This window comes from Castanea sativa, chromosome 1 (assembly GCF_040712315.1).
Source record: "Castanea sativa cultivar Marrone di Chiusa Pesio chromosome 1, ASM4071231v1".
Lineage (NCBI taxonomy): Eukaryota > Viridiplantae > Streptophyta > Magnoliopsida > Fagales > Fagaceae > Castanea > Castanea sativa.
The window spans coordinates 3,791,981-3,864,069 of record NC_134013.1 but is presented as its reverse complement, the minus strand read 5'-3'; the positions used below and the strand labels follow the sequence as shown (position 1 = coordinate 3,864,069).

Here is a 72,089-nt window from a genome sequence, read left to right as displayed (position 1 = left end):
AAATTGGCTAAGGTAGGCTAGTAAGCTAATAAGGCTGGTTGCATCAACGTTCTTACATCAACAAAAGAAGGCCAAGCAATGATCACATTTGTAGTTACCTTCTTTTGAAATTCTATCTCACTACGGTCATTTTTAATCATGATTTCTTTTTTTTGGGGGGGGGGAGGAGGGGGGGAATCCATTTAATTCAGAAGTAAAAATTTACACCCACCGTAATAAAATATCTCTTCAACAAAGTTGTGTTTCAATATAATTATATAAACTATATTTCTATTTCCAAAGTAGAAAAATAGTCTTTCCTCCAACAATTGTGCTTGGTTTGCTCATAAGGAAAAAGGAAAATTTATTTTTTTGAAAACACCATTTGATGCAGAAGCAAAAATTAAGCAATAATTGGACACATTCACTCTCCTCATTATATTATTTACACCCACATTAGTGCTAACACTCTTGTCACCCAATTACCACCCCCAGTCATTGCTACTGTCTACAACATTCATCCCATCACAAGCATCTTGCCCCCTCTGAATCCAACCCAGCATTATTGATATTTTTCTCACCCCCAAAAAGAAGAGCACCGTATGATTGCCCACATAGCCACCGACATGTCTTCAAAAGTGTCTCTTAACAAATTTGCAAAATTGATTTTCCTCTTAGAAATGATTTTAGCACAGTATAATTATTTCCTTTGATTATAAATACATACACAGAAAGAAATCCTAAAGGAACCTAACTTTTATACTGCAATCAAGATTACGTATACTCACACCACAACGACGTCTCCTTTTTTGCAGAATGCTGGAATTGCACTAAACATGGTGGAGAGTCCATAAGAATAGAGAATTGAATCAGGAGTTCCCAAAAACTTTGCTATTCTTGCCTCACAATCAAGGTGTACATCTAGTAAGAGGGAAAAATATATAAGTAATCATCAAAAAATAAAAATATTTTCCATGTGAGAACTGTTTTTTTGGAGAGCCGGGGGGGGGGGGGGGGGGGTGCTCTTGATAGTAGTTTCAAGATTAACTCTTACCGATTGTTCCATAGAACCCACGAGGACCACAAGACCCAACACCATATTTCTCCAATGCAGACGTACATGACTCCTAAGAAAAATATTGTTATAAATGCTCTATCCCAACGAAGAATCATAAAAGAAAAAACAAAATAAATAATAGGAACCACAATTCCTTACAAGTATTTTCTCATGTCCTATCAATCCAAGATAATTTGCTGAAGCAAAATTGACAACTTCTTTGCCATTGATTATTGTATGCACCCCTGCAGCACTGCCAGAAGGAGAAGACACAACTCATGAGCAACAATACCTCTTTTTTGTGGTTGACAAGTGCTCATGAGTAACAATACTTTAGACTTTTTTAAAACACTTTTTAGTTCTTATTCAGAACCCTAATGTTTAATTCATGAATAATTAATAGTCCATAAACAAAATTATTTGTCCATATAATAAAATACACAAAAACGAAAGAGAATCGCAATACAATGTAGTGCTAGGGAAGAAACTTTCTATAGAGGAGAAAAAATATGCATGAAACTCATAACTAGAAAAATATTTCCTCTTAAAGTTAAAGTGGAAAAAAAAAAAAAAACAAACAAACAAACAAACAAAACAAAAAGAACAAAACATATAGGTAAAGGAATTATTCTGACAAAAATCAAGGAATCTTCTATGTAGAGATCACCTTTCCAACACAGGAGGTTCGCTCTGCATCTCTTCTGTAATAGGAGGAATGAGAGATTCTGGGACCCATTCATCACATAGCTCATCTATTTCCTATCAACATCAGGAACAGCTTCAGTGCCAGCCCTCAGTGAAACAAAATTAAGTAAAATCACAAAAGCACACAACAGGCATACAGAACCCGGTGACAATTTCAACCCTAAGCTTTCAACTCTCAAGATGATTTCATATGTCACCATAATTCAAAATTCAACCAGGATTTCAAGCAGTGTCAAGAGTAAAGGTATAAGTTTAATGATAATGACTTTCCAATATTGACTGAATTGATATTTTTCCTTTTCTTTTTATGAAAAAAAAATCCTTATATTTTGACTTTGGCAACAGAGATCCAGGGGGTGAAAGAAAGAGATGAAACTCAACCAAAATAAACTAGCTTTAAGCAGCAGTACAACCTTCATCTATGCCAACTATGATAGAGCAGAAACATTGCTAAACCACATAACATTAAGAGCACTACCCATAGGCCCAACGCCCAATCTACTGCAGAAGCCATAATACCACCCACCTATAATTTTTTTTTTTTAAGTATCCAAAAGAGATTGCAAGACATTGGCAGAAAATTAAAAACTATTTTGGCAAACCAATCATCATTAGGGAGAAGTTCTCTATATTTGATACCAAAAATGTTCTGAAACACTCTGTTCCACAGAACATGATTAGCAGAATTTTTGTAACAAAGAATTTCTTTCAATTTGTAAAGCATATGGATGTGGAAGACGCAAGAAGATTTTTATTTAGTATTATTTATGTTTGCAAGTCAATTGTATTTTTATGTATTAGGTCCTAGTAGTTTAGTAGGATAATAGTATTTTAATTTGGAAGCAAGGTAATTTTTGTAATAAGGCAATTAGGGCTTCCTAAGCCAATTAAAACTAGGGTTTACAATCCTTTATAAGCAATCTATTGTACTCCTTGAGGAGATAATTGATATTTTGATGAATTGAAAAAATGGCCATTTGGTCTCTCTTTGGTCTAGCGCTTACTCCAGGTCCACTCTAGATGCTGATTCTTAGTGGTTTCCCCGATTGGTGTTGACTCTAAGCTAAGTCTAGGTGTTGACTCTTAGGTCATATCCATTTATTTTCCTATTATTTTAATTGTGTTCTAGTTGTCTTGCGTCACATATGCTAGTCATATCACAGCCATCAACACTCAACACATCTCACTTAAGTATGTTAAAGAAACAAAAAGTTCCAAGTATACATCAGAACTGTCACACAAACCTTCTTTGTTAAAGGCCTCTTAGGGGGCTTGTAACTTTTCTGGGAAAGTAGGAAAAGGATGACCACCAGAAGAAGAACTTCCACAAATAAATGCCCTTCAACCAGAAGATCAAGTGAAAAAAAAGAATCAGTTAACCAAACAATTATCAGACAGACGAGGACAAAGACATTTTGTTTTTTTTAAGATTTAAGAAATTACCGCCAATATGCACTCCAAAAACAACAGCTCGAGCAGAAGGAGCATCTAAAGCCAAGGTCACCCAATCTAAAGTAGTATTAACTATTTTCATAACAGCTGATGCCATTTTACTTGATATCTCAAATTGAGGGTTCATAGAGGCTTCATTCATCATTCACGTAGACAAGGATACTAATGTAAGTACAATGTCTTGACACTAGTCACTGCAGCAAGTGGCTTAGAGACCAGAATCTGCATGTAGTTACGAATATTGTCCATTTGTTATGGCAGTAAAAAGTATTACACAATCAAAAGCAAAATATTATTAACAGAAAAAGAGGTATAGTATTAAAATCAAAGATGCATACAATGCTACATGGGTATATCATATATGACTGCATATATTGCAACATTTTAGAAGTAACAATCATTTCGGTAGATATCTTATATCATCAAAAGTGGTCATGAAGAACCAGCAAACCTTAACAAGGGCGCCATCCAGTTCAAACAAATTTCAAATGATTCTATTCCTTATCCAAAATTCAAATTCCATTTCTTTATCATAAGGGAATATTGACTAAAGTTAGAAAAAGCAAACAAGTTCCAGTTTCCTAATTTCTGCTCTATTAGACTGCTCAGTTTTCTGCTGGAATGAAAATATGAAGTATTTATTTCCCTTATTTAACAAATAACCTAATCACATCCACAATTATATATTTTCAAGACAAACAATCAACAAGAAACTTGACAAAATTTTAGACTCCGATTAAACATGCTTCCACAAATCATAGCAGTATTGTTATAATCCTACATTTTCTGCTTCTAACGGTTCAACTTTCAAGCACAGTCAAATGTTCCTTGAATCAGATTAAAAATCAGCAGGTCAAAGTACAGTAACTGAGAACAACATGCCAATACTGGGATCTCAGAGGGGGAAAAAAAGACAATTTAAAATGACCTGAAACCCAAATGCCATACTACTTATAAGTATGACTTTTCATATTTTCATTTCATGTTTAATTCTTCTATGATATACATATGAATAACTGCTTGCATAATATGTAGTCTACTTTCCACTGCACAAAAATAAGTCAGCCCCACTTACAACAATATCCAAAATAATAAAAACTTAGAGCAAGAGCAATTAAAACTCTCCAAAATGATAAACCCCTACCACATAAAGTTTGCTTCCGGATTCCTTGAATCTAAGAACCAACTCTCATTCTCAATGTAGGATTTCATAACAATCCCCATGCATCTTGATACAAACTTCAGCCTACTTATAATAACTCAGGAACCAAACCTAATGACGGCATGAGATAAACCAATATTGAGGTCTCTCAATACCGCCCACTAATCACCCTTAATTAGCCAAGCCATCAAAATAATGCTTTAGAGGGATAAGAGCCTCCAACTGCTCCTATGGAACATCTTCACAATCCTTAATTCCCTAAGCACAAGGGACAAGCCAAAACAATAAATCTAGAGATATAAGTTATATAACATCTTTCACATCAACTTTTTTCACAATAGCTGTGCATAATAAAAAATGGTGTCAATGGTAGACCCAGATGAAAGTGATGTTGTTCCTATCACAACATGCCAAATATCGTATCCCTAGCATCATCGGCATCGTCATCAACAACAACAACATAGCCTTAGTCCCGAATCTTTAGGGATCGGCTATGGATTCTCGACAAATTAGTCAGTGTTGGTCACATGTATTCTTTTCCTCCAATTTATTCTATCCAGAGTCATACTCTTTGCGACTTCCTTAATTGACTATTGTATCACACATCAACCTCACATCTTGAAACATCATTCTCTAGAAATTCTAGTTCTCCTATGGAAAAACATCATGAAATGGTAATACACATAAAACAATTACCAAAAAATTAATACACATGAAACAGAAATCTGTACATATAAAAAAAAAAAAAAAAATTTAAAACATGGTTATTCCCAAATCAAGCAGAGATTCTCAATTTAGCATCCTCTTTTTTTTTCAATTTGATTCAAAGTAAGTTTCTATATTAAGTTTTTGAATTACCAAAGATCTAAAAGACATGAACTACAATATAATCGAAATTTTGCGAATACGAACCAAATCCAATCAATTTTAGCGCAAATCAATGTGATGGCGCATGGAAATGAGTGAATAGAGATTGAGATTGTGGAGAGAGAGAGTACCTGGTAATAGAGTCGGCTGGACACGGCACTGACTATTTAGGGCAGCTGATTCTTCTTCTTCTTCTTTCTTATTCTTCTACTTGTATTTTGTCCTCCATTGATTTTTCTCAGATTCAGAAGAAAAAAAAAATTTATAAAAACGACGTATAAGGTCAACCAAATCCCATTGACTCCTACAGAGGTAAATAAGTAAATTATGCTCGTTTTACTGTGTGATTAAAGAAAGAGATTAAATGTTAAACCTCCAATACTAAGACGCCACGTCAGCTTTTTATACATTAATAAATAAGGCCAAAAAAACCACACAAAATCCTTCCTCACTGCCTTATTTCAGAAAATTAAAAGAACTAAAAAAAATCCATCGTTAGAATTTCAATTCCTCACCGGAGCGGTGGTCGTTATCACCTTTAGGAACTAAACTAGTTTTAGGGACCAAATTAGTTAGTTTTGAAAAGTCTTAGACTTGATTGATATTAGCCCAAATTTCAAAGGTGTAAATGAAATTTATCCTAGTAATAATTATCGAGAATTGTTAGTGCTACAAAAATTTTCAAAACTTTTATCGTAACTTGTTGTGTAATCACCATAAATTATAGACATCTTGATCGTTCTGAAACTAAAAATACTATGAAGTGGTGGTGAAGAAAAATTGTGGTAGTAGCATTTCCCATAATTATTAATAAGTGGTCTAAACAATTCGTGGACCATGTCATGTGATATCTTCGCCATACGGTTATGTTTTGTTTTTTTTTTCTTCATTTGTCGACTATGGTGGATCATAAGCTTAGCTGGACAAAAGATCTGGAATAAGTGAATAACACCTAAACTATTTGGACTCAAGCCCAACGAAATTTGTTGTTGGTCTAGTATTGCTACTTGGGGCCAGCAGTAGACAAAACATATATCCGTTTGGGCCTGGCTCACTACAGAGTTTTAACTTCATGTTTTTGTTTGGTAAAATAGGATCACATACAAAATTAAGTTCCTAGAGACGGAAAGATAATTAGTTCATTCATGATTTACATACGTTACTTCTTTTAATTAGCTTAACTAGTAAAATTTATTACCACTGTTATCTATTGCAATGAAAACATAAAGACAATTTTCATATTTCAAGTAACAGTTTCTTGAACTATATTCATCAATTTATTATTGTTATTATCTTTTTATCATTTTAATCAGACAATTTTATAATCACAATGGTGGTGGGGTAATTTGAACATTAGACGTCTCTATTAGAAATAAAAGAGGTGTATGTTGAGCTACAAAGTCCAACACTATAAAAGATTCTGACATAACAACACTCTGCTATCAAGCCCACAAATGCACCATAATAACAATTTTGCCATTGAAACTAAAATTTCATAACATGAAAACACTAAAATGATGTTCCCGGTTTTCATCACTCAAACTCAAATTTTTTGGAATTTTGAGTGATGAGAACATAACTCAAAAATTATGTCAAACATTCATTTTTGCTGTGAGTCTTACATATTTTGAGTTCTGGGTGATGAAAACTGAGTTATATAGCTCAGTTTTCACCAATTCAAAGTCCAAACACCTTCTTAGTCATTAGATGTTAGGTCCAATCCCATAAGAAACCAAGAAAAGAGTTTGCACTTTGCATAGAGGAACTCATAAGTCGTAACTCGTAACCAAGTATCCCAAAACCCACCCGTAAATATTCCTTTACTACTAAGACCACATTTGAGGCATGTTCATGATGAACATTTGCAGTGACGCACATGTTCTGTCTCCGCTCTCCTAAGCTTTTAAGCTTAGAGCTCGGAATAAGGGATCGTAGCAGAGCTTTAGAGGGGCTTGCAGTTGTTATCCAAGACAGGATATGATGGAAGACAAAACTAAAAAGAAGCACAATTAGATTGCCTAGTGGACAGGAGGACCGCATTGATAATCATACCATCAGAATCATATCTCCTCTATGACACTATAATTTAATGTTTTAATGTTCTTAAAATGAGTGCACTGACTAAGAAAACTGCCGCTATTGGACCATAAGATAGTCCAAGTTAGTTATAATTATAGTATCAATAATTATGGTAAATAAAGAAGGATTTGCTTGAGAGAATGATAGAACAAAAGGGGACAGAAAGATGGGAGCTTGGATAAAGAGGACGATTGAGAATAATTTCATGATGTAAAGGAGGTGGGAGCATGTGATGCAAAGCTCCACATGGGTAAAAAGTGCTAGGGAAAAAGGTTGTGTGAGAGGGAGTGTGGGAGAGAATAAACTATGAAAGAAAAGCAATACCATCCACACAAGTAGTAGCATCTCTGAACCTGAGGAATACTTATACAACATTACTTTGGAAATAATCTTTTTACCAAATTTCATGGTTGCCCTCATGGTCTGATGAGAGTTAGTGTTGGATTACAGTGATTATAAGCAAGTATTGGATGGTCAAAAGCTGGTTCCATTGTTTCACCATACTTTAAAATAAGACTAAAACTAAAAAAAACACATATATAAAATGGGAAAAGTTGCCTTATTGATGAACATTGGCAGATTGAGTAATTGACTCGGTAACATAGAAGAAAAACCATTTTACTTTTGGTACGATTCTGTACAATAATGGCTGAAACTAGTTCAAGTTCCGTGCCACGGAGGACACAGGTTGGACACATGTAGAAGGAGCATTTTTCAATTCGTTGGTTGGACATATTTATGGAACATAAGGTCATTTCCATCTTAGCACTTTAGTTTAACGACAAAATATACACACAATCAAGATCTCAAAGAGCTGCCTTTGTAGTTTGTATTCAAAATTTTAATCATTATTTATTGAGACAACAAATTAACATTGTTTTAGACCCTTTATTAAGGTTTTGCAAGGCAAGTTCAAAATAAACAAATTCAAATTAACTACTCAATTATTTACAGGGGCAATCTTACCTAGTTTCTTAGGTAATTTTCCAATTAAATTCAACTATGTAGTTAGATCGACTGATTCGGTGTAAAAATATTATTTTTAAGAATAACTCAATTCAATCACATGGATGACTAATGTAGTTCATTGATTTGCCATACGGTTGAATTTGATTAGAAAACTCAATGCACAATGTCCAAATCTAAAGAACTGTAGCTATATTTTGTTTATTGCAAAACTGCATTGTCATAAGAAACTTAATATGAAAAATTTTAAAGTGGGGCCTATCAGTAGTTGCTTGGCCTGCATCCAAGCTAACGGTCGGAACATGGAAATCCAATGAAGAGGGAGTTAGGTTGGGGAAAAGGGAACTTGGGGTTGGGATCATTTTTATTAGGTTTTCTTCACATCTCCCACCTCTTCCTTCTGACTGAAGGAGTTGTAGAATTGCAGAAACAATTGGCATGTGGACTTGTGGAGCAGTTTGCTTAACTTGTAGTCTACCACTCCAAGAAAAGATGCCTCAATAAAGGAATGTTTGTTTTTATGAAAATAAATAAAATTTTATAATAAAAAAAAAATGTCAATCACTTGTCCAATGGGAGCCACAACTTGAAATAAGTCATAGATTATTTGGATAGTCTCATTATTGGAAAATTATTAAATATTGATTATTGGGCTTTTCACAATTTCACCCTTGCCTTAAGGAAAAAAAAAAAAAGCAAAAAACACAAAAACAATAACAGTATGATTTGATACGCATACAATGGTATTTGATAGGAAATGTTTTGTTTTTATTTTTTCCCTCAATTTTGGGGGTGATGATAGTTTTCCATGGTTACTACAACAAAGTAGGCATTGTGACATGACATTCAGACCAAAACAAATAAGAACAATAATATTTCAGCTGTGACCCACTTTAAAAAGTTTGGCACGCTCCATAATATGGTGGAGTATTGGATTATTGAGTGGGTCTGATCTCCTATAGACATACACCTTTAGTCATGGATTTTTAGTAAGTGGGGTTATCTTGCTTGAGCTCCTGTGTATACACCTTACCTTGTATAAATATGGGTACCATAATTGTATGAAGTGAATAGCATGATTAAACTTTGTATGCTCCTATAGTCCTATGATTTGGACCTCCAACATGCAGCATGTAACCAAAGCAGGCTTGAAATGCAAGCCTACAATGACACAAGCTAATGAACTATCAGGACAAAATTCACTCTTTACTTTAAACGTCATTGATAGACAGTACTTGAGCCTACAGATAATGACATTTCGGGAAAAATGTGTTGATTCACACTCTTTACTTGAAATGCCATTGATGAAAGTCCTTGTTTAACCACTTTGCTCGATAGTCCTTGCTTATCTACTATGATCATTTCTTTGAATCCTCTTAATGATCCAACAACTCAACAACCAGCAACGGCTTGCGCTAATAATATATGTACTTAGGGGTGTGGGCTATTGCTCCAATGCCAACTTAACACACACCATGTGCTTCTTAAGTTCAGAGTACTATGTGGGGGACTTTTACATTCAATTGGGGACCTCTAGCTTCATTTAATTGGATTAGTTTCTTCTGGTGTGGATGTGTGTTGGTGTTGCTCTCTTGTCATTTTAAATAAAAGTAAGATGGCATACGGGTGTGAATGGAAGTCTCGAACGAACGAAGATAAAAAAAATATACATGAAACTTACAAAAAATCTAGACTAATAAAACTTTTGAATTGCGTGATATGGTATTAGATTTAATGGTGTCGTGTGGTAAAGGTCATCAAGATCCTTTTGCACTTCGAGAGGCCCAAAAGATTAATTTTGCCATAGTGTTAGTGTTAAATACCCAACAAAGCCTCAATTGGAGGATGCCGGGTTCCTTATGTGGATTAAATGGTCTTTCTACATATTAATCAAGGTCTAAATTGGAATTGTCTTAGAGTTTCCAATTGGGTTATTGGTTTTTTGTATGTTATATTAAGAGCACCTTTGTTACGCTAGGATATATTTAGGTAAATTACGTATTTGGTCGATCCTATCTTATACGCCATATTTTAATTTAGTCTATAACCTTTCAATTGTGTGGTCTCTATCCTTTCAGTGTTGTGTCAATTTAGTTATTACCATTATTTTTTGGATGAAAATTGATGACGCGTCTAATGACCAAAATAAAAAATTAACTTTCGTTGATGTGACAATACACAAATTTTTTTTTTTTTACTATTTGTCATGTCGTTAATTTTCATCGACGATATAACGACAGAGACTAAATTGACATTACACTGAAATGTTAGAGACCAAATTGAAATATGGTATATAAGATAGGGACTAAATACATAGTGTAAGTGCACAATTGCACCTGGACCCAAGAACAGTTATGGGCTCAGGCCCAATGAGCCTTAAACAATAAAAATTTGTAGAGAGTAGGCTTGAAACCCAGGTTAGAAGTGAGTGAAGATTAAATGACAAACTAAAGATTGCAAGTAATTGAAAACAACAAGGAATTTGTAATTGGGCCTCCTCGGACGTAAGCCGAGAGCTGTTCTTATATTATCTCTCTCTTTGTCTTTTTTCTTTTTTAGGTTACAGAAAGTCCCCCCCCCTTGTCTGTTCTAAGTCCTCCCTTAAATACTCTTCTTTTTAATACTTTATACACGTGTTGCCCCAACTCCTCCCTTAGCCTAGATATTTCTTTTCTTAGTGCCTTTGAACAGTAACTAGAAGTTTCCCTTCCACTGTTCAAGTGTCACCTCCCCATTAATGCGGCCAGGGTGGTAGGTGCAGGGTCTTTAATGTGGAGGTAGCAGCCTTTATCTTTGACATTTCTTCAACACCGTGCTGGGGCATTCTAGGGTTTCCCCTTTAACCATTGGCCTTAACCGTGCCATCCCCTAACCTTTACTATGAAATCCCGAGTTCTTTGGTGCTCATCCGAGGGTAAGTTCACCCTCGTGGTCCTCGGATCCTCGGCGCATGGGCTGATCCATAGTATTAACAACTTCTAAACCCAGGGTCAGGTCGGCCCTCCTTAACACGGCCCAAAAGGCCCATGTTCCCATCAGGATCTTTTTACCCCCCACACATAGTTTACCCAATATATTTTATAATGGAATAGGTATTTATGTCCTATAAATTGAAAGATGACTATTCCTTTGTAATATAATTGTAATATTTATTTCTTAATGCACAAAATAACTCTAAAAATTACTATATCTAAAAACACAAACACACTTTAACTATACTAGCCTCATCCCACGCGTGAGATGAGGCTTTCTTTTCTTCTTTTTTTTAAGTGGTAGTAGCAAAAAAAAAATTTATATTTTTTATTATATATATAATTTATATTTTGATAATTTAATTTATAAGTGGATAAATAAATTTGAAAATCAATAGAAAAGTTACGTTATTTTTTAGGCAATGTTTTAGTGGAAGTGAGGGTTGTATTTTTACCGGATTGTCCTTTCGTTTTGTCTCTACTTAAATATAGGAATATAAGGGTATTTTAGAACAAAAAAATCTGGATTGTCCTTTAATTTTTTTTTTTTATATATTTAGATTTGTTTTTGGATAAACTTAGAGTGTTTAACTTATTTTTCTATTTTTAAAAAAAAACAATAAAAGTATAATTACTTTGAAGAAGTGTGTTAGTGGAAGAGTGTTCCTATTTTGTAAGCAATATATTAGTACAAGTTAGATATATATTTTTACCAAATTATCCTTTAGTTGTGTCTCTACTTAAACCTAGGGGTGTAGGGATATTTTGGAACAAAAAAAAATCTGGTCCAAACAAGGGCAGCCACTTAAATAGTAGTATAGATATATAATAATTATATTAAAAAAAATCCTCAAAACCACTGGCGGAGCTAGGATTTTAGTTTATAGGGGGCAAAATTAAAAGACGATATTAAAAGTAAAATTTATCTAAAAAACATTAATCAACAATAATAACAAAATAAATAAACAATTGTAAGCAAATATGAATATATTTCATATTATTAATATAAATAAACAAAAACAACCAATTCATAGCTACTAAAAAATTTACAAATTGATGGAGTAAAAATATGATTAGTGTTACTTAAAAAATATAATGAATAAATGTTTGAAATTATTTTTTGTGATTGGTGACATGCCAATTTGTAAGACATAAGTAGTAAAATTTGTAATATCTCTAGCATCATTCAAAGATAAAATGTTGTGAAAAGTATCATAAATAGTAAAAATTGTGTAAATAATGATATAAAAAAAATAGTGAAATAGGTGGTTTGGTCACTTTCAAGTTTCAACAAGTAGAAGTCTTTTTTTTTTCCCCTTCCATGTGACTACTAATACAAAAAAAAAAAAAAAAAAAAAGTTTAGTAGTCAGGGGGGGCAGGTGCCCCCCTCTGGCTCCGCCAGTGCTCAAAACATAGTATCTCTCTCATGACAAATTATTAATTTTTAAAAAAACACAGTATCTCTCTCATGACAAATATTTTTGATAAATTTAATAGTTACAACAATCAGAGATGGGAGAATTTAAATCATGGACGTTTTTGTTAAAAATACTAGAAGGTGCTTGTTAAACCACAAAACTCTTAACTATACCTAAATAGTTAGCATAATCTATTCCTTGTATAGTCACACTATCCATCTCCATCATAATTGTGATTTATCCAACTATATCTACCCCCAAATTGTAGAGTTATCCATCTCTAAAACTCCATTGTCAACCACAAATTTAACAACTATCTGAAACATCCCCATTTCTTTTACCATTTGTAACCCCCCATTTCAGTTTCCAAATCACACACATCCACACACACATGCTCACTCACCAAAAGAGTTAATCTATATTCCTCGTACCCTCATGTTGTCCCTCTCCATCATAAATATGATTTATCCAACGACATCTACCCCTTAGACTGCCATGTTATCCATCTCTCTAAACACCCTTCATCAATCACAATCTCAACGACTATCTAAAACATAAACCTTTCATAATTTTGTTTTTATGCAATTGGGATACAAAAATGTTTTATTTGTCCTTTTTTTTATATATAAAGTTGACATACGTATTGGTTTGAAAAATCGACAATGTGGTAAAGATTAGAAATATTCAAAATTTAAGATAATTGAACCATACAACAAGAATAAATATAATTGCATAAGCAAGAATTTTTTAAATACAATTTATGAAATACGGATTTGAGTTTTTTTTTTTTTTTTAATTATACAATCAAATGTACATCTTAGAAAAAAGTTATTTCATTACAAAATTTTTAATTTTTTTTGTTAATTTATTTATTGCTAAATAACTAAGGAGAATGATAGGAGTAGGAAAACATTTCTCTCCTAGTTTGGAGAGAAATTCTTCAAACTTCTCATATATCTTTTATTGGATATGAATTTTGAAAATATAACCGTTGGATTGTATATTTTTATTATATCCTGTATGATTGCAAAATTTGAAGAAAATCAAAGATCAATAGCTATGCCATCAATCAAATATTTAAATTTTAAATTTTTGTAGTCTAAAATCATACATTAAAATTAAGTATATTGATTGAATAATAAATAATATCCGATTTAAATTAAATTTTACATGCATGTTAAGAACATAAAGAACATAGTAACCAATGGTTAGATTTTCAAAATCACATCCAATAAATATAAATATGAAAAGTTTGAAGGGTTTCTCTCTAAACTAGTTTGAAAAGAAACGTTGTCCGATAGAAGTAAATGTAGTCTAAAAGATGCCTAAGTTACCTTGAGAGTTTTGGGATGGGCTTCAGACTTACACGGTTACACCTACAAAACCTTAATATACCCCTTCATTCTCTTTAATTACTTAGCATAAGAAAATAAAAACATTTTATAGAAAGTAGAGAGTTGAATATTGACTTTATAAATCTCTAAACAACCTCTTTTATGTTTATTTTTTATTATTATAATTTATAATCTCTTTTAAATCTAGTAATACATAATTTCATCCCAACATATTTTTATCTAATGACAAAACTTATATACAATACTTAAGTGTTGTTTTTTAAGTCCTCTACTTCAAATTCAGCTATGTGCAGTGGCGGCTTCAAGAATTTTTTCTAGGGTGATCATTAAGAAACTTATATTATACAATATTTAATAAAAAAAAATAGTTATATCTCATTATCAATGTTGCAAACTTATCTCTTTCAAAATTTTAGTTAAATAAAATTTTTCTTGGATTTTTCTTTTGTTTGTAAAGGCCCAATATACTGTCAAAAGGACCAAAGTTTCACTGCAAATTTAGTTGTAGCTTAAGACTACAACTTTCACTAAACAAATTATCATGACTATACATTTTGAAAATCTAACCGTTGAATTGTATGTTTTTTATATTCTTAAAATACAAGTCAAGTTTCATGTCAATCGGATGTTATTTACTATTTAATCCATTAACTTATTTTTTGCGTATAATTTTAAACTACAAAAACTCAAAAATTAAACATTTGATTGATGGCATAAGCTATTTATCTTTAATATTCTTGAAGTTTTGTAAGCATGGAAGATATAAGAAAAAAAAAATGTAATCTAATTATGGAATTGTTAAAATTCATATCTAATTAAAAAATATTGAGTGGAGTTGTAGTCTTAATTTACAACCAAGTTTGTTGCTAAATTTTGTCCAAAATTAAATTATATTGGACCTAAAATAATTTAGAGTGGTCACATTTTTTAAGGTAAAAAAATCATAAAATTTTTAAATTTTATATATGATAATGACTTTTTTCCAAGCTAGGATGGATCTGGGTGATCTTGTGACCACCTTTACTCTTTAGAGCCGCTAGTGGCTATGTAGCTATTTAATTTAAAAAAAATATACTTTCATTCAATAAAAAAAAAATTATATAACAAAAATTTAACAAAAATTTTTAAAAATAATATTTAATTATTATACCTAACTTTCATCCCTCCTCCAATCTATCAAAACTTGCCCCAAGGTGGACCAACGTAAGTCCTTTCATATTAAAACGTTTTCTTTACCTGTTAGTATGAAATGTTTGATATATTTAACGTGTGTAGACTTATTAGAGTCTCCCCACATGATGAGGTACATCTGAATTAAATTTATGTTACGCTACTGAAAGCTGCAAAATACAAGGAGCCTATTTATTATAACAGCCAGAATATCTGTAAAACGTGGGCCATCCAAAAGTTCTCACCTAGTTATTGTCGGGTCCACCTTGTTGTAGACGCTAAAATGCCATGTGATGAGAGGAGACCACCAGCTGGCTGTGTCTACTGTGTGGGTCTCTCTATCTCTCTCTGTCTCTCTCTCTCTCTCTCTCTCGCTTTACTTCTCTTCCTCCAGCAGCTACCTTCCCCTTCTTTCACTTTACAATGCTACACGATAGACATACCCAAGTGCAAGTAGTGTGCCCCCAATCCCAACCCAATTCCCTTTCCCACCATATCTTCCCACCATATTCACAACCATCTTTAAGACAATAAGTTCTATATACTAAAATCGATTTAAAGGTAGTAATAAACACTTTTTGATAACTAATATTTCTTAAGGTTTTCAATGAATTACTAAATTTCAAATTTACTTTTCTCATTTATGCATCACGAAACCCATTTTTTTATTCAATAAACAAATAATACAATATTTGTCATTTTTTTTTCAATTATTAATATAATCTATTGTGATTGATGCATCAAAATATTAGTGATAAACTTTTATAAAAGTAATATTGCTAAGCAATTACAACAAATCATGCTAACTATAACGAGGAAAGATTGTGTTTTTATTATTTGATAATTCAATAGTTGAAAAATAGAAGATTTGTATCTGGACATTTCTGTTAGAAACACCACCACCTATTGTCAATTTTTTTTTGAGAAAGACCTATTGTCAATTGAACAGCCATACATTTGACAAAAAATATCATGTATTTGACGTTTACTTGGAAGAATCACAAGTATTAATCATGACAGTGTATCTTGCTCGGGCCGAGAACATCTCCGCAATCCTATTCGAATCCTCATCACGTGCCGTATGTGCTGTGCTGCTAATCCTTCTTTATTTTATTTTATAAACTAATAAGCACCATTAAACCAAAAAGAGAGAGAGAGAAATGAAAAGGAAAGCGAAAGGGGGTAAGATGGTAAAAACGGAGGGAAGTGGGGGACGACAAGTGGGAAAGGCAAGAGAAACAGAGAGAGAGAGCCGTTGTGAAAGGAAGGACAATTTCGGAAAGAGGTGTCATAAAAGTGTCACAAACGCAACCGCCAGGGCTGGTGTGTAGTGTAGCTGAAGGAAAATGATAGTGGTTGTTGTCTTTGCAGTTACGTCCTAATTACCCCAACTACCCCTCTCTCTTTCTCTCTAACAATTTTTTTTTGTGTTTTTTTACTTACTCTCTCTACTCCTACTTCTACTACCTTTGTAATGTAACAAACTCTCTCTCTCTTTCTCTCACTCTCTCTCAGTATTCTCTTTCTCTCCTTCTCTTCTTCCTTTATTATATTTCTTTACTTCTTTTCCTTCTTTCGCTCACTAGTTACTGCATCGCTTTCTGTTCTTTCTGAGAATTCTCTCTGAATTCTCAGACAATGAGAACGGTTTTCCACGGGAATTAAAATTCCTTCAGGAACTTTATTTATTTTTACTTCTTTTTCTCTCTCTCTCTCTCATTTTTCCAAATTCTCTCTAAAATTTCTCTCTCTCTCTCTGTCTCTCTCTCTCTCTCTCGCTTAGCTTCCTATGGAAGCTGGAGGAGAAGATTGTTGCGTGAAAGTCGCGGTTCACATCAGACCGCTCATCGGCGATGAGAAACTCCAAGGCTGTAAAGACTGTGTCACTGTTGTGTCTAACAAACCACAGGTACACAGAGACACACTCTCTCTCACACACATTCAGTGTGTTTTTTCACTGTTTTAACTTGAAACGGTACCGAATTCAGAGCTTGTCAATGAGTTTTGGTTATTTAGCAGAGAATTCAGGAGGAGTAAATCTAGGGAGATCTGGATCCATATATGGTAGACTTTGCATGCGTTTCTTTGATTTGAAGTCTTTGTGCTCTATAATCTGATTTTGGATCGGAGCTAAAAAAGTTAATTTGTTTGGATTTTCTAAAAGCTTTTGAGTAGAATCATGTTCTAGTGGCAATTTGGTAAATCAAGGTAGTGTCATGCGCACACTTTTTTTTTTTGCATTTTTTGGCTTCTTCTGGCTTGAGAGTTTGAGATTATTGACTGGTAATGAATTTCTGTGAGGAACAGTGAGAATACAAGGAAAGTTAATTCTTTGATTTTATTGGGGGGCTACATAGATTCTGCTCTGCTTGCTAGCTATTATGTCACTTTTTGTATTTTGCAATTAATAATTTCTCTATTTGGATAAAATTTGCAAATCTCTTTTTTCTTCTGCCTAATTCTGTAGAATAAGACAAGGCCAATGAGCTCTAGCTCAAATAGCATCTTCTTTCCTTGTAGGGACGAGGTTGTAGGTTAAAGACCCACTGGGTGCGTGTTTAACTTAGTTAAAAAAAAAATGAAAATCATATATTACGAATAAGTATGTGAACAAAACTCTCACTGTTGAGGGGTCTAAGAGACGTGATTGGTAGGCAGCTTTACCTTCTTTTTTTTTTTTTTTTTAAGAGGCTTGTTCCCAGAGTTGAACCTGCAACATATTGCATTTGGTGGAAAGCACCGTCACACCAAACCTAACCTCTAAATCGAACACTTTGAATATCTCAGCTTATTATCTTTAAAAATAAATAAAATGAACAGAAAAAAATATACTATCTTGTTTCTTGTTCCTTGTGGAAATTTCTATTTGTTAGTTCAATTTGAAATCCGTTCTTTTGTATGATAAGTACGGACTTGTTTGGTTGGATAAGCAAAATAATTTTAGCTGTTGGTAAATGGAAATTGCAAGGAAGATAATTGATAATTATGTATTATGTATTATCTACACGACTACCTGAGACATACATGGCTAATATAGGATTTGGTACATCTATGGTAAGATTGCACTTTTTATAAATGTAATTTGAAGCGGGATTAAATGCCGGTTGTGGATGTGGTGCAGGTACAGATTGGTACACATTCCTTTACCTTTGATCATGTGTATGGAAGCACGGGTTCTCCCTCATCTGCCATGTTTGAAGAATGTATTGCTCCACTAGTTGATGGTCTGTTCCAAGGATATAATGCTACAGTTCTTGCTTATGGTCAGGTAAAGCTTGCTCAAGCAAACACTTAACATGCTTTTCCATCCCTTATACTTTGCGGTTGACATTTTCAATCTGTTGCAGACTGGTTCTGGTAAAACGTATACCATGGGCACAGGCTTCAGAGATGGTTGCCAAACAGGAATAATCCCCCAAGTTATGAATGTTCTGTTCAGCAAGATTGAAACTCTAAAGCATCAAACTGAATTTCAATTGCATGTTTCCTTTATTGAGGTCTGTTGAAGTACTTGTTTCCTTGTTTGTTTTAATTAATTTGACATTCCATAAGTTATGATCTGTGGCATTTCCTCTCTCTCTCTCTCTCTCTCTCTCTCTCTCTCTCTCTCTCTCTATATATATATATATATATATATATGGCTTGTACAATAAGTTATTTCATCAAGGGTTAGGATGTATCAATCACATCATATATAGCACATGAATTTCTGGGTATTGCCTGCAGATGTATTTGTCCACTACTACTAGAAAATAAAATAACAATAGAAGATTTCACATCATTGGGCTTAGTTTATGTAATGCACCAGTGAAATTCCACCTCTTTTTATTTTTTATTTTTATTTTTTTTACAATTAGATAGGTTTTGAGGTCTTATTGTGCAACTTTCTCAAACCAAGTCTCAAATAACCTTGTCAAATTTTTTATTTATTTTAAAAATGATAGCATTTAAATGGCCTATCCTTTTACTGAATGTAACTTCTGAAGCTATTCTGCCTTCTTAAAGCAAGCATCTGACTAAAAGATTTCAATGTGAAAAGATTCTAAAAGAAGAAGTACGAGACTTGCTGGATTCCACTTCTTTGAGCAAACCAGAGACTGCAAATGGGCATGCAGGGAAAGTTTCTGTTCCTGGGAAACCACCCATACAAATTCGTGAATCATCGAATGGTGTAATTACACTGGCAGGTTCTACTGAACTCAGTGTAAGTACATTAAAGGAAATGGCTACTTGCCTCGAACAAGGATCATTGAGCAGGGCAACTGGGAGTACAAATATGAACAACCAGTCCAGGTTAGTTAAGCATCTCCCTTCTTTCTAAATTATATTTTCATAAGTTCACCTTTGTTAGGGGGAAACAGAAAACCAGTATGACCTTGTGTGTTCATCAGTAAAACCTGTTACATGGCAAGTTTCTAGGACATCTTAATATATTAAAACATCAATTACAAAATATAGTTGGAGAAAGAAAATGCCTAGTTTCACTCAATGAAGTCTTATTCACAGGAGTCAGGAATATAGGTTTACTATACACATATTGGGACATATCTAGATCTTTTTTCCACTTATATTTTACCCTTTTTGGCCAACTATTCAATACTTCAATTCAGCCTACCAACCTGGATTTGAGGGCGGCATTGCATGTAAAACTCTTTTTGTTTAATTTGCCGTCTACACTATTGGTTTAGTGACTTTTTTCATTATTTGGTTGTCTTTAAAGCCGTTCTCATGCCATCTTCACCATCACATTAGAGCAAATGCGCAAGTTCAATCCAGCTATCTCTAGTGATAGCAGTCTTGATGAGACTCTGAATGAAGAATATCTATGTGCCAAATTGCATTTAGTAGATCTTGCTGGATCAGAGCGAGCTAAAAGAACCGGTTCTGATGGTCTACGTTTTAAGGAAGGTATGTGGCAATGTACTTGACATATTTAATCTAGATGTGCCTTCTGGTCTTCACAAAATCACATCAATACTTCCATCTTTCAAACAGGTGTTCACATTAACAAGGGCCTTCTTGCACTTGGTAATGTTATCAGTGCACTTGGTGACGAGAAAAAGCGCAAAGAAGGTGTTCATGTTCCATACAGGGACAGTAAGCTTACTCGGCTTTTGCAGGTTCGATGTGTTTAAATGTGCAACTGTCATGTTGTAAAGGGTAAACTGTCATTTATTATAATAAAGGACATTAAAGATGTGAAGAATTGGACTTTGATGTCTTTGTTTTGCTAGATGAATCTCATAGCAACTCCTTAGTCCGATTGCTAGTCATTAATTTCAAAGAGAGCATATGAGATCCATTGATTTATTGTGTTATCAGCTATCACCTTTGAAAATAAAATGTATGAATATGTATCTGAGTGAATGTGCAGCATATTAGATCATTTCTGGTTTCATTTTGCTTTGATTTTATATATGTTCTTTATTTATTTCTTTTTATTTAATTTTTAAACTTAGCTAATGCATTTTGACAGGATTCACTTGGTGGTAACAGCAGAACTGTTATGATAGGTAAGTTGCTTATTGTTCATATATTTGATTTCTCGAGGGCAATATCCCATGTTGCTTTTGGCAATGATGGTGACCTTATTCTCTTTCATAGCCGTTGCCTGAATGTGATTTTGTTTTATATGTATAAAAAGAAACATGAAAGTATAAGGGTACAATATAAAGATGATAAAACAATTTCTTTTTAGTTTTGTTTCTTATGAAAGTTTCCCCTCAATAAAATCTGTATATTGGTGCAATAATTGGTCTACGTATATTAGTACATTATCTAAACTTTCTCTCATCCTATTCCCAAAGTGTGACCTCCAAAACCTCACAGACATGTCATGTTTCCAAGTAGCTAGAAATAAAGATTTATCCTTCACATCTCTGGCATTGCTCATGTTCAAACAATCGATGACACTTCAGCTTTAAAATCTAGTGTGTGCACTCTGGCATCTTTTTTGTTATGTCCAGAAAATGCTTTTCAGCATCTCTTAGATGGTTGTCAGGTTTTCAGCATCATTAATAAGATACTACAAATAACTACTGTCTGTTGCATTTTTGTGTGTTCTAATATTCTTATATCTCTTATATGTCCCTTCACTTTCCTTCCAAAACAGTATCTCTGGGTACTCTTACCCATGGTTAAAATTTTATCATGTTTTCCTCATATCATCAAAATTTCATCCTTTTTCAGCCTGCATTAGTCCTGCTGATATCAATGCTGAAGAAACCCTTAACACTTTAAAGTATGCAAATCGTGCTCGCAACATCCAAAATAAGCCTGTTGTAAGTCTTTCAGATTGATTCTTTCTTTCTTCGTTCTTTCTGTTTTTCCCCCTCTTTATGAAATTTAGATACATATTTGTTACCATTGCATAAGTGCAATCATTTCTCTTCTGTGTTTTATCATCGAGCAGATCAATCGAGATCCTATGTCCAATGAGATGCTAAAAATGCGTCAACAACTAGAGTATTTGCAGGCTGAGCTTTGTGCTCGTACAGGAGGATCTTCTTCTGATGAAGTACAGGTACTTTGCATCATATATTTTGATTAATTGTTGATTACTATAATTCAATGACCATGTTTTTCAAATATATTCTTAAAGATAGTTGATAATAATGGAAATTAGTTAATAAAACTAATCGTGAGGTTTTTAACAAAAAATGTTACTTGGCTTAGTTTGACTTATATTTGTGATCACTTGTTGATCCTAGAATGAACTTTACTATTCTTTCTTCCATCTGCTCTTGGAAATGATGTATATTTCACTAAAGTAAAGTTACATTATTGTGTAGGTTCTCAAGGAAAGGATTACTTGGCTTGAAGCTGCTAATGAGGATCTCTGTCGGGAACTTCATGAATGCCGCAGCAGATGCACCGTTGGAGAACAATATGAAACAGATGTTCAAGTACGTTTTAGATACTCCTATTAAAATTTCTTTGTGACTTCTAGTCTTTCTCTACTGTCATTTATGAATAATTATCACTACAAGACTGGGCTTTATATATCATCTGGATACACATGTGAACCTTAAACTTCATCTTCCAGGATGGTAATACTTGCCCTCTAAAAAGTGATGGTCTTAAAAGGGGCTTGCATAGCATGGAGTCATCTGATTATCAAATGGGTGAAACACTAACAGGTACGACTCTTCTCTAGTGTGAGGTCTTTTATCAGCTCAAATTAAGTTTAAACTTCATTTCTGGTTTGCTGTATTTGTTTTGCTAGCTATTTTATCCTCAATCTCTTCCCCTCTCCATCTTGTTCTCTCTCTCTTCTTTTTTGACATAGTTTAAGTTTGCTCAGTTGGAACCATTTCATCTAGGCTAAGTTGCCAATTAGCAGGTGATTCAAGGGAAATTGACGAAGAAGTAGCAAAAGAATGGGAGCACACACTTCTGCAAAATACTATGGATAAAGAATTACATGAATTAAATAAACGTTTGGAACAGAAAGAGGTATGCATTTTGCTGTTAGAGTTACATGTACAGCATTAAAGTGTCCTCTGATTCTCCCATATGGATTCATCTTTTATGGATAAGTGTAAAAGAGAGGAGAAAAACATGATTCTAGTATTTGTCGCTATTTTTTACTGGAAACTTTTATGCAGTGGAAAAGCATTTATGAAATTTCTCCCTTATATTGATTGGCATTCTCTTTTTATTAGATGAGATAAACACACACACACACACACACACACACTTACTACTATGAATCTGTGTCTATATTGCTTTATTTAAGCATGCAGATGGAACAGATTTCACATGACATGTTCTTGTAGTTAATGTGTCTCTTTGGGATCTATGTCTGTGCAGTCAGAGATGAAACTTTTTGGAGAGTTTGACACTGTGGCCCTCAAGCAACACTTTGGAAAGAAAATCATGGAACTTGAGGATGAGAAGAAAACAGTGCAGGTTAAATAGAACTTTTTAGAATATGCATGGTTTTTTGAGAAAACCAATATTTACTTGTTCGCATGCTATTATTGCAGAAAGAGAGGGATCGTTTGTTGGCTGAAGTTGAAAATCTTGCTGCTAATTCAGATGGACAAACACAGAAATTGCAAGATATCCATGCCCATAAATTAAAATCACTTGAGTCTCAGGTGAAGATTGATCTCTCTCTCACTAATGCCATTTCTTTTGGAAGGTACTCCTCATAACTAAAATTGTAAACATCTTTTTACAAATCATAAACACCAGATTCTGGATCTCAAGAAGAAACAGGAGAGCCAGGTTCAGCTTTTAAAGCAAAAGCAAAAAAGTGATGAAGCGGCAAAGCGATTGCAAGATGAAATTCAATCCATAAAGGCACAAAAGGTTGAATCTCATTTTGGTCTTGATTAAATTTACATTCTTTATCCTATTATCTCTACTATATTGTGCTACTTTTTTAACTTCTAGGTTCAATTACAACAAAGGATAAAACAAGAGGCAGAACAATTTCGGCAGTGGAAGGCTTCACGAGAGAAGGAGCTGCTGCAGGTACTTCCTCTTACCTTTTAAAAATCAAATGTGTTTAATTTATGGAAGAGACACGCTAGTCCGCCAACTCTTATGCCGTTTCCAGAAAATTCTTATTGCAGCCAGAGGTGTGGTCTATGAAGCTTTATTTGTTGCTTTCAAGGAAGTAAAATTGAGCATGTGGTATTTGAGCTCATATGTGACAGAACTTCCAATTTTATTTGCATTTTTTATCGAAATTGAAATACAATTTATAACACAAATGACAGTTTTTGCTACTGAATTGGTAGATGTGGCAGATTAAAAGTGCTATTCTCATACTATTAAAGTCTACGAGCTAGTTATGAGCATAAATTATGATTCTAGATTCAGTATTATAAACTTCATGTTCATGCAGCCTTGTTTTTAGCCTGTAATTAAATACGCTCATTATGATTAAAGGCTTGTTTGGATAGCGGCCACGTTTGAGCGTTTCTGCATTTTCCTTTCTTTTTTTTTTTTTGAGAACAGCATTTCTGCTTTTCCAATGGGTCCCATGCACTGTTCACGGGACCCACAAACCTCTTTTTCAACAAAAATTTCATTAAAAATGGGTCCCACGGCATTATTCACACATTTAAAAATTATTCTGCTACAGTGTTTTCAGTTTTCAGCAAAATAAGCGGTATCCAAATGCACACTAAGTATGGATGGTTTCAATTAAATGCTGCTAGAATTGAATTATAGAGTTACACCTCATCGTTGTTGGAAAATGTTATTTCTCATATCGATGGCACATGATGATGACAACAAACTTGAAGCACACAATGCTGGCCTACTTTGTGTGTGTTGCTTGGTGGGTGGGTGGCTTTTCATGAAAAACAGTGATGAAATGATAGTTCTTAATGTAAAGTAGATATATTTTGATTACTTGTTGACTGTGGGAATCCTTAACAATTGAAAAGGGAAGAGTAAATTTTAGGTTGATGTGAGATGAGATTTATTCTATTGTAAGACAAAAAAATTCTGTGGCAATATCAATAAATAGAACTATTGATTGAAGCATCCCATTTTTTTAAACTGCTACTGAAAATTGTTTGGAAAATCCCAAATGACACCTTTACCTCCCATAAGCATGGGTTGTGGACAAGGTCACTCATGGGTTCACAACCCATGGAGTGTGTGAGTTGCTTGCCAACTAAAGAATGATCCTTATAGTAGAATAGTAGTTTATATGAATTGCTAGACTTATGGATAAGTAATTAAATTCACAATTTTCTAACAGTTTAAACTTTTAGAACAATTGATAATTTAACATGGTATCAGAGCAGGTAGAGTTTTACTCTATCTCCCGTTTAAAATGTTAAATTCCCACTTGTTGGGTCCTCACTTATTAAGGGGAAGTTTAGGCCCACAAGTGAGGGAGAGGGAAAGGAGGGGGGGTGTTAGACTGGTTTTACTCTATCTCCTATTTAAAATGTTAAATTCTCACTTGTTGGACCCCCACTTATTAAGGGGAAGTTTAGGCCCACAAGTGAGGGGAAGTGTTAGACTTGTTAAGTGATTAAATTCACCATTTCCTAACAGTTTAAACTTTTGGAACAATCAGTAATTTAATATGAATATTTCTACAATGCCTTCTTTATGACATTTTTTCCCCTTTCCACTTTAAAGGTATAGGTTTCCATTTGAGTATGCTTTCAGATTGCAATGATATATAAATTTTATTGCATTGACTATGTTATTAATATTATATACATCCTTGTGCTTATGATACATTTGCAAATCAGTTACGTAAGGAGGGAAGGAGAAATGAGTATGAAAGGCATAAGCTTCAAGCTTTAAATCAGCGCCAGAAAATGGTGAGTATTTTGCTGTTGCTAGCTTGTTATTTATGTAATCATGCATCTCTAACAAAAACTCCCATTTAACATTTGGCAAAAATTTTCCATAAAATTGTGTTCCTATGGATGTCAAGTAGTTCAAGTAGAGTCACTCACATAAGGGAGAAGGCAAATGTGAAACAACACCTGCAAGTAGTTTTCCTATTGTGTCTGTAACATACATATGTAACAAAGCTAATTTCTTCTATTTCTATTTTTAAGGGTTGATAGAAACCTTATGTGTGCATGTCTGTTCAGGTCCTTCAAAGAAAGACTGAAGAGGCTGCCATGGCCACCAAGAGGCTAAAAGAATTACTAGAAGCTCGAAAGTCTTCTGTCCGTGACAGCTCTGGTATGTTTTATTTTAATTGATGACAAATTATATCTTTATATAGAGGCCCCTTATTTTTAAATTTTTTTGAAAAAATGTGACTCCTCTATGTAACATTAAAATGTCAGCTTTACCCTTTACCAGAGCATATGCATTCAATAGTTAAGAGTAAAGCCTTGAAGAGAGGAGGGGGGGGGGGGGGGGGTATCATACATTATATAGAAAAATGTGGGGTTTTTAAACCATGGACCTACCCTTTTTTATTCCAACTTTCTAATTGTGCATCTTCTTCCAGTTATTGCCAATGGAAATGGAACAAATGGGCAGGTAATAATCTTTGTTTTCTATCTTCTTGGGATATGTATTTGAGGCAATCCTATTATTTAAATCCATCCTAATATAAAGTTGCATCTTTAGAGCAATGAGAAAGCCTTGCAACGTTGGCTTGATCATGAGCTAGAAGTCATGGTGAATGTGCAAGAAGTTCGTTATGAGTATGAGAAGCAAAGTCAAGTGTAAGAAGAATATATATTTTCAGTTAATAATTATATGTAATGTGTAGTGATGGCCTATTTAATAATTATGCTGCAATCTCCAGGCGAGCTGCACTGGCAGAAGAGTTAGCCATGCTGAAGCAAGTGGATGAGTTTGCCTCAAAAGGTCTTAGTCCTCCAAGAGGAAAGAATGGAATTGCTAGGTAAATTTTGTGCAATAAGTTAGTTTAATTACTCCTGATTTTTTTTTCTTTGGTACAGTATGGAATTTAATAAACAAGATAGTATGAAATATATAGAACAGAAAATGCTTAAATCTCTCTCTCTCTCTCTCTCTGGTGTTTTTATTGCTCATTCTTTCTTGTTCAGAGCATCCTCCATGTCACCAAATGCAAGAATGGCCAGAATTTCTTCACTTGAGAACATGTTGAGTATATCCTCCAATTCACTTGTAGCTATGGCCTCGCAACTTTCAGAGGCAGAAGAGCGGGAGCGTGCCTTTACTAACCGTGGACGTTGGACTCAATTGCGCTCAATGGGAGATGCAAAAAATTTGCTTCAATATATGTTCAATTCTCTTGCAGACTCTAGGTACTTTCTTTAACCTAGCAACGTTCTCAGTATTTTCAATTTATCATCACTCACTCTAATTGTATAATGAATGTAATAGTAATGTGGGTAATTCTTTTTGAATAATGGTGGTTATGCAGAATTTCATTTCCTTATCTAAATTTTAAGTATAAGTTTGCACGTTTCTACAGGTGCCAATTATGGGAGAAGGATATGGAAATCAAGGAAATAAAAGAACAACTTAAAGAACTAGTAGGACTATTGAGGCAGAGTGAGACACGTAGAAAGGAAGTTGAGAAGGAACTAAAATTGAGAGAGCAAGCTGTTGCAATTGCATTGGCTACATCAGCTTCGGTGAGATTATCTGTTGTTGTGTCTAAGTTTTCTTCATGCATTAATGTAATGACTTTACAGCCTAATTATTGCTTAGAACTGAAGTTTGCAAAGCAAATGATTTTGAATTTGTAATATTGACACCCATATGCATCATCATAAATTGGTCACATAATCTTGAAGGACATTGGTTAGGTAACTTTGGAGTTCTAAATTTAGCTTTACTGCTAAAGTAATACATTATTAATTGACATGTAGGATTTCAGGCCTTTTTACAGTTTATGAAGCTATTGTTGATGTTCTCATGGTTTCCTTAAGCTGCCTACAGTTTATGAACCTATCTTGAATGCATTTTTATTGATAGAACCATTTTTATTATCTCTTCAGGCTGGGCTTGAACAGGTGAACTCACAGAATTCATTGAAACAATTTGCTGATGACATGAGCGGTCCCTTGTCACCAATGTCTGTGCCAGCACAGAAACAGCTCAAATATACACCAGGCATTGCTAATGGCTCAGTCAGAGAATCAGCAGCATTTATAGATCAGACGAGAAAGGTTAATGTTCTGACCCTTTAATTGTAGATTGCAATCTGCTTTCCATTTGGCTAAGAAAGCTGAATTTGTTGTTAGTACAGATGGTACCAATTGGGCAGTTGTCAATGAAAAAATTGGCAGTTGTGGGACAAGCTGGGAGGCTCTGGAGGTGGAAGAGAAGTCATCACCAATGGCTAGTACAATTTAAATGGAAGTGGCAGAAGCCATGGAGACTTTCAGAATTGATTAGGCACAGCGATGAAACAATCATAAGGTCAAGGCCTCGTCCCCAAGCTCTACAAGATACAATGTAATGCTCTAAGGAAACCGGCTTTTGGTTGCCAGTATTCATCTTTGACCTATAACTATGATCCAACACATAGCACGGGGATAGCATACAAATAAAGTGCAGGTAATCTTTCTCAAACTAGCACATCTTTGTGAAATATCTACAAATCCACATCTAAACACTTACCATTTTGGAAAAAATAAAAGTGATTAGAACAAATGATTCAAAAACACTAATACCTAAGCGCATAAAACTTCTAGGTCCCAAAGACATAATTGTGTCATTTTTTTATATTAAAAAAAAAAATTTTAAAAAAAACGCAATTATGTCCTTGGGACCTAGAAATCCTTGGGACATGATTGTGTCATTACAATAGTTAATAGTAACAAGCATGGTAGCTATGGTAATGATCACATCACTGTAGTTTTAAAAAGTGCCAATAAATTGTATCAAAAAAAAAAAAGTGCCAATAGATATTAGTCTTAGCTGTCGAATTGGAGAATGGAGACCAGCTTGTTCAATGAAATGGCCAACTGGAAATTTAGAGCAAGACTTAAGGGACAGTACTTAGGTGCTATTCTTTAAGTTCTCCTTTTAGAATTCTGCCATATGGATTTTTTCTTATAGAATGAAAGTGTATTTTTTAGTTAAGTAGCTACATGGCAAAATCTTAAAAGGGAAACTTAAGGAACAACACCTAAAATACTGTACTTAAGTTTTGTCCGGAAATTTAATATGCTTCCAAGAAAGGTTAGGTAGATTTCCAAATTAACTGCTGGTCATCAACATGTGTGTCCAGGTCAAGTTTGAAGGAAGGTTGAAAGATTGTTTATATTTTATTTTTTTTGGATAAAGAAGTTGAAAGATGATGGCATCAATAAAGCTTACTATATTCTTTCTTTCTATTTTTGGTGTCTATGGGTGCAGTGTGCTGTAAGTGGTTGTCAAGGGATATCTGCTTATAGCAAGTCTTGGATGAGTTGATTTTGAAAAGGTTAGCTTTGTAGTATTGAATTCTTTTGCGGTGGGAGCATCTTGTAAAGCTGTGTTGATGCTACCAATAATACCCAGATAGTTATAAAAAAAAAAAAAAAAAAAAAAGGAAAAGGCACCAAAAGCTGAGATGGTCCAAATGTTTGGCGCATCGGTTAAAGGGTATTTCGCTCGAGGTGTCGCCAGTGTTTTGGTAAAAATTTCTCTACATAACAACCATACTTAAAGGACGGAAAAATTCTTTGATCAAGTTATATAAATGTGTATTAAGGCTTTATTTTTTTCCTTTTTTATTGTAATTTACTGGCTAATTTGTGTTAGTGCTTAACAGTTTAGTGTGTGTGTATGTAAGTACAATATTGATATTGTTGGAAAGAATTGAACTCCGTCGAATTTCTACTACATCACAGCAAAAGGAATTCTTTATACAGATTTTTTCCCAGTTCTTGTCTATAAAGTTTATAGTCAATTTTATTAAAAGTCATTGAACCATCTACGCAGTTTGTACTAGGAAGAAAAGGAAATTCTTGGATGAAATTATTATGCTTCTTTTGCCTTTTTGCTTAGGCTTTAAATTATTTAATTTGCTTTCTCTTCTTATATGAATTTACTAGTTCCCTTCAGCTGTTGGGGGCCAAAAACCCAAACTCAAACCCAACCCATCCTGCAGTAAGACCAATCTCAAATGTTGTATTTCATTACTTTATTGGCCAATTCACCCTCCATGTGAATATTTTTCCATGATCAAATGATTAAATTTAATCCAAATATAAAATCCACAAACGAAGCTGTATTTAATTTAATTGAAGAATTCAAAATACAACATTTAAAGAAACATATATAAGTTTTGCCCTACCAATAGTCAACAGAACCGTCAAACTAAAGGCAAGATACACATGGGTTCACAAGGCAAGATACGGAAACTGTTGTTATCCACAAAAAGTTATGCCTTTTTACTCTACACAGTTTAATAATCTTTTTCTGGAAAACATATCAACCCTGTAGACCATGCTTGCAATATCCAGGTCCTTAATTAATTGTCACTTCCTACCCCGAAACAGATGTGCTACTCGGTTATTATAATTTCAGTTCTTCTCTGCATTAAATTGTATTGAGTTGTATAATCAATCTCCACCCTTCCATTTTGTGTAGACTGCAAGATTGAAAGTTATTTCCTTTCTATTACGAAGCCCAAAAGACAAACGCACGTTGAAATGATTTAATTATCATTCGTTTTAATGTAGAGAGATACTCAAGGTATTATCAATTTGTGAAACTAATATGCCAACTTATAAATTTGAGAAACATGATAATTACGAAATTGATAACTTAAATTTGAGAAACCTGTAGCACAATTGACAGAATCCTTAACATTTTCCTTCAATTTACTGGGAGTAAAATAGTAATTACAAACTTTTGGACTTTTGAAATCACTCAGCAGTGCACCAAACCATTCTAACAGCAGATATTCCAGCTTCTAGTTCCTAGAAAAATTGGGATTCTAAAAACTGATCTCCCGCCCACCAAAGATGTTTCCCACCTCGATTCATGGAAATTAACTTGGATGGTACTTGGCTGGTACCATCTAAATAACATGAGTACAAGGGTCCAGATTTGAGAATTATAATTATCTTAGCTTGAATTGGTATGGTTCCTTTAGCCACAAAAAAAAAAAAAAAAAAGAGTACGGTTCAGCAATGGGTTAATACTAACATGGATCAATTTTTCTCCCAGGTAAAAAATATATACGATTTACTTAGTCAAGGCTAAAATTGTTTTAGTAACTTGTTTTACTCAAATGCACAAATTAACAATCAGCTTACATATTAGCTAAGAGTCTTGTCACTCAATTGGTTGGCATCTCCAAATGTTTCAATGGAGACATCCAAGTTCAAATCAATTGAATTATCAAAAAAATAATCAACTTACAAATTACAAGTAATCAATGAAATTATGCACTAGTGCCAATGACCTATAGACCAATTGACATGCCTACCCCCTTATGTACGGCATATGGGGTGGGAAATCCCCCAGCCCCTTCACTAGGATCTCTTTGAGAGGGGGGGGGGGGGGGGGGGGGAACTAGATGTACAAGCGATAATGAGAGACATTTGACAAGTTTGCAATACTAAGTTTCACGTAATTATCATGTGTACTTGATAATTGGAATAACAAGTAAAATAACCACAACCAAAAAAGAGGAGAAAGTAGAACACTGCCAGCCCTTAAGATTTGGTCATCACTGCCCACTATCTTAAATGTCAAAATACATATGGATACACTAGCCTCGCATATCACCTTGGCCAAAATTATTTATAAAGGACAATTTAATGATTACAGAATTACAAGATTCTGGACAACTGTTACAGGGAAAGAAGTTTTAGCAATTCACTCATCAACTGATGTATGACCTCTATTTCCTAGATCAGGCATTGAATGTTTTGCATGTAAATGACCATCGCCTAGCATATGTGACCATCAAAAGAGCAGACATCAAAACCAAATACAACATTAAGTACAAGAGAAATAGGACACCCATATGGCATTCAGAGCATCAAATCGAATAAGCACAAAATACCCATTCCACATACCTGGGCATCAGGTTTGGCAACACCAATAGGCATAGTGCTCGTCTTTGCGATGGTTACTAACAAGACCCCCACACTGTAAACAAATGAAGCTGCTCCCATCTGAGAATGCATCCAGAACCACTTGCATTCTGCCACTTTCTGCCAGAATAGAAGTCCCTTGAGCATCTGGAGAAATTGATGGCCCACCCACATTGGTTATAGTTACTGATGGTTCAATTTTTAAAGGCTGGGCCTCAGCAATTGCACACTCGGCAAACAAACAAGCCAGTTGATCAGCAGCAGCATTTTCTTGAAGCCTATTTCTATAAAGTTCACGAGCACGATGCAGAGACTGAAATACAGCCTCATCACCCCCTTTGGTTCTCATTGCCATTACAACCTGTTCCAGAGACTAGATAAGTACTAGATACTGAAAATTATCTGAGGCCATTATTATGCCCGACAAAAAAATACTTCTGTCTACCTTTTATTGTATTAATGGCCATCATCAAATCTTTTGACAGATAACACTAGGTATCGACTAAAAAGCAGAACAAATAAATAATAGCAACTGTACAAACTATCCAAGATAAGAACCATACAAGGCTATGAAAACAAGAGTCTCACCAACTTTCAAAAAGAATAAATATAGTATTGTGACAAAAAAATTGGATGCATTTATACAAAAATATATATTCCTTCTCCATATCATCCAGTTTGGTAATGCATGAAGTTTCTCACATACCCCAAACAAAGGTGAAAGAATTACTGTGCCACCTGATACACATGCACTGCACTTTAGACCTTTGCTGGCCACTGTCCCGTAAGTGGTCAAGGTGAGAAATGAGTGCAGCATAACCAAGGACATGATAGATCTTGACAAAAACTCCAGAATATTATCTTTGATAAGAAACATAAACAAGTAAACAACACCCCCCCTACCACCACCACCATCAAAAAAAACCCACATATTTTGACTTTGCCATTTTAAACGGTCTATTACAAGGTTATGTAACAAGAATGCTACTATCTTTTGTCACATCAAACAGCTCAGATGCAAGTTATCCGCGCTTAGTATTGTTTGGAGAGGCCCAAGTCAGAAAATTCAGTATCCCACCAAGCATTGAGATTGATGTCTGTCTTCTGCCATGAAGTGGATGTAAAACATGGTTATAATTTCTTCATAATCAATTCACAGAGCGGATGGAAAACTTTCTGACTAAGTAATTTGGAAGAAACAAGTTAATGAAAAATTGCTGATTAAATGATTTGTTAGGAGACAACTGACAGATCAAGAGGAGATCAAGATATGCTCTTATCAACAATTTGATGGTCTTAAATAAAATTGTGAATCTGTGATCCTCCTGAAGTGATGGTTTATAGATTTATGCAGGTAAAAAAAAATTCTCCAAGATATTCATGGGGCAAAGATAGTTGAAACCACATTTTAAAGAGAGGAAAGGGGAGGGGAAGTATGAAGAGTAAGATTGTAGAAGCTCTTTGACTTCTAAGATCTTTAGATGCCAAAATGAACTCGGCTGTTTTTAGACCTAAATGGTAGGGGACAAAGTGTTGACCCTCAAAGCTTTACCTTGGCAAACATCTAAGATTTCTGCAAACATCATAGAACCTATATTGCCCATAGTGTTGAACAAATTCATGCATCAAGGATAGGTACAGACAAAATCAACCTACAATGATTTAACTTTTAATGTTTGCAGTTATATGGTCCTTGACATGTAACCATTGTAAGTGAATACATCAATGGGTCTAACCACCAGCATTGTAACCATAACCCTACCACTGCACATTTCACCATTGACCACTGAATATTTACCATACCACATAGGAAAATTATTGCCAAATTGCATGTAAATTTGTTTTAGTATGACACTCCTTTCAACCATTTATATATGTGTCTTCTGCTAATGCAGGTGCTTCTTCTAGATACATCTATTTTTAGGGCAAAGTGTGTTGGTGTGTGTTCCAAACAATTGGTTCTCTTTGGCTTCCACATGTGCTCCTACTTGCCTTTATATATTCATGTGGCATTTGTTTGGTACCTTTCGATATACGGCCTAGTATGGAGCTTGGGCCTTATATCACACATGCATGTCCTAGCCCACCCAGTCTCATCTCGTGCACATGAATCCAATTGAGCTTTTCTTCTCTCCACTTTATTTTCTTCCTTTTGAAAACCTTTTAGTTTGGGCCTATCATTCTTAGGTTTAACTAGCCACTTGTTACCATTGGAGGCCTTTGGCCCTGTTTAATATTTACTTGAACAATTCATTAGCTTCTCTTTTTCACTTCCAAACACACCATCAAACAACTTTACTCCATGCATTCTGTTCTCCCCCAACAAATTCTCTCTCTCTCTTTCTTGTGGAAAGAAAAGGCTGTTATAAAAGGTTAAGCTTGAATCTTTGTGTGTGAAAGTGCATCCAGCACGAAGATTGACACTATAGTTTAATCCTAAAGGCTGTTTGGCCAAGAAAAATTGTTCCAAACTGAATTTTACTTCATAAAATTGGTTGTTACCATGCGCGTCTGTGCATAACTAAATAATCAATAAATGGGTGTACATAGACAAGAGGCGCAAATCAACCTTTAAAGACAACACTTTTGCGTGATTCTAGGTTGTTCCAAAATGACTTCGGTTTTTGTTCTTCTTGTTAATTTTTTTAATTTAAATTCATTTCTTTGCTAAAGAATTTATGCATTCTCAGAAAATATTTCGACATTTGTACATTCCTCCTTAACTTTTTTTTTTTTGATAAGTAACGATAAAAATATATTAGAGAAGAACACAGCCCCGTACATAGGAAATGTACTAAAGAGGCAAAAACATCAAGAAACCAAATTACAATGATCAAGCAAAATAGGAAGGAAAAGACAAGAAAAAGATGGTAAAACTAAACACCATTCCAGAAGAGTAAAAAAGAAAAAAGACTTAATCTCAAGAATGGACCGATCGCGACCCTCAAAACTTCTAGAATTCCGTTCCCGCCAGATACACCACATCAAACAGTGCGGCACCATCCTCCAAATCACTATATTGTGATGATGCCTGAAATTGCAAGCCCAACAATCCAATAGATCCACTACCCTTTGCGGCATCAAAGAAATTTCCCCCTTTAAATGTTGATAATTAGGACTTCTCAGGGACCTGGTCCACCTGACCAGAACAATCCAATATGAAGAAATTTGGGAATTTTCGACCAAGAAAGAATAACAAGTGTGAGGGTTTAATTTTCTTGGTTTGCAAGTCGGACCTCACTCAGCTAACCCGCCTTGCAAGTCGGACCTCTCCTTCTTCCTTTCTCACATCCAAGACCTCTAGTCCACCTCAACTCCTCACATTCACCATCAACAAACATAGGGAGATCTTGGGTTTCAAGTTTTAAAATTCGTTTATTCTATTATTGATTTGATAGATTTATGCAATTTTTGTAACTAATTGTCTACCACAGTATATTTCCTGTATACTTGGGTGGCTCATTTTTTTCTGATTTATATAATCCTATTACTTATCAAAAAAAAAAATTAATTCGTTTAACCACCACCTGTTTGGCTCCTGATCACTAAGTCAAAAACAAGTGCCGGACAACTGCAACAGGGTTACCTGTAGGGGTGGCAATTCGTGTTCGCATGTCGAATTTGTGTCATGTCAACTTATGATTATCTAACTATATAGGTTAACACTAACCCAACATGTAAACGAATCAAGGTTCCTCAACTCTAACACAACCCATTTATTAAATGGGTCAATCGTATTGACCTGTTTATTAGATTTTATCAAAATGAAGAAAAAAAAATAAAAAAACAAACATATAAATATTTTTAATATAAAATTCAGAATAACAAGTAACTGCATCATCAATAATCATTCAAATTAAAGCATATCTCAATATTACAAATAATCAGTCACATTATGTCAAAGAAAGTTAACCGCACCAACTAATGAGTTTATGTATCTAAGGTATGAAGGGTATATTAGTAAAATGTCATTTAATTAAACGGGTTCCATAGATTGAACACTAAACCCAACCCATTTATTAAACGGGTTAGTTGTGTCAATCCAAATATAACACAAATCCATTAAACCTCAACCCATAACCTACTTATTTGTGTCGTGCTATGTCGGGTTCGAGGGTCGTGTCCAATTTTGCCGCCCCTAGTTACCTGTCAACAATGGGTGAATGAAAAGCTCGCCGAATTGTTAGGTCTAGCTAGCGGTGAGTTGACACCAACCCTACCCAACCAATGAACACCCCTATAAAAAATTTTGATTTTTTATTGGAGTTGTTTTTCAATTTTTGTATTAAATTTTTTTTTTTTTTTTAAATCTACGGATACATTGGTCAATTTTAAAGTCTACGGATACATTGCAACTGCACCATAGTTAAGCAGGGAAATTGCGATCAACCCCAATTTTTATTACACACATCCAGATTTTGTTATGGAACCCTCTAAACTCGGACCTTTCATGCTTCAATCGATTAATGGATTACAGAATTGCTAGATACACCACACAGAAACCTAAATATAAAACCTAAAGTTGAAAGATATATATCCAAAATTACTTTTTTAAACTATCAGTATAATCACAAACACAGTTAGTTCAAATAAAACTAATTAATAATAAAAAATAACAATTAAGAAGAAGAAACAGCAAGCAATAATTTAAAGCAAGTTCTGCTCTATAAATCTGAATTAGCTATAAAAAAAAAAAATTATATATTACCGCCTGGAGAGCCTGGGAAGGTTTTCCTTGATCGATGAGCTGGCGAGCCAATGTGAGAAAGTCTCTGACAGCGACGACGTCGTTTTGTGCAGTACTACTACTAGTACTGTTGTTGTTCTGCATAGTGGTGGCGCTACTCTCTTCTGTTTCTGTTTCGGTATCCATCATCTCTGCGTCCTTACGCTCCATTGCGCTCGGCATTGAAAGAGTGAGATTTGGGGATTTTCAAATTTAAATATAGATTGATAGATAGATAGATAGTTGACTATAGTCTATATGACATGACTATCTGGGTGATTCTAGGAATTTCTTTGCCCTTTACCTATTCTGCTCTTCTGTTTCCTCTTTTTTAAATTCTTTCTTTCTTTCTTTCTGGCAATCTCCTCAGCTCCCCGAAGATTCGTGGATTGTGCTGTTTGTTTGGGTTTGGAAGTTTCGAATCTGGGCTTCATTACGAGATTTCTAGTGGGCTTAAGGCTCGAGTTATTGCATCTTTCATATCTTTTATAGTTGGGCTTTTCGGGTTATTCTATTCTGTTCCTTTTAAAGATAAGTTGGAGCAGAGGGATTTTAATATTTCCAATGGGCTTATAGCCCAATGGCCATTTACCATTCTTTATTGCAGGTTTGATTTCTTCTCATTCCCAACAAAAAAAAAAAATTTGACAATAATTTTATGAAAATCTACTACTTTGTTTCAGACAAGAAAAACTCATTTATTTATTTATTTTTATCTATTAATTTACTCTATCATGGGTTTGGTTTTTCTCAATCACCATGAAAATTTAGCTTTCTTTTTTCACCAAAATAGAATTTTAAATAATAAGACACCGTATATAATTTAAATTTATAATTGATATATATATATATATATATATATATATATATATATATATAATTTACCTTTTTCATTTTAAATCTAACGGATAGTTTTTTTTTTCTTCTTCGGCTCACAGCAAGTCACAATAGTGGATAATTATGACCAGCATTAATGGCATTAGTGACCTCTTGCTGATATCGTCAGAGGTTGGTCGGGTGGTGAGGATGTAATAACAAAATTCATATTTACAAAACATATATATATATAAGAAAAAAAATTGTATTTTCTTTAATTTGCCCATGTATTGTATGGATTACTGACTTGTTAGGATTAATTAAATAGATAGACATGTGGCGAGTTCTTATTTGTAAAGTATGAAGTGGAATAAAAAGAGTTACAAGAGATTTGGATTTATAATGTTACAACCTCAATGAAAATAGAATCCTCAATTTCACTCTAAGTATTTCACTTTATGCTCTACTACTCATAATATGCCATATGATTAATTTTTTAATTATTATTTCATGTTAAAACCTCGGTTAGTTTATAAAAAAAGATAAAGAAAAAAAGATGTTTGGTGGGTTGTTATTGGTGAGTATAAAGTGGGATAAAAGATTTTCATTACCGTTAGATTTATGCATGATTGCAAATTTGCAACTACGTTCATACCTTTACCAAACCTTATTTTTTCTTCTTTTCAATTTTTATTTTTTTCCTCAATTAGAAGTAACAATAATGGAAGTAGTCTAAGGAAGAAAAAACGTGCTCCTCAACAGCGATGATTTGAAAAGCAAGATAGGGAAAGAACACAGAAAATAAATAAGTATATGCGGTGGAAATGCAAGGAAAAAGTAGCATTGCATTTGTTGTTATCTATATCTTTTATCTCTATGCATGACACATCTATTGTACGTAGAAACAATAAAACTAGGACATGGCAGTAGGCGGGTCCAATAATTCACTATCCTCCATTAATACAGTCTCTTTAATCTCCTGTAACATCTTCAATACCTGCCACATAGTGGGCCTCTGCTCAGGTGAGGTTAGGCTACAAGCTATAGCCACCTCAAGAAGCATTTCCATACTATTGTCTTCCCCACCATCTTCTTCCCTTGTGGACCTAACCCAATTTACCATATCATTGGGCACCAAAAATGGATGCTGTGATGGAGGCTTGCCAGTGAGAAGCTCTAGCAACAAAATTCCAAAGGAGTAGACATCGGATTTTGAGGTTGCTTGGTGATTGGAATTGCGAGTTTCGGGGGCTTTATATGCAGAGTTGTCTTGGTCATCGTCGGAGGCTGGGTTGGCAAGGATGGAGAGGCAGTAGTCCGTGACACATGCCTCGAAGTCGGGGCCGAGGAGGACATTGGAGGACTTGAGATTGCCATGGACAAGCCTCCATGCTTGGTGGATGTAGGAGAGGCCTTGTGCTACATCCTCTGCTATTTTTAAGCATGATGTCCAATGGAGTGGCTTTGCCCTAGTTGATTTTGAACCTGCACATGCAATTTTTAACGTACTATATCAAAGAGGAGTTTATTACTAAAAATAAAATCAAAGATGAGTTTACAAATTTTAATGCAATTCATAGTCTCAACTAACAACTCTATGCATTAATTCCAATTAGATTAATTGATAAAGTCTCTTGTCACCGAACAAAGGACCTAAACTTAAATCGAATTATACAATAAAATCAATTAATATCTTGATCTAATAATAAAGAGCCAATCACCATAGAGCGAATGTTATAAATTGAAATTTTATACATATAATTTTAATCTCAATTTCAAATGTTGAAGTAACACAACATATACATAAAATTTTAAGTTGAACCAAAATTAAAAAATATTTCTACCTCTTTCAGTCAAAAAAAAAAATCAAACTATATGAAAAATAAACATATGTTTTGTACATTGCTTGAAAGAATAGTTAAAATCTGAGAAAAATATACACAAATTGCACAATATTTAATATCCCAAATTTGTTGCCAATATCTTATGAAATTATATTGATATGACATAACTATATGCCATTCAGTTGGAACATAGTTTTTTTTTAAAATCTAATATGTACAGCCATGCCTTTTAGGTTTTTCTCCTCAATTTCTCAATCAATTTGTAATATACTTGTGCATATTTTTATTTATATTTTTTTTCATTTGCATTTATTATGTTTTGATCCGTTTTTTAAATCATTAATCAAATGAATTTTTATTTATAGTGCAAGTACTAAAACCTCGGCCGTAAATTATTCTAGGTTAGCCTATGCCCTATGGTTAGTTACGATATAAATCATGCATGGGCTTTATTGTAATATGAACAGTTCATATAGTACATATGTAACTGTCAAACGTTTTCTATTATGAGTATAGGTCATATCTCTCTCAAAAAAAAGAATATAGGTCATCTGTCTAAACAATGTTAATTCTTACTACCAAACAATGTTAAGTCTTGCTTTTACTCTATTCTATCTCACACATAATCACAATAACAATTTTAACACTCGTGAAAGAGCGTTCCATCAATAGTTAAGATTGACCTTCAATATTTAGAACGCCTTATTTAGAAGAGATTAAATTTTGTAAAAATGTGGTGTAAAACTCATGTTTTACCCCTCTAATATCCCAACATGTCATATCATCTTATCACATATTTAATAATAAGCGCAACCACACTCAATCAATTTTAATACACATACATAAATCCAACCAAATTAAGAGTTTCTTAAGATGTTATTAAGTGTAATAGGATGTAGTAAATTTTAGGTAAAATATTAATATGACAATCTCTTATTAAATGATGTAAAACATAAGTTTTACACTCTATCCTTACCAAATTCGGACTAAAAAAAAAAAAAAAAAGAGGTTATTAAATGAAACTAGTTTAACTATACCGCTTCTTATCAACAACTAAAAGGAACTTTAGCTGCACCACTAGTAAAGGAGGGAGCCCATTCCAGATCACCTAGACTATCAACTATCAAGTGAGATCGGATTTGCTATAAATGAATGTTACAGGAATCAGGTGGGCTAGGCTCCACTAGCTACAAATGGGTCCACTGGAATAGCAACAATTCAATAACTTCAGGCCCATCTAAGTTCATAATCATACATTGAGGTGGGTCCCACAGCCACAACTACCAAATATAATTCCTAAATTTCAGCTATGACTATTCCCAGTGCAAACCAACGCGAACAACTGCGCGTGGGACAAGCAAACTCAGACACAATTGTGACGGTTGCTGGGGTCCTGTCAGAATTTCAAAATATAGATAAATTCAAGAGACTGTATCCTGTAGGTCCCACTCCCATACCCTACCCCACAACCACCTAAGCCTTGTATCCACGCGCTCTACTTTAGAGCAGCTAGTTCTGGTAACGTGCCTACATGGTGACCATTGTCTCAACGAGAAAGATACTTTACAAAACCAAAACATTTTTTTTAACGTCAAGTCGAAGTCCCAAGGCAGTCATCAGCAAGATTCTCGGTTTTAAGATACCACCAAAATCTAGTCCTATCCACCTTCGATTGCAAATAATCATGTCGTTTAGTCGTTATATCTTAATCTCGTTACTACTAAATAATAATAAGAGAGGTGCTACGTCCATAATATTTTTACAATATTTTTACAACAAATCATATATTTTTACAATATTTTTACAACAAATCATAGGTGATTAGTTGTTATTGGTTCAAATTTGAACCTAACACTAAGATTACTTTTTTGCCCCAATAATAACAACCAGTAACATTCTGCCACTTAGGATTTGTTGTAAAAATATTGTGGACATATCATTTCTCAAATAATAATAATTTTCAAATCCAATTAATTCAATCTCAATTATTAAAAAAAAAAAAAAGAGAGAGAGAGAGACTTACCGTGAATGAGAGAGGAGAGACTCCCATTGGGCTGGTAATCATAAACCAAAAGCCTTTCTTCCCTGGCGTGAAAAAAGGCCCGGAGTGGAACCAAATTTGGATGTCTAAGCCCACCCACTGATTCCATGTGACGCTCAAATATTTCCTTACTTGCACCCGCTAATTTCCCAGCGTCCAATCTTTTAACACTGACAATCAAACGGTTATCAAGCGTAGCCTTGTAAGTTGTCCCAATGGTCCCACGCCCAAGCAACTCAGCCGAGCCTCTCATAAGCTGGTCCAGCGAGTACAGCTGCGCCTCACCCGCACAGAATACTAAGCTCCCACTCTTCGCCACCTGCATCCCTTGCGCTCTCTTCACTTTAGCCTCCAACTCTTTCTCCTGCTCCATCGCTGCTTGCGCCGCCGTAGCATCCGCTTCCTCCGAACCCGTCGCCGGAGCCGCCGTCAAAGCCGACGCCGAGTACTCGCTCCCTTTCTGGCTCCGCTGTTTCTTCACGGCTATAACGAAGCAAATGACCGAGACGATCAGAACCACCACGCCAGCCGAGAAGCCGATGATCACTTTGGTTCTCTCGTGCCTTTTCTGTAACGGTTCGTGGCTCAGCTCGACGCCGTGTACTTCCGCGCTCTCGCCTAACGAAATATGCGGCGGAGGCGCCGCGTTTGACGGAGACGGTTGTGGTGTGAAGAAGGGAGTGCCAGGCTGGCATTCCTTGTTTATAATCACACCGCAGAGAGTAGGGTTTTGCGAGAACGATGAGGAGCCGAACCGGACGAGAGTGACTGTAACCGGAATCGGTCCGGTTAGGTTGTTGCCTGAGACGTTGAAGGTTTGGAGAGTGGTTTGGTTCAGTGGAGGAACGGAACCGTTAAACCGGTTCCACTCGAGCCGGAGGTAGTAGAGCCGGTCTATTTTGGCTAACCAAGACGGTAACGCTCCGGTGAGGTTGTTGTATGATAAATCCACGGTTCTGATTCGATGGAGCTTCAGGATCGACGGTGGAAAAGAGCCTGAGAAAGAGTTGTGGTCGAGAAAGAGGGTTTTGAGGTTGAGGAGTCCGGAGAGGTCAGGAATCGGACCGGTGAGCGAGTTGTTTTGTAAACTCAGGATTCGGAGCTGGTCAAGCCGAGTCAATGTGTCTGGAGCTAAAGTACCAACTAGATCCAAGTCCTCGAGGACGAGACGAATCACTCTCTGTTGCACGCATTGCACGCCTTGCCATTGACAGAAACGTAAGGTCGTGTTTGGAGAGAAGGAGTAAAGTTTGTTTTTCGAATCGGCTTTGGATTTGAAAGATAAAAGCGCTTGCACATCGTTTGGTTGTGAATAAGAAGAAGAAATTACTAAGGTGAAGATAAGTGAGAAGGAGATGAAGAAAAGTTTAAAGGGTTGAAAATGAAGCATTGCCTGCATTATTGGAGAAACAGTTAGCAACGATGTGAAAATGGGAATGAAGAAGTTTGGGTGTTTTTTTTTTTTTTGCTCTTCGCTATTTTTCTCAGTTGGAAAAGCTAATGAGTAGCACTAGGAGAGTGTGATTTGGCCATATTTTTCATTTACCTATTAGACAAGGAAATAAGGGTTTAAGCAGAAGGTGACAAAGCATGTAAGACCTGAGTAGCCGCTGTCGGAGTCTGCAAAAATCAGAATCACGTGAATACAAAGGGAAACAACAGAGTGTGACTGTGATGAGAGAGAACTGTAATTTTTTTTTTTTATAACTTCTCAACTGTACTATTTATGAATTATTAACTGTTGTACTGTTGAGATAATTTACTACTATCAGGTTGGCTTTGTTGATTGTTCATGGGCTTGGCTGTCACGCCACGGAACTTATTTGCTTTTAACGTGTGTGAGAGAGAGAGAGAGAGAGAGAGAGAGAGATTGTCGTTGGCTTTTGAGGAGAGATTGTCTCCCTTCTTCTTTTTTTGGGTTTGGCTTTTAAGGTCCTTTTCGTGTGCTTAGACGGTGTTCTCTGTGGGTCTGTGACTTCACAGTTACGTGATTTTGAGAGATGCTTTGACCGGAATTTTAAGATGTAATATGATTGCATGTTTGATTAGCATGTCTTTTTTCTGGTTTTTCTTGAAATTTGATTACATATTACAAACATAATAATGAAAGTATATCCATAAGTCATAATTACGGAATTTTAGGAACCGTTGGGTTGGGGAGATGAAAAAATAGGGTGATAAAAAAAAAAAATTTGTGTTTCCTCGTTTGTATTTAGTTAGAAGAGTGAAAAAATAGAATGATGAAAAATTTATTTGTTTAACTGACAAGAAAAACGAGGGAATAAAAAATAAAGTTAATATAAATTTACAATTATATCTCTATTAAATAAAACAAAAAATAACACATTTTTTTAGCAAAAAATTATGTATGTGCAAGTGGATGAAGAAAGGGAAAAAAAAAATACAATCAAACCATAAAGCAACTAGATAAAAAAAAAAAAATTTAAAAACACCTAACGTGGACGAATTAGTAGAAATGGCAACGCGTCAGGTTCGGGACAAGTTTTTGCATACCTGAACGGATCCGATTATTAATTGGATTTTTTTTCCAGGGCCCAAACCCACCCCGCGGGCCCCATTTAGCCACTTGGGCCCAAATCTGGCCCAACCAAAAAAAAATTTAAACCCATTAAGATTTTTTGCCAAGATTCTAGCCCATTCAAGCCATATCACGTGGCCCAAATGCCAAAATTTGGCATTTAGTCCACTTTATATGGCAACCAAATCAATCTAAATCATAAGTTAATCATGAATCAATAAATCACATGTTAATTATACATCAATAAATCATAGCTAAGACTTTAAATCAATAAATCATCTAACTAAAATAACCATTTAATTATTAATCAACAAAAACATAGCTAAAATCACTAGCTAAACATAAAAATAAAATAAATCCAACAAGTCCAACAAACCAACAAATTAAAAAGGTTAAGGAATTACAAAAGGCTAAAAAGGCTTAGAATAATTACAAACCAACAAATTAATTCAACAAGTCTAAGAAATTAAAGAGGCTACTAAATTAATACAAAATGTCTAATCCTCCACAATTGTGACACAACTCTCATCCTCTTCATTAGGCTCTCCATCATCAATAATTGATTAAAGTGTACAATCTCTAGACATAGTTGAAGAACCAACAACAACAATGAATTAAAAAATGAAATAAATTTCATCAAACTGTAACTAGCAAATATAAAAATACAATTTTGATTTTATAAATAGAAATTAGACAATTGCTAACCATTGATTTCACTCCATAACTAATTCTGAGCACACTTCATTGCCTTTATAGTCTTGGGATGTAGCCTACTACGGTGTGAACTTAAAGTCTCCCACTAGTACTAAAGGCAGATTCTAAAGCAACAGTTGTGACAAAAATGGCTAAAATATATCTTGCAATCCTTTGTAAATTAGGATATTTGAGACCATTACTTTTCCACCATCCCAAAATATCAAAATCTTCATTCCTCTTCAACACTCCCTCATCAATGAAATGATCAAATTCCATTATAGCACTCCCATGTTTCTTTGAACTACTTGAACTATTGTTCACAAACAAATCAAATGATGACATTGCCCTACTTAACCTAGACTTCATTTGTGCCACAAGGCTTTAAGTACTTGCAGGAATATGAGAACTTCCTTTATTATCTACAGGGGACTCATCTATATCTCCATACTCATCAAGCAAATCATAACAAAGATTCTTAATTTTTTCAATTTCCAAATCAGAATTATCTCCATAAATGTCAGGATAATAAAACTCCAATAACTTCATCTTATATCTAAGATAGCAACAACAACCATAACAACACTAACATTAGCCCAATAAGAATTAAATTTAGCAAGCATGCTTTCTGCCATCGTACTTATCATCTCATTTGAAGACAAACTTCATTCATTCAATGCAATTTTCAACTCACACACCAAAGTAAAATACATATTAATTGTAGGGTACTTACGACCAGAGAAAAACCTAGTCACACAATGAAACAACTCCAATCTCCCACAAATATCTTTGGCTAACTCCCAATCATAATCACGTGGCAAACAAGTATAAAATGTTTCACGTTTAGTCAAACGCAAGAAAATATATTTATAAATCAATGCAATATAAAGCATTAAGTAAGTTAAATTCCAACGAGTTTTGCAATCTAAGACTAACTCTTTGGTGCATTGAACACGCAATTGACGTGCATTTTCTTCAAATTCCTGCCTCCTTTTTGGTGATCCAGTCTAATAAATCACACTACCATGAATCCTTTCAATACCATCACCAATAAGAGACAACCCATCTTGAACAATCAAATTCAAAATATATGCAGCACACCTCATATGCAACATAGACCCACCTAACATAAGAGAACTAATATCAAGCTTATTCAAGATAAGTCTTATCATGACATCATTAGTACTACAATTATCAACAGTTATTGTGGACAACTTCCTATCAATGTTCCACTCTAACAAACAATCAATAAGGACTTCAGTAAAGATATCTTTCGTGTGTGGAGAAGGAACATAAACAAACTTAGAAAAATAATATGAATAATTATAACATAACTCAATAAACATTCAATTAAACATAAAGTCTAAACATTCAATTTAACATAACTCAATAAACATTCTAAATGTAAAGTCTTTAACATTCATTTTATAGATAAAAAAAACTACCTTAAACCAGGCTTTGCAATGTCCAAGTATGATCAATAAAATGAGCGGTAATGACCATTAACCCTCTCTTTTTGTTATTTGAAGTCCACATATCAGTTGTAATTGTCATCCTACTTCCATTATTGTCTGTCATCTTCAAAACTTTCTCAATCTCATTATCATAGATTTTAAGAATATTACTCTTCAAAGTATTTATTGAGACAAGTTTAAACAGAGGTTGAAGAGAAGCCACAAATTCTCTAAACTCAATGTGGTCAACTATTGAAAGGGGGTATTCATGTAGGATGACCATACGAGCAAGATTATTCTTCACTTTGACTTGATCAAATTGGTAAGCATTTAAACTCGGAGTTTCATCCACCTTATTTTGTTGTTTAATTAAGACTTGTTGTTGCATATCCCTTATATCTTTAAACTTCAACCGTGGATATCTTACTAAATGATTACGCAAATGGGTTATACCTTGGCTAGAATCACCCAAATAAAGTTTGCTACAATGATGACATTGGGTTTTAGATTTTCCATTAACTTTATTCCTTGTAAAATGATCCCAAACATCTGAGGTAGTCTTTCTTTTTTTACTTGTATCCAAGTCCTCAATTGTAGGCTCTTGCTCTCCCTCTTCCTTTGTCCCTTCTTGCTCCTCTACCTCTAAGTCTTCTTCCACTAAGTCCACCACCCTGGAGTTCGGACTCCTAATTGGTTTAGAAGTTTGGGAGTTAGAATCAAAACAAATATTCATAAATTTATTATTACACATACTCATTGATTAATAGGCACAAATTCATAATTACACAAATTCTATCAACCTAATCATAATTAAACATGATTAATTACAAATTCAAACACTTACTCGTTATTTAATGGGCATAAATGTGATGGTGATCTTGAGGGTGAGCTGTCAAGCGACAATGGCGAGGGTGATCGTGAAATTGGCAAAGGAGACCGCATAGCTGGCAAAGGACAACGTCCGATTCTCAAGGGACAGCTGCTTGGCGAGGAAGAACTAGATTTGTTTGTGTCTTCCATCTCCGTTTTAGGCTTTGCATTCCCAGCAAACACAAAAAACAAAAAACAATTTCTTCCATTAAACAAACTACGCAGATATGAAGGGAAAGAATAAGGGAACAGAATGTACAAGCTCTCATTTTGACAACAAAATTTCAACCTCTCACCTTGTAATTGACATAGTCATATTTGCATTTGGCAATAATGTACAAACCTATCTAAAGGAAAATTATTATGTACTTAGTAAACTAGAATAATGCAATGATCATTTCATAAACTTAAAATTATATACTATCAAATTCTTAATAAACAATGCAATGACCAGTAACATTTCTTAATAAACAGTTTTCAAAATTTCCATATTACATTCTTCTACAATTATATACTATCAAGTATCAAATTCTAGAACAATTTCAAGTAAACCCATATACCCATTTCACATATAAATATCCTTTCACCTATGGCTTCCACCATCCCTCCAACAAAAACGAGGAAAATAGCATAGAAATGCAAAATTTTAAGTAGAGAAGTAACATAAATCCAGCATTGATAAAACCCATTTGCTGAAAAGTGAGAATCACTCACTTTTCAGATGACATGAACTAGCAAGAAAGAAAATGTTACAAATTTCTGAAGAGAGAAAAAAGAGGAGTACGATGTACCTGAGGAAGAGCGTGGCTGCAGCAAATAGTGTCAAAGCAAGAGAATGAGGATTCGTGAGAGGTAGAGACGTGTGATGTGGCTTGTGTAACTATGTGAGGTGTGAGGCCCTGTGTTGTGTAAGGTGTGAGTGTGAGGTGTGAGGTCATATGCTGTCACAGCAGTGTGAGGACTGAGGACTGTGTGAGGTCGTGTGTTGTGTGTGCTTTTGTGAGGCAGTGAGGGTGAGGAGGGAGGCGTGAGCTATGTGTGCTTTTGTGAGGCAGTGAGCTGCTGCTGCTGAAAATTGAGGGAGTTAGGGTAAGATTATATATATATATACACACATATACACACACACACATACACACACACACATATATATAGGGGTTTTTTAGTAAACCCGGACTCACTTCGGGATTTTTTTTAAAACCCATACCTGACCCTATTCCTTATCGGACCGGGTAAAACCCAGCCCATTAGGGTCGGGCCGAGCCGGATACTTGCGGGTCGGGCATAAATTGTCATCCCTACGAATTGGGCATTTTCGTCAACCTAGTTCGCTTCTCCCTTCTCCCTAGTTTTCTCCCCATTTTGGAGAGAAAACTTTTTTGTGGGCCTATGGAGAAAACGTCTGGGTCCTATCTCAATTTTTTATCTCCCCCCTCTTAACCAAACACCTCCAAAAAATCCTTCCTCTCTTATTTTCTTTCCTTTAATTTCCATCCATTATATTTCACCTCTAGACAAACACACCCTTAGAGATGCAAAAATAATCAAAGTGATTTTGTAGTATAATCTTTGCTACATGAAATTGGAGCTAGTGTTTAGAGATTAATACGAGCTCAAGAATTTGATAAAGCCCAACTTTTGATTTGTCTATGATTTGCATATCAAACCCCAATCCACAAATAGGAAAATTTCATTAACATACATTAGGTTTGGACCACTGTTTTCAGAATTGGACCAGACCAGGAGGTCGGACCGTGAAAACCGAGAACTGGGATAAGAACCGATTTTTTAAGCATAAAGAACTGTATTTTTAGTTAATTCCGTAAATCTCTAAAACCGGGGTTGGACCACATGAACCGGTGTCAAGAACCGTGCGGTCCAACCTCTTAGTAATTATTATTTTTTTATAAAAACAACTTAATACAATTTTATTTTGCTTAATTAAATTATCCATCTCTTATAATGAATAAAAAAAATTATAATTAAAATCCTTCAAAGATATTCAACTTTACTTCAAAAATTAATCATAAATTTTAATGTTTACATGATTATTATTTTATTTTATTAACTTTCTTATTTAATTATTAAATATATGCTTGAAAATCATTACATTTTCCTCACATATATAGATATATTAGTCAATTTTGCTAGTTTTGTAAATTTGATATCTATATTTAGGCTTTAATTAATTATTAAATTAATTATGACATTATCACAGTTCAACCCCGGTTCAACCTCGGTTGAACTTCAAAAATCTTGAACCTCTCCCTTTTAAGGTTCAATGAACGGTCCGGGTTTCAAAACCTTGGTTTGGACTTGAGTAAAACTTAGGTACAGTACTTAGGTGTTGTTCTTTAGGTTATTTTTTTACGATTTTGTTATGTGGATTTTTTCTCATGGGATAAAAGTATATTTCTCAGTTGGGTTGTATTAACAGGCACCATAAGGTGCCCGGAAACAACACAATTAAAGACAACTTTTGGCAATTTTTTGTTATTATCTCTTTTAGTAATTTTTTTGATATTTTTTTTCATTTTTTAAAGTAAGACACAAAAAAGGAAATGTAAACAAGCATCGCATGGTGCTTGTCAACATTTTCCTTCTTAGTTAAGTAGCCATATGGCTGAATCTTAAAAGGAAAATTTAAGGAACACCACTTAAAGTATTGTACCTAAGTTTTGTTCTTTAAACTTATACCAATCAAGTTCAAGACTTTTCAAAATTAACTAATTTGGTTCCTAAAACTAATTTAGTTCCTAAAATAGTTGATAAAAAATAACTATTTAGAGACTAAGTTGACTTTAGAGACTAAATTAGCTAATTTTAAAAAATCTTGGACCTAGTTGACATTAGCTCAAACACTAGAATTTGCCCTAATAAAATTTGTGAACATGTAGTTTATACAAATAAAATTGCTCTTGTATACTTGGTAAGCTAATTCCCAATTAGCCAGGATGCATGGCCCATAATTTAGCTCTTGTGCATAGAATCTCCTTGCCTAGCATTTCTCATTGAAGCTAAGGTCGACTTTTGTTATCAAAAAATGGGCTTTGAATAATTCTTGATGAATACTAGAACAATCTGTGATCACACACCCCATTTCAAGCCCACTCATATGAAAAAGAAAAAGAAAGATGGATTTAAAGTCCGTTTGGATATAACTTATTGCTGAAAACTGAAAACATTGTAGCAAAATAATTTTTAAATGTGTAAAAAATTACTGTTTACTCTTTTTTTACTGTTCATATGCCTTAGTGCACTGTTCATGTCTCATGAACAGTGCACTAAGCGCTGGTCTTAAAAAAAAAAAAAAAAAAGTGGAAAGCTGAACGCAGACGCAGACGTAGGCCTAATAGAAAGCTTTCGGCCTTGGGCGGAACTACGAAATCTGTGACCGATTTTGACCGGTGAAATTATACCACTAGATAAAAAATTAAAATGAACAGTTTAAATGACGTGGAAAAATGTCAATCCATTCAAGTTAACAAGAGCCTTTTTTTTTTGGATGGTCAAGAAGGGCTATTACCGAAACCTAAAAAACAAAGTCAAGAGTCTATTTGCTGTATACATACCTGGTTTGGCAGTTGTGTGCATACATTGAAAAGAACCAAATCCAATACAATCCTATCTGTTCACTTTTTAATTCATAAAAAATCTAGAAGTTTAGCTCTAAAGATTGAGAAATCAACTAATGATCACGGCTGAAGAATTGAAAATTTGGAATCGTAAACTTATTACTTCTTAAGATACAAATTAAGCTGGAATTGCAAGAACTCGTCTATATGCTGGACATGCATAAGTTGGCCTGTTCAAAAATTTTAAGGACAAAGGGTGTTTGGAGACTGATCCCTTTTTGCTTCATCTGATTCTTACAGTTAAAGAGGCATAATTTTTAGTTTGAATTGATAAAAACATTGTATAATTGATTTCAAAAAGAGGTTTTTTATGAATGTTCTTTTTTACTATCTCTCATTTACAGTAGTTTTTTTTCTTTTTAGAATGTGCTAGGAAGAGAGAGATGACCACTTACATACCTACTCTGTTAAAAATGCTGGGAAGAGAGACATGACTACTTGCATACCTACTCTGTTTGCATACCTACTCTATTAAAAATGCTAGGAATAGAGAGATGATCACTTGCACAGCTACTCTGTTAAAAAATAAAAATTTTCTTTATTTTTTGTCTTTTTTTTTTTTATATAAATAAAGTTGACTACTGCCAGTAAGTGAAAAAAAAAATTTCCTGTGATATTATCATTTTTTACCATATCCTAAACTTTTGAGTACTGCCACAATATTTTTTTATGACAAAATTTAAATGACAATCTTCTCAACAAGATTCATTTATTAAAAACAGATTACATGATTAATTTACGAATAAGATATTATAATTTAGCTAAACCCTTTCTCTCTCTCATTTTCTGTGCTTTCTAGAATTTATATTTTGTACATCTAAATAGTGACATGTACTTATAGCAACATAAGCTATTGAAAAAAAAAATGATCAAACAATTGATCAAAGAGGCTTATGATAAAAGATTTCACCTGAGTTGAATAAAAAGACAACAAGAAAAAAATGACAAGGCGGTGGAGCGGTTAGACATTTTCACTTAACCAAAAAATAAGTATAGCAAATCTATTCCAAATTTCTAATACTTATAATACTACTGTCCGGTTCAACTACTATTCTAGTATTTTTAGAGCGACTAAAGTATTTTACTGATATTTATAGAGTACCTAAAGTAAAGGAAAGAGGCTAGCTTGTATTCTAACTCATTTCGCCAGATTTTTTGGGTCCCAAAAAAGGTAGTAGATTGTTCAATTTCCTAAGATGCGAGGGACAAAATCTGGAAATTTTTTTAGAGTCTTAATCATGTACAAAAATTATATTAGTCAAGTTTTATGTTACGAATTTGGATTGAGCAAAGGTATATGTGTAGAATCCAAAAAAATAAAAAAAAATGTTTAACTGTCATTTATGCTATTAATTGTTGGATTAAGAAAACCATATTTTTCTGCTTTACTCCAAAAAATATAAAAGATTGAAAATACAACTGTAAGGACACAGTTTGAATCCTAAGCACAAAGATAAAAGAATTAAGGCTCAAAGAGCCAAACACAACGAATTTATAGAGAATGGGCTTGAAACTATACTTCAATGAGTTGGACAACAATCACAATGGGTTAAAAATGACAAGAAAAACAAAAATAAACAGGTTTTGTGCAAAATAAATCTTCCTCGGCAAAGTCTGAAGAGAGTAATTCTTGTATATATCTCTCTTAAACATGATTACAATAACAATTCTTATTCCTCCAGTTTTTTTTTTTTCTACAAATTCTCAGATGTCCTATTGTAATGGGATCTTTCTTCCTTATATTCTCCTGTTTTTCTTCATCTCCACCATCCACGTGTAGGTCAAGTTGACTGTCTTGATCCTTGTTCTATCAACACATTCTTGAAGTCTTTAGAAATAGTTGTAAGGCTGAATATTACTGTTCAGGTATCACCTCCACATTAATGTGGCCAGAGAGTTAGCTACAGAGCATTTAATGTAGTGATAGTAACTTTCTCTTAAATATTTGTTAGCTTCCCTTTATCCTATTCTCTCTTAATGTTTATCATTACCCGTAGAATTGCCCGGAGTATTGCCTTTGATGGCAGGTCAACTCCTTTGACCTCTATTCTGTTAAGCTGAGGAGGCATTTGCCGCATTTCTCCTCAGACGATCTTCCCAAACCCTCATGACCAGGATCCTTCCATAACTCACTGATTTATACTGTTTAGTTAACGTTTACCTGTCCTTGGACAAGATCCACAACCCAATATACATTCATGGACCTTTTATCCCTATAATAACTATATAAGAAATTAAACTCTATTAACGGGGCCAATTTAACTAGTTATAGTCAGCTATAAAGTTAATTTTGTTTCTTCTAATTTACCAGATTCTTGATTAATATGATGACTAATTTTCTTCTAAAAAAAAAAAAAAGCCAGGGCATGTCCACTAATAAACAACCTAGTACAAAGTTGTACTTTGAAAAAATGAGCATTTGAAACTACATGTCTACATGTCAAACGTGCACTAAGCCAGTTTTCCATTTAAATACATGATAATTGATAAGCAATGCACATTTGTGTCAGATTTTCAAGCTAAAATTCTATTATTGCCTATTAATGTGAAATTAGCAGTAGCCAAACGATTGCAAGGTAGGGTTATTCAATCGATTATCTTTCAACTTTTTTTTAATAATTGTCTTTCTCGTAGTGACTGTTTCATAAAACATTGATCCAAACCATAACTTTGTAACTAATAAGTTCAATAATATTATGTAATTTTGTATACATCTTTTTCTTTTTTTTTAGAATCATTTTAATTTTGTATACATCTTAATGTTTGTTTTCATTTCTTTAGGGAAAATTGAATTTGCTATGTCAATGAATGCATTCTCAAGCAAGACCAGTAGAATCAGTATTTCGTCAAAAAAAAAAAAACCTTCTGTAAAAATTTCCCATACTCTGATACTCACCATGGACCATAGTATTCAAAGAAAAAGAAAAGATGGGCTTAGTTTAGCCTGAACCTTGAGAATAATTTTCGGTGGAAGCCCAATACTGTAAACTGTAGGCCTAATAGAAAGTTTTCAGGCCTTGGGCCATCTCAGAAAACGAAATCTGTGACCTTTTTTGACCGGTGAAATTATACCAATTAAGTTGGAATTGTAAGAGCTAGTCTATATGCTGGACATGCATAAGTTGGCTTGTTCAAGTTTTTTAAGAAAAGGGTGTTTGTAGCCTGATCTCCTTTTGCTTCGTCTGATTCCTACAGTTGGCATTGTTGTTAGTTTGAATGGTTCGGAGGCTTTCTCTAATGTTCTTTTCTACCGGCTTTTATTTTCAATGATTTTTTTTTAGAAGATGTCAGGAAGAGAGAGATGACCACTTGCCTACCGACTCTGTCAAAAATAAATTTTTTCTTAATTCTTAGTTCTTTGTCCTTTCCTTTTTTTTTTTTTAAATTTTATTTTATAAATAAATTTGATTACTGCTAGTCTTAATTTTGAGTGGAAAAAAAAAAAAAAATTTCTGTGATTTATCATTTTTTTTACCGTATCCTAAATTTTTTAGTATTGCCACAATAATTTTTTTTAATGACAAAATCTAAATGATAATCTTCTCAACAAGTATAAGTACCTGTGGAGTGTGGGGGACAAAGACCGGGTTCAAGTTTTCAGGAAGAAATTTCACATACATATACACTTAGATTAGGTTAAAGTAAAATTCTATCATGTATAAAAAAAAAATAACTCATTTAATAAAAATAAATTAAATGACTAATTTACTAATAAAATATTATCATTTAGCTAAACCCTTTCTCTCTCTCATTTTCTGTGCTTTCTAGAATTTATATTTTGTACACCTAAATAGTGACATGTACGTATAGCAACATAAGCTATTGAAAAAAAAAAAATGATCAAACAATTGATCAAAGAGGCTTATGATAAAAGATATCACCTGAGTTGAATAAAAAGACAAGAAGTAAAAATGACAAGGAGGTGGAGCGGTTAGATATTTTCACTTAACCAAAAAATAAGTATAGCAAATCTATTCCAATTTTCTAATACTTATAGGGTCCGTTTGGATACAGTTTATTGCTGAAAACTGAAAACTGAAAACACTGTACCAAAATAATTTTTAAATGTGTGAATAGTGCCGTGGGTCCCATTTTTAATTTTAAAAAATCTGAAAAGTGAAGTTTGTGGGTCTCGTGAACAGTACACAGGACCCACAGAGGTGCTGAAAAGTCAACAAAATCGGCTACTGTTCATGTACAGTGCATAAACAGTAACCGCTGTCCCCCTGGATCGTGCATCAGCAGAAAAAAAAAAAAAAAAAAAAAACGCACAGACGCGGACGCAGTAATTTTCATCCGTATCCAAACTCAGCCATAATCTACTGTCCTGTTCAACTACTATTCTAGTATTTTTAGAGCGACTAAAGTATTTTACTGGAATTTATAGGGTACCTAAAGCAAAGGAAAGAGGCTAACTTGTATTCTAACTCATTTCGCCAGATTTTTTGGGTCCCAAAATTGTTCAATTTCCTAAGATGCAAGGGACAAAATCTGGAAATTTTTTTAGTATCTTAATCATGTACAAAATTATATTAGTCAAGTTTTATGTTACGAATTTGGATTGAGCAAAGGTATGTGTAGAATCCAAAAGAAAAATGTATAACTGTCATTTATGTTATTAATTGTTGGATTAAGAAAACCATATTTTTCTGCTTTACTCGAAAAAATATAAAATATTGAAAATGCAACTATATAAGAAATTAAACTCCATTAATGGGGCCAATCTAACTAGTTATAGTCAACTATATAGTTAATTTTGTTTCTGCTAATTTACTAGCTTCTTGATTAATATGATGACTGATTATCTTCTTAAAAAAAAAAAGAAAAAAAGCCAGGGCATGTCTACTAATAAACGACCTAGTACAAACTAGTACATTGAAAAAAACAAAGAGTATTTGAAACTACATGCCAAACTAGTACATTGAATTTGCTATGTCAATGAATGCATTCTCAAGCAAGACAAATAGAATCAGTATTTCGTCAGACAAAAAAAAAAAAAACCTTCTGTAAAAATTTCCCATACTCTGATCCTCACCATGGACCATGGTATTAAAATTTCAAAAGCAGATGTGGATCCAATGATATAGACCCAACTAACGGAGTGGTATCAGACATTGACATGGGCAGCACAACAGTGCACGAATCCAATGATACAGTGAACTAAATGCTCTGGCTAGACTTGATCAGTGGCTACAAACTTGTTGGACCTTGATTAGTGATTGGGTTCTAACATAACCCAAAAAATAAAAAATTTCTATTCCATTATCCTAATGATATATATATATATATATAGACAGCGGATGATCCATCCACTGTCCATCCCTTTCTCTATGATTGAATTGACATTTATATTAGAATTCTTGCCAAATCTATTTTATAACTAATGAAAAGGGAACCGTGATTTGTCTTTTTAAAGTGTTCAAGTGACCATAAACAATGTATTTTTGTCCGAGGTTTTCTTTTCTGTGATGCAATTCCACTTTCATGTGAATCTTAGACAAAAAATCTAGGACTACACATTTGCAAGTATATTTTGACATTACTTAAATTTGTGATAAGTGATTATTGGATTACTTTTTATTAACTTTCAGTGATGAACTGTGTTGAAGAGATATAATTCAATTATGTATTGACAAACATACAAGTTATGTCGAAGTGTGTGTCCATAAAAGAACTGTATCACTAAATTATCAGGTATCACTCTCCATTTTAAATAGTTGGATTCATTTTGCTTCAGTTAAAAAATATTTTTCTTCTAAACCAAACACAGCAATACCGTATTTTAAACTTCCCACTGTTGGGATGGCTGACTATTCGATCACATCTTTAAAAATACTGGTCATGCCATCATGGTCCCCCAATAATGTGCGACGATTGGAGCCCATTAAGAAAGTCAGCAAGCAGGCATGGTTGGAGATAATTCTCACACAGACTTAGCATCAGTTTCCATATATAGCTATGCCTGTACGTCTATATTTGCAGCACTAAACAAATGCAACATCTGAATTCTGAACTTCAAAGGCATGAAAAAGGTATAGTAAACCAGCCCACGAACTCTAATTAATCAATTTCTTAATAATAATTGTGTAAAAATTATAAAACAACACACGATAACAATGGTATCTGCAGCTTTCCATTAGCAATATAAAACGAAGATTAATAGTGACCAGTGACACGGCCATTTGGTAAACGATATACACTGTTGGTTACCTCTTTTTTTTTTTTTTCACATTGTTTTTTGGTTAATTATGTTTTAGAATGATAGGTATTGGGCTATGTAGAGCTTAGTTTTGTGTTTAATTCGGATTATAATCCGTCTTGGTATAAAGTGTTACGATTCATAATTGAAATTTTTTTGAGACTTAGTCTATTGAGCGGAGGCATGAATTTCTTTAAAAATAGTAATTCATAATAACTTTATGGACAAAGGCAAATTGTTAAACCACGCAAGTGATTAACATGTGTCTGTTTTTTTTTTAAATACGTTTTTGCCTCTCACATATGTGAGAATTTGTTTATATTGTCAACAATAGGCTCTTTTGGTCTTTTTGAGCTAAACCACATTGTTGCAGTCGGTGAATGTTGTGCGTTGGGTTAGTTGAGACCTGAACTTGGGACTACGACCAAGTATACTCATTAATATCTGGACCAGAGTACTGTATGCACAAAGAAAAGGCATTGTATGCACAAATTTCTGGACCAGATTCTTTGGAAAAGAATCTTTTCTTCATTGGCATGCTTATGGATACCCCACTCGTTTCTGCCTTCTCATTATGTTCTTCGTTCCCTTTTTTCCAACCCTTTCCTGGGTCAGATAAACAAAGTGAATGACTTATTTGGGTTCTCTATAATAGTATAATTGCAAACGGATATTTTCTTATTATTTGGACTACGACCAAGTATACCCATTAACATCTACATGACTTAAACATATTCAGTATTTTTCATTACATTACAGGAAGTAAGTGATGATTTATCATCATTCACACAAATGAGAGTTCCATACTACAAAGAGAAATAAAATAAAATAAAAATTTAAAACCAATGTTTCAATGAGCATTGACGATAACAAGCTCAAGGACTCATGGTCGTCGTACACAGTGTATAAACCTCTTACTTATCTGGGGTTTTAGGAACCCTGAAATATTTTTGGAGAGACTAATTAAGGAGTACTCATGGTGAAGGAGCAATTGAAGGAATTGGAGAGCCAAAGGGAGGAAACTTACAGGGAAGGTAAGTATAAGTCCACATTTTGGGACACATCCTTGGGTTTATGAAGAAATTCGCACATTCATGTACTGATCTTTGAAATGGAAGATCAGGAATGCAATTGTTACTAATATCAAGCACTCCTCTCTCAATTAAACTCCTACATAGTGGCCCAACAACTATAAAAAAATTATTGGACAATGACAAACTTTTTAAATTCTCTAGCTTACACACCACTTCAGGCACCATACCATACAACAAGTTCCCAGCAAAATTCAACTGCTCCAACTTCTCAATGCAAGCCAAAGAGAATGGTAAAGGACCAGTCAATTGGTTGTTGCTAGCATCAAATAGTGTGGCCTCTTTTAAAAAGCCTATCTCATAAGGCAAACAACCTGTGAGCTCGTTGTTTGACAAAAGGACCTCAGTTAGAGAGCCCAAAGCTTTGGCAATGCCTCTTGGGATCGGACCAGTGAAATTGTTGTTGGCTAGAGTGAGTAAAAGAACATGGGAGCTGCCTAGATTATCAGGAAGTGCCTGCATGAAATGGTTGTTGTTGATAAAAAGGACCTCAAGGTTTTGTGTGAATATTTGAGGTGGGACTGACCCAGTAAAGAAATTGAACCGAAAGTCCAGGAATGTTAAGCCGTTCATGCCTAGAACAGCACTAGGAAATGGACCAGAGAATTGGTTGTTGCTTATGTCAAGCTCGTAGAGATAAGGGAGCTTGGAGATGTTTGAAGATAAAGTGCCTGAAAAGAAGTTGGAATTAGCATGGAAGAGAGCTATATCAGGAAGCTGATCAAGAAAGCCATCAAGAGTAGGGGCGCTAAGTTGAAAGCCATTGAAGTCTATAGAAGCTACAGCTATTGCAGACAGGTTATCTGGGGGGTTGTCACAAAAGAAACCTTTGTACCTGCATATATCTGAGCCTACCCAGGATTTAGTAACTCCTAGAGGATCTGAGGTGATTATGGACTTGAATCTTTGGATTATAGGATAGACCACAGCAAGCCTTTTGTCTGCAAATACCAAAGTTCCATTTTTTTGAGGTAAAGGCGGTTGTGCTTGAGAGTCTGTTGGTTTCTGACAATGGAATGAGCTGGATATACCGTGAAATTCATTGTTGCAGCCTTTGCTTTGGCTTCCATCTCTCCCAACACTAAAGAAATCTAGTGTTTCTTTGCTGGTACTATGTGATAGTGATTCTACAGTGTTGAGAATCAGAGAGGCAACAAGAATACAGAAGGTTGAAGCTGTAGCCTTGGTGGATCTGCTGCTCATCTTTTTCCTTCTGATTTATTTGGGCTTTGTTTGAAGGTTTTAAGGGCAAAAGGTGAAGAGCATGGAAAAACTCTACAGAGAGAGAGAATAATGATAAGAAGAAGAGGAGGTAGCAACATAAGCCAATACAGAATACAGAATCATCTTGAATTGCTTTTGTACATCCATGTTTATTTTTCTACAGATAATCACCTCCATCTAATGTATATTCCAGAAGAGTGCGAGACTTTTTAGAACCCACTTTGCAAGTTACTGAAAGTAATCATACAAAAAGTAGTGGAATGTAAAAGAAATAATGAAGAGAAGGTGTACATGCTGAGTATGATTACTCACTAGACTTCAGTAAGTAATAAGTATGAGTAATCATGAACCTTACTGTGTAAATATCATATTTCATGATAGTACATGTTTTCTCATTTTGTAGTTTTCCACCTTTTTATCTAACAAAATTTTTACCCGAACTTGCAAAGTCATCATTCATATTATTGTATTCTATTTTAGTCCAACTGATTAAGTATTCTTAAAACAATTTTGTTCTTTCCAGTACAAAAAGACAAGGGTGCTTTTTTCTGATTAGTTATATTTTTGTGTTATGTCCTTAGTTTAGCTTATATTAATACTAATTTTTGGTTACAGAAAAGCAATTGTTATTTTTATTATAAGGTCGGCAGGCATTCCTTCCTTTCGTATTCTATAGCCGCTATTCCTCAGTGGGTTCCCATTTGCATATCATTCTGGCTAATGCATAATTGGGTCCAGCTGGTATCATTGTCTGGACCCTTTCGAATACAATAACAGTGAGGGCTTAAATACATTTCCTAAGAGCCAATGGAATGAAGGGCTCTGCATATTTATCTAACCTGAGGCAATAAGGTCAGACTCAGGTGCAACATTTTAAATTGGAAGCCATATCAGTACCGGATCCAATAATATTGTTTGGTTACTATTTGTCATTATCCAAACAAGCATTAATCAAGTTACAATTAGATGCCCGTAATTGTTTTTATAACTCAATTTGACATAGTAAATAATAGATGTAAGATTTAATACACGTCTGCATAACACACACTTATCCCGTCAATTTACTTGATTCTAAATATCAAACAATAGAAATAAAAAACTTCTATAAAACAAAAGACAAATGATCGGCATTGTTTGCACATCACATTGGAGTGCATGATATCATTGTTGAAGGAGGCTTGCATTTTCTAATCTCGTCATTACTCATCATTGTTCGTTCTCTTTGCAAGAAGATATCAATCAAAAATCCAAATAACTTATTTGAGAAGCAAAAACTTTGCTAGTTAAAGTTAAGGTGTTAAACTTGCATGTCACAAAATATTGTAATTAATAAAGTTGCTCATTCTCTAACTTTGCATGCTTGATACATAGAAGTATTGCTGAGGAGCTGTGATTCCCTAGGGTTGAAATGGCATGTACACCACTTAGGCAAGGTAGTTATGCAATAATACTATGGACATACCTAATTTCACACTCAATTTTATAACATGATGCTATGATCGATCTGAGTTGTTGACAAAAAGTTTTAGTCATTTAAACAAGTTTAAATAAAAGTGTCCACTACTTACAATCAATCACACGTTATATTGTAAAATTGGTTGTGTCCCTAAAATTATTAGGTAGCTATACTCTCACTTTCACTTTTGTGTCATTCCATTTTTCTACCTATCACCCTCCTCTACAGTAGTACAAGTTTGGAGCAAGGAAAACCCCTTCCACTATAAAGAATATTCTTAAGGATATACAACTTATTCGGCAATGAGCCAATGACAAACTATCTAATCATTCTTAGTCAAAATTTTATCTACTTGTTGTACCTATTTCTAACTTTCAAATATGATTTAATAATGATAATAGTATCTAATCCAATAATTTGTATCTTTTACTTGTATTAATCCACCTTAATGGGAGACATAATCCTAAGTTAGGTAAATCTCCATATCCAATAACCCAAAGATTAGATTATAATTGATTGTGTCACAATCCTAAATCAAATTATAAGTGGGACTACATTTATATACGCATACACAAGATGGGAGTGCGATACAAGTATATATACAATACAAAAAAATAGAGTAAGCCTAAAACCCATTGGACTGTATGCAAACACTAGCATTACAATTAGGTATGCCCATTGCCATGGACTTAGCCCATTAAGAGTTTAAGACCCCATTCCAAAGCCAGAAAACAAAGTGCTGCATTACCTGCCCCGTTAACACAAATGCAAACAAAAACACGTACCAAAAGGGTGGGAATACTCAAAAGTGTTATCAATTTACTATAATAAAAAATTTACAAACTAAAATAAAAATTTATGTGGATTCGATCCCCATTAAATGGAGCACTTACATTTAGCCCCCCCAAAAAAACCCAATTCAAAATGCAATAACGGGCCCATCCGCAGCATACGGAGTCTGTCATCGTGTACTTTCAAAATTTAGAAACGGGCCTGGAATACTTGGGTCAGGGGCCATCAAGTTAAAGAGAAATCAATAGATTAAGCCCAATACTTCAAAATTATCACATTGGTATAGTCTTCTTTTCGGTCAAATCAGGTAATAATTTATGTGCTTATTGCTTAGTGATGGTAGATTGGTAACCATTATGTCCCCCATTAAACTTCATTATGTTTTATTCACATCCTTGCTTAACCTCAATACCACTACTCTGTAATTCTACAAATAAAAACAACAGCACACATTGTAGCTAAAACGTGGGACACTGAGGTATCTGTTATTGGGCTGTGCTTGAAATTGTTTTATGTGGTTATGTGTCCAACACCGCTGCCTACAGACATTGAGACCATTTATAAAGAGGCCACGCCTAGTCCTCCCTCCAGCCCATTAATGATTAAACACACCAGGCCCAACCCAATCAACAACTTGCATTAACTTAACAAGGGAGTAAAAAATCTTCTGGCTAATTATAAACTTGAAAGATTAGATTACATTAAACACTAAATTTATGTATTCCACTTTATGCTCTTATAAAGTGCATGCAGTTTTTGTGTTAACATGTGAGTGTATTCCTTTATTTCATCCTCATTTTCCTATATATATATGCTCTTATATGTGAGTGTGTGTGTTTCTAAAAAAAAAAAAAAAGTAAATGAAGTTTAAAATGAATATATAAAAAATTAGACACATGATATTTACCGTCAGTGGAATATAAAATGGGTCAGAAGATTTTTATCCTTGAATAGAGACATCTTGACCGAACTAAATTAATCTGTCCCATTAAGAGTGTTTCATTTTATTTTTCATCAATTATAGCATATTACATCTAATTTTTTATTATTTTAAACTTGAATTATGTTAAAATAGAAGTGAAAATGAATATATAATCGGATAAAAATAGAGTGTATTATAATTTATACGAGGAGGTATATCATATTTCTGTAACATAAGTTATCCCCTTATATAAGAGTGGTCCCACAACATGTGATGGGAAGGAACGAAAACATGATGTATTTTTTCAATTGATACAATTACTTTTTATAAAGAGGAATAATATATTGTACTATATATATATATATATATATATATATATTTTTTTTTTTTTTTCATGTTTCATGGGAATATATAGAGAATAAAACATAAGGATCCTCGTTTTATTTTCATATAAAATATTTAGCAAACCAAGAAAATGTGATAATGTTAGAAAAGACCACAATGTTCCGAACTTCTGAATGCGCAAAAATAAGACCAAGAGAAAAATCAAGAAAGAAAAGGACTTCTAGGAACAGAGAACATGAGTTTTCCATAAACGTCTTTCACCCAAAAAACCAAAAAAAAAGAAAAAGAAAAAAAAAGGTAATTACACTTTTACAAACATTGACGCTAATAATAGCCATAATTAACAAAGCAAATTAAAAACTCAGATAATCTTATTCCATCACAGAGTTCACGAATTGAGTCACTACAATATGTACCTTCAAATCATCAATGGTGAGGCTTTGTAAGCGCACCATAGGTCGTAGGTGAAGGTGGAGTCGTTTCATTTTCATCAGTAGTAGCAAGCCTACAAGGAACAATGCTGAAAGTACTCTCCCTTGGGCAGCTTCTAGGCCTAGCAAAGAAACGTGAACACTCACCTGCTGATTTCTGCTGTGGAAGCCCAGTAATGCAGTTTCTCCTCACATCAAGCCTCTTTGCTCTTATCAATCTCCTACACACAGGCCCTACTTTTGTGAAGAAATTGTAAGACAATGAAAAATTGTACACATATGGTAACCTGCATAGTGATTCTGGAATAGTCCCCTAAAACTAATTGTGAGCCAAATTGAGGAACTCCATCGTAAACAAACACCCAAATGATTGTGGAATTGGACCTGTAAATAAATTGCCATCAACATCAAACAATGTGGAGTTTTGCAAATACCCAATTTCGTAAGGCAAACAACCGTTCAACCTATTGTTCAAGAAGAGTACTTCAAGTAGTTTGTACCAAGTTCGGACTGTGAAGACACATGCTACTGATGCTACTGTTGGTGATAAGGCTGCTGGTAAACGACCTGTAGTATAGATAAATAGGAGGCAAACTACAAGTAGCATGGTGTAGTTGAGAAAGGGATGAGTCTGTTACTGTTTAGGTACACGTGTCAAGATTTGGTAGCATTGTTGGTTAGATTTGTTCCACACCCTACGGAGGTGGTTACAATTATATATATTGGGACTATTGGGACTTGTATCTTACTCAGGTACTGATAAATAACAAAATTTTCTTCCATCAAATTCTCTCTCAATCTTTCTCTTTTTTCTTCTATTTCTTCTTCCTTGCATTACATTCATTTTCATGGTATCAGAGCCACCCTTAATGGCTTCTGCTCGGAGCTCTAGTTCTTTAATAACTCCTTCTATCACTACAACTACAAGTCCTTTGGTGAATCCATCATTGCTGCTCTTATCAAATATGTTGAGCATGATGACAGTGAAGCTAGATTTCACCAATTATATTGAGGGTAAACATTAGATTGTTGTAATTCTTGAAGCTTATGCTATGATTGGTTTTCTTGAAGACTCGTGTGTAGCTCCAGATCCTTTCTTGCAAGATAGTTCTAGAAATTTCACCAGAGAGCCAAATCAGAGTTCCTCAATTGGAAAAGCAAAGAGTAGGCTCTTTTCACTTTCATCAATTCCACTTTATCACCATTAGTCCTAGTTATCACCATGGGTCAAAAATCTGTGAAGAGAGTCTGGAATGTGCTTGAAAAGAGGTTTGCTTTTGTATCTCATTCTCATGTTTGACTTTAAGGAATGAATTACTAAGTATTAGGAAAGGTCCTGAAAGCATGGATAATTTCTTTCAAAGGATCAAAGAAGCTAGGGATAGATTGAGTTCTATTGTTGTTTTCATTGATAAAGAAGAACTCATACACTTAGTTTTAGAAGCATTACCAAATAAATATAGTGCATTCTATTTTGCAATAAGGACTCGTAATGATGTGGTTACTATTGAAGAATTGAATACTTTGTTGAATGCTGAAGAGAGGGCTCTTAAGAAGAAATTTAAAATTAGGGATACAGCTAGTGATACAACTATGGCTATGATCCTTCAAAGTGGTTTTAATCAGAATAATAATGGAGGTAGAGGCAGATATGACAATCAAAGGGGTTGTGGCAGAGGATTCAATAATTTTGGTCCTAATTTTGGATTTAATAATGGTCATTCCTCTGGTTAGTCCTCTGGAGTGCAAATGTACCTCAGTTTCTTGGTTTTCAACCACAATCTCAGCATAAGGGTGGTTCTAGTTTCTCTTCATATCAGGCTCACAATCAATCTCAGAATACAAGACCTACCTGTCAGATTTGTGGCAAGAATGGTCATATTGCATTGGACTGCTATCATCGCATGAATTTTGCCTATCAAGGTAGACATGCTCCAGCTAAGCTAGCATTAATGGCTGCTAGTTCTATGGTAGCAATTGCTAATTTTGCTTCAACAAATGCATCAAGTTGGCTTATTGATATAGAGTGTTCTGATCATGTTACCCCTGATCTTTCTCAGCTTTCATTGACCTCTCATGCTAAGGCTGGTCATGAAACTGTTACTTTTGGTAATGGGCAGGAGTTACTTGTGACTCATGTTGGTAATGGTAAGCTTCAAACCTCTTCTCATTGTTTTCCTTTAGATAATATCCTTAGGGTCCCTGATTTAGCTTCCAATCTGTTATCTGTCCATAAATTGTGTTTACAAAACAATGCATTTTGTTATTTTGATGCCAATTAGTTCTTAATTGTGGATTTGGTACGGGGAAGGTTCTTTATCAAGGCCAGAGTAAGAATGGTGTCTATCCCATTTCATTTCCTTCACAACTTTTTGTTGATTCTACAATTGCTTCCTCTCTTGCTTTCAAGTCTTCTATTATTGCACCTGTTCCAATGAAGTCATGTTGTGGCATCAAAGACTTGGTCATCCTTGCTCCAAGCTCCTTCATTCTTCTTTATCTTCCTTCAATAATAGTGTTAAAATTTATGTACATTATGACATTTGTTCCTAATGTAAATCTTGTATAAGTGCTAAAATGCACAAACTTTCCTTTCCACGGCATGTTATGTCTAGTACTTCTCCTTTACAACTTGTTCACAGTGATGTTTGGGGCCTTGCTTCTGTTCCTTCTATTCTTGGTTATAAATACTATGTCATTTTTGTCGATGACTTCACTAGAATCACTTGGTTGTTTCTTCCTAAACATAAATCTAAGGTATTTACTGTTTTCTTGCACTTTAAAGCTTTTGTTGAGAGTTAGTTTGAGTCTAAAATCAAAATCCTAAGGACTGGTGGTGGGGGTGAATATATGTGTAATCAGTTTAAGTCTTTTTGTTTGGATCATGGAATCCAACGTCAATTGTCATGTCCTTATACACCTCAGCAAAATGGTGTTGCTGAGAGGAAACATAAGCACATTGTTAATAGTGGACTTTCCATGCTTTATCAGTCCAATCTTCCTTCTTCTTATTGGTGTTATGCCTTTAGTATTGCCATTTATCTCATCAATAGGCTTCCATCTTCAGTTTTGGCCTTTAAGAGTCCTTAGGAACTGTTATTTCATTCTGTTCCTTCTTTATCTTCTTTGAAAACTTTTGGTTGTGCTTGCTTTCCTCTTCTCAAGCCCTATACTGCTCACAAACTTCAGCCTAGTTCCACACAATGCATCTTCTTAGGATACCCTCCTTTATCCAAAGGGTATATCTGTTTTGACCTTCATGCTCATAAGGTCTATATCACTCCTCATGTTCTCTTTAATGAATCTGAATTCCCTACTCTTTCTACTGGTACTTCTGATTCTTCTTGCACGTCTTCTTCTGTTCATCCTCCTTTGGACCTTTGGATTTCTACCCTTTTGTCCAGTTCTTCCCTTTCCTCCTTTTCTGTTGTTTCTAATGTCTTTCCTTCTGTTCTTTCCTCTTTTCCTGTGCCTAGTCAGTCTTTTGATGCTCATGCCACTTCCATTGATGTACTTTTCCTTCCTCTAGTCTTGTTTCTTCCTTGGGTCTAGCTACTTCCCCATCTCATGCTGTTACAGAGTTGTCAGGTTAGTCCCCACCTCAACTTGTTCCATCTACCTCATCTTCACTTCCAAACACTCATCCCATGTTTACTAGATCCAAACATGGTATTTTCAAGCTCAAAGCTTATGTAGTTATGGGAAATTATATTAAGGAAGAACCTCCTACTTTTGCTATTGCTTCTAGGTTTCCACACTGGGTTGAGGCTATGGATTCAGTGTTCAATTATCTCTTAAAGCAGAAAACTTGGTCTTTAGTTCCTCTTTCTTCAAGTAAGAATGTGGTTGATTGTAAATGGGTGTATAAAATTAAGAGGGGCAGTGATGGTTCAATTGCTAGGTATAAGGCACGACTTGTTGCTAAGGGGCTTTTGTAGCAATATGGCTTAGACTATGAGGAGACCTTTAGTCCTATTGTTAAGCCTACCACAGTCAGGTTTATCTTGGCCTTGGCTGTTTAGTTTAATTGGTCTTTGAAGCAATTAGATGTGTCAATGCCTTTCTCCATGGAATGTTTCAAGAAGAGGTGTTTATGTCTCAACCCCCTGGTTATGTGGATTCTGAGCATCCTGATCATGTTTGTCAACTGCATAAGGCCATTTATGGTCTCAAACAGGCACCTAGGGCCTGGTTTGACAGTTTTACATCATATTGGTTTCCAAGCTTCTTTTGCAGATTCTAATTTGTTTATTCTGCATCAAGGGTCATTTGTAGTTTATCTCCTTCTTTATGTGGATGACATCATAATTACTGGTAATAGTGTTCCTTTCATTGATCATCTTATGTCCAGGCTTGCTGCTGTTTTTGATTTAAAAGATCTTAGCCCTCTTGCTTACTTCCTTGGACTTTAGATTGAGTATACATCTTCATGCTTGTTTGTGCATCAGTCTAAGTATGCATTCGATTTACTTACCAAGTTCAATATGCTAGATTGTAAGCCTTGTATCACTACCTGCCCTCCTACAGTTCATGTCAACTCAGACTAGCCCTTTGCTTCCGATTCTTACAGGTTTTTGAAGCATGATTGGTGGGTTGCAATACTTGACCTTCACTAGGCCTGATTTCGCCTTTTCTGTCCATAAAAGTGTGTCAATTTATAAGCAAACCTACCCAACATCACCTAGTGGCAGCCAAGAGGATTCTTAGACATCTCAAGGGTACATTGCATCATGGCATTCACTTTCAGGCAGGTTCCTTGGTCCTTTCAGCTTACTGTGATGCTGACTGGGCTGGTGATCCATTTGATAGGAAGTCTATTACTGGTATGGTGGTCTTTTTGGGTCATTCTCCTATTACTTGGTCTACTAAGAACAGCTTACTGTAGCAAGATCCTTTACTGAGGCAAAATAAAGGGGCTTAGCTACCATTGCTGCTGAGCTAAGTTAGATTAGGATGATCCTTAAAGATTTGGGTGTTTTCTTGTCTTTACCTTCCATGCTTTGGTGTGATAATGTGTTTGCTTTGGCCTTGGCTTCCAATCCCTTCTTTCATGCTTGGACCAAGCATATTGAAGTTGATTATCATTATACTAGAGAGAAGGTTCTAGCTAAGGATTTGAAGGTTAATTTCATTTCCCCTCTTGATCAGTTAGCTGATGTGTTTATCGAGGCTCTCTCTTCTCCACGTTTTTTGGACCTTGCTCACAAACTGATGGGCATTTCTCCCCTCAGTTTGAGGGGGGATGTGAAGGCACATGCTACTAATGCTATACTGTTAGTGATAAGGCTGCTGGTAAACGACCTGCAGTATAGTTAAATAGGAGGTACACTACAGGTAGTATAGTGTAGTTGAGAAATGGATGAGTCTGTTACTGTTTATGTACACATGTCAAGATTTGGTAGCATTGTTGGTTAGATTTGTTCCACACTTTACGGAGATGGTTACAATTATAAATATTGGGACTATTGAGACTTGTATCTGATTCAAGTATTGATAAATAACGTAATTTTTTTCCATCAAATTCTCTCTTCAATCTTTCTCGGTTTTCTTCTATTTCTTCTTCCTTGCATTACATTCCTTTTCACAGACTCTAGATGGAAATCCTCCAAGGAACCTGTTGTTACTCAAATCCAGCTCGTATAAATAGCAATAAAAGTTGTTACTTAAATCCAGCATCGTACTGTAAGGTTTTTACAATAACTCCACTAAAGTTGTTAGAATTGGCTTGGAAGACAGCAATGTCTGGCAAATTTCGAATAAAGTGATAAAAGTTCAAGACAGTACCACCAAATCTTGCACCATTGAAGGTAATGCGAGCGAGCCCAGTGATGTTCAAGTCAGGGACAACGTCACAAAAGAACCCTTTGAAAAGGAAATAGTTGTTTCCAACCCAAGTGCCAGCATATGGGTCATAGGTGATGTTTCTTTTAAGTTCTTGGGCGATGAATAGAATTTTGGCTCTATTGGACAACGGTCCAGGATTGTTTGGTGGGCGACAAGGCATGAGATCAAGTGATGGTGGGTATAGTGGTGGTCGTGGTCAAGGGTAATTAATCAAAGGTTTAGGAAAAGGTGGTGGTGTATTATGGGACATGCTCTTTGTGGAGGACATCCACCAGGTTGGGCTAGGCCATGTAGAGAATAAGAACAATTGAACAAAGGATGAGTAAAGCTGAAATAAGTGTTCAGAGCATCATTGTGTGAGTGTAGGAAGACGAAGGTTTGTAATTGTGTAAACAAAAGTAGTTCACCACTTCTTATAATAAAAACTCTTGCATGTGATTTTGGTGGTTCAATACATTGGTTCTTTCTTTTTTCTCTTTTTTATGACTAATTTTGATTCATTCTTCTTTTTGTTTTTTTATTTTTTTTATTTTATGAATTAGTTTTAATTCATTCTCAATCATATGGAAACCTACGTGCCCACGTGATTCTGGTAGTTCTCCTATGCCAATAAAGGAGTGTTTGAGGAAAAAAAAAAGAAGGCACATGACCAATCCAAAACCCTCACTTTTTTAGGGAACGGGATTATTGTAACCTTTTACTGTCATCATTCGTAAAATAAAATAAAATAAAAATCAATTTTCTTATCAATAATTGCAAAGTGGAACTAAGTGCAAGAAATAGAATGTTTTTTTTGGGGCCAAATTGGCTAAATACCACATTTTTGCAAAATATTTTGGGATTTGTCATTGTTTTTAGAAATATATAGCAATCTACCACAATTTAGGAACTCGAGTTCCAGTTCCACTAAAATTTGCCACCGTGGCAATAGTTGAGCTAAATTTTTTTAATTTAAAAATGCCATCTTGAACTCGACGTTTGGAAGCTCGAGTTTTGTGTTGACAGTACTTGAGTTCCTTAAACTAGAGTACCATGTAATAAGTAAACTACACAGTACTCAAGTTCTCGAGTACTATGTAAGTACATACTCAGGTTAATGAAGCTCGAATACTGTGTAGTTATATACCAACATTCTGTTGGATCCCACCTCCCTTTCACCCACTTTTTCTTGTAGGTGCAGCCCAGATTGTGAGCAATTTTGCAGCTTAGTCTCTTCCTTCGATCTCACTTGAACCTAGTTTGTCTCTTGTCAACAAGTTTGATCCATCAAATTTAACACCAAAAGGTACGATTCTTAAGTGGCCATGTAGGTTATTTTAAATTTTGTTGAGAACTTTGATGCAAATATGTAGTTGATGTTAATAATGGCCAAATACCACTTGTTTGCAAAATATGTGGGGATCTACCAAACGATCCATTAGATTTAATAGAAAAAGGTACGATTTTGAAGTGGTCATTGGGTTTAATTATTTTTTGTTGTTAACATCGATGCAAATATGTTGTTTAATTCTTAAGTTGCAAATAATGTTTATTCAGTATTGCTGAAAAACAAATTTTCTGGTTATTTGGAGCATGTATTCAGTTCAAGTTTGGATGTTTATACTTTATAGTTGAGAACTAATCTTTCATATTACTAAATAAACATCATTTGTCATTTAAATAAATTTAATTTTAATTTGTACGTGTATAACTCAATGTTATTCTAGAAACTTTGATTGCCGTTTTAATTAGTGGATAACATTAAAACGCAACCCAACAAGGCAGATAAGTTCCCATAAATCCTTCGTGCAAAATGCAAATGGCAATGGATAGAACCTTGTAGAAGGTATTGTCGTAGTTAGCATAATGACTGACTTTTCAAAATTTCAGCACGCATGATCACCTTTTTGTTACACATTAACAACAACATCTTATGTTGGTAGGTAGAAATTTTTGGAAATTGTCATTGCTTGAATCTAAGAAGTTTGAAATATCTTTGTCATCATCTAAGTTTGTAATATCATCAATGGACTTGATGGCCCGCTCAAGTGCTTCCCTTAAGATGTTTTTTAGCCTTTTGGATTACTTGGAAACAGTCTAGCCTCCACTACATTTGATTGTTCTCCCTTTCAAGGCGTGCAAGTACATTTGTTGATTCCTCTCTAGATAACTCTACTGAACATGCTTTTGGTACTCTTAACCCTTGCCACCTACAATACACCTCCAACTCACACTATTTCTCGTCTAGTATTGACCATGGCTATTCTTCTGTGGTGACTTCTATGGTGGTGTTATCTACACCTAGTTGTCTAGGTTCGCTAACCATGATGTGTCCAGCGGTACCAAGTCTGTCATATGTGTATATCAGAGCCTTAACAAAATCTATCTTCCTTCCAACTAATGTTAGCCCATAGTGGTTGGTGTATGTCTATAGTAGTGGCTTTGATGACGTTTTTGATGATGCACATGTGGAAGTAGATCCAAATTTTTTCTCACGCTGGTGGGTTTGAAACAAATCATTTACGTATTTAGCGAATTTATGAGCACATCTTATAGTCGTTAGCGCCAACGTGTTTGTGTTTTCATGTCAAAATTGAGGATGGCAATGACATGTTATAAGGATGTCATGTCTATCGATAACGACATATTTTATTAGAGTCTAGACTTTGTCATGTAATGGCAGGTGAACCTTTACTTCATTTCGCATATCACACATTGCCTTGTACTTTAACAGAGATGTCATGTCTATTATTGGAGTACAGAGTTTGTGATGTAAAGCCACGTGAACCTATAATTCATTTGTCATGTCACACTGTGCATCATGTATGTGCATCGTGTAGTTTACCTTACATGTTATGTGTATCATTAACAATAAACACTAATCGAATCCGGACTTTGTTATATAATGCCACGTGAACCTTTACGTAATTTCTCAAGTCACACTGGGCATTGAGTACTTTACCAAAGATGTTATGTCTATCAATAACATCAATTTTTATTGAATTGCAAACTTTATCATGTAATGTCACGTGAACTTTTAATTCATTTGTCATCTCACACTATGTGTCATACTTTAACAAAACTATAAATATACTATAGTATTTTGTCTTGGAACGTGTTGATGTGAGTATATAGTGGCAAGAATGTACTACTACTACAACTATTTAAATTTGCGAAACTTTTAATAGTGAACAGGTTTGATGGTTTAATTCAGTGACTTTTTAATAGTGAACAGGTTCGATGGATAAAATCATGGTTTTTTGGCAAAGGAGATTATCAGCATATTAGAAGAAAACTTCATAAAGAATGCCTTGACCAACAGCCACTAGAGGGGAGAAAACAGGCATCAATATTTCTCATTAGCTATCCATTGTACATATGATGTGCTATTAGAGAGCACTAAAATGGAACCCAAAAATAATAGTAAGGCATGCTTTTGCATTGTAAACGCCCTTATAAAACCTATCCACTCCAGCAATTGCTCTCCAATGTACTCTCATTGAAACCACTACAAGCCTCCATTTGAA

General features: G+C 34.5%; 5 protein-coding genes and 1 pseudogene across 9 annotated transcripts in view; 1 reads left to right on the top strand and 5 right to left on the bottom strand.

Annotated features, from left to right (window-relative positions):
• LOC142621577 (long chain base biosynthesis protein 1) overlaps positions 1-5,511 on the bottom strand; it is an 8,229-nt gene extending 2,718 nt beyond the window's left edge. Inside the window, exons 1-7 of the mRNA XM_075794869.1 lie at positions 5,354-5,511; positions 3,185-3,415; positions 2,986-3,080; positions 1,704-1,795; positions 1,196-1,289; positions 1,034-1,106; positions 768-900 (exon numbers count right to left, since the gene is read on the bottom strand). Of these exons, the coding sequence (XP_075650984.1) occupies positions 768-900; positions 1,034-1,106; positions 1,196-1,289; positions 1,704-1,795; positions 2,986-3,080; positions 3,185-3,338 (641 nt within the window). The 5' untranslated portion in view covers positions 3,339-3,415; positions 5,354-5,511. The remainder of the gene's footprint in view (positions 1-767; positions 901-1,033; positions 1,107-1,195; positions 1,290-1,703; positions 1,796-2,985; positions 3,081-3,184; positions 3,416-5,353) is intronic.
• An 11,097-nt stretch (positions 5,512-16,608) lies between these two features.
• LOC142638822 (kinesin-like protein KIN-4A) lies at positions 16,609-29,494 on the top strand. 2 transcript variants are annotated; one of them, XM_075812893.1, is made up of 26 exons: positions 16,609-17,092; positions 18,305-18,451; positions 18,531-18,680; positions 19,223-19,476; positions 19,904-20,091; positions 20,179-20,303; positions 20,660-20,696; positions 21,373-21,464; positions 21,596-21,706; positions 21,975-22,088; positions 22,229-22,322; positions 22,526-22,638; positions 22,996-23,094; positions 23,172-23,285; positions 23,383-23,499; positions 23,584-23,664; positions 25,413-25,484; positions 25,764-25,857; positions 26,132-26,163; positions 26,254-26,351; positions 26,435-26,533; positions 26,700-26,921; positions 27,092-27,254; positions 27,621-27,791; positions 27,872-28,182; positions 28,987-29,494. In XM_075812893.1, the coding sequence occupies exons 1-25, from the start codon at positions 16,973-16,975 to the stop codon at positions 28,082-28,084; spliced, it is 3,120 nt and encodes a 1,039-aa protein (XP_075669008.1). In that variant the 5' UTR covers positions 16,609-16,972; the 3' UTR covers positions 28,085-28,182; positions 28,987-29,494. The 2 variants fall into 2 exon arrangements, with proteins under 2 accessions (XP_075669008.1, XP_075669003.1); XM_075812888.1 differs by having other exon boundaries at positions 22,487-22,638.
• Positions 29,495-29,793: 299 nt separating this feature from the next.
• On the bottom strand, positions 29,794-36,762 carry LOC142638838 (uncharacterized). 4 transcript variants are annotated; one of them, XM_075812911.1, is made up of 3 exons: positions 36,370-36,762; positions 31,644-32,022; positions 29,794-30,205 (listed from the first exon to the last, which is right to left on the bottom strand). In XM_075812911.1, exons 1-2 carry the CDS (start codon positions 36,568-36,570, stop codon positions 31,651-31,653), a joined length of 573 nt encoding a protein of 190 aa, XP_075669026.1. In that variant the 5' UTR covers positions 36,571-36,762; the 3' UTR covers positions 29,794-30,205; positions 31,644-31,650. The 4 variants fall into 4 exon arrangements, with proteins under 4 accessions (XP_075669026.1, XP_075669031.1, XP_075669022.1 ...); XM_075812916.1 differs by lacking the exon at positions 29,794-30,205 and adding an exon at positions 30,408-30,706; XM_075812907.1 differs by lacking the exon at positions 29,794-30,205 and adding an exon at positions 31,234-31,514.
• A 1,266-nt stretch (positions 36,763-38,028) lies between these two features.
• LOC142622338 (putative inactive receptor kinase At5g67200) lies at positions 38,029-42,848 on the bottom strand. The gene is made up of 2 exons (XM_075795790.1): positions 41,071-42,848; positions 38,029-38,688 (listed from the first exon to the last, which is right to left on the bottom strand). The coding sequence occupies exons 1-2, from the start codon at positions 42,485-42,487 to the stop codon at positions 38,117-38,119; spliced, it is 1,989 nt and encodes a 662-aa protein (XP_075651905.1). The 5' UTR covers positions 42,488-42,848; the 3' UTR covers positions 38,029-38,116.
• A 14,333-nt stretch (positions 42,849-57,181) lies between these two features.
• Positions 57,182-59,162, bottom strand: LOC142641433 (uncharacterized protein At4g06744-like). The gene has a single exon (XM_075815875.1). It carries the CDS (start codon positions 58,770-58,772, stop codon positions 57,453-57,455), a length of 1,320 nt encoding a protein of 439 aa, XP_075671990.1. The 5' UTR covers positions 58,773-59,162; the 3' UTR covers positions 57,182-57,452.
• A 9,127-nt stretch (positions 59,163-68,289) lies between these two features.
• LOC142622168 (uncharacterized) overlaps positions 68,290-72,089 on the bottom strand; it is a 10,674-nt pseudogene continuing 6,874 nt past the window's right edge.

Excerpts from the sequence above, each read along its gene's own strand:
- LOC142638838 (XM_075812911.1), bottom strand. The coding sequence starts at position 36,570 with ATGCCGAGCGCAATGGAGCGTAAGGACGCAGAGATGATGGATACCGAA. Across the intron at positions 32,023-36,369 it reads CTTCCCAGGCTCTCCAGGCG|GTTGTAATGGCAATGAGAAC; the intron begins GTAATATATAAT and ends TCTCTGGAACAG.
- LOC142641433 (XM_075815875.1), bottom strand. The coding sequence starts at position 58,772 with ATGAGCAGCAGATCCACCAAGGCTACAGCTTCAACCTTCTGTATTCTT.
- LOC142638822 (XM_075812888.1), top strand. The coding sequence starts at position 16,973 with ATGGAAGCTGGAGGAGAAGATTGTTGCGTGAAAGTCGCGGTTCACATC. Across the intron at positions 25,485-25,763 it reads TAAATCAGCGCCAGAAAATG|GTCCTTCAAAGAAAGACTGA; the intron begins GTGAGTATTTTG and ends ATGTCTGTTCAG. Across the intron at positions 26,534-26,699 it reads GGAAAGAATGGAATTGCTAG|AGCATCCTCCATGTCACCAA; the intron begins GTAAATTTTGTG and ends TTTCTTGTTCAG.
- LOC142622338 (XM_075795790.1), bottom strand. The coding sequence starts at position 42,487 with ATGCAGGCAATGCTTCATTTTCAACCCTTTAAACTTTTCTTCATCTCC. Across the intron at positions 38,689-41,070 it reads TCTCTCCTCTCTCATTCACG|GTTCAAAATCAACTAGGGCA; the intron begins GTAAGTCTCTCT and ends TTGCATGTGCAG.